The 51389-nt window shown below is 33.5% G+C and overlaps 1 protein-coding gene and 1 long non-coding RNA gene across 4 annotated transcripts; one reads left to right on the top strand and one right to left on the bottom strand.

Annotated features, from left to right (window-relative positions):
• Positions 1–2564: 2564 nt before the first annotated feature.
• LOC143236762 (proton channel OtopLc-like) lies at positions 2565–30092 on the bottom strand. Of its 3 annotated transcripts, none has more exons than XM_076475274.1 (8): positions 29805–30092; positions 26224–26276; positions 21440–21671; positions 20602–20731; positions 19570–19777; positions 18471–18625; positions 16229–16445; positions 2565–3576 (listed from the first exon to the last, which is right to left on the bottom strand). In XM_076475274.1, the coding sequence occupies exons 1-8, from the start codon at positions 29816–29818 to the stop codon at positions 2627–2629; spliced, it is 1959 nt and encodes a 652-aa protein (XP_076331389.1). In that variant the 5' UTR covers positions 29819–30092; the 3' UTR covers positions 2565–2626. The 3 variants fall into 3 exon arrangements, with proteins under 3 accessions (XP_076331389.1, XP_076331391.1, XP_076331390.1); XM_076475276.1 differs by having other exon boundaries at positions 20623–20731; XM_076475275.1 differs by lacking the exon at positions 29805–30092 and adding an exon at positions 27131–27303.
• Positions 30093–30221: 129 nt separating this feature from the next.
• LOC143236764 (uncharacterized) lies at positions 30222–44482 on the top strand. Its single transcript, XR_013019740.1, has 3 exons — positions 30222–30352; positions 35682–35786; positions 44442–44482. It is a non-coding gene; the product is annotated as an uncharacterized LOC143236764 (long non-coding RNA).
• Positions 44483–51389: the final 6907 nt, after the last annotated feature.

The following is a 51389-nucleotide window of genomic DNA, read 5'->3' as shown; positions in this document are numbered from 1 at the left end:
ACCTGGTACAGTCCAGATGGACAATATCACCACCAGATCGACTATATTATGGGAAAAAAAACACTTTCAAATGGGAGTCACAGTTATCAAAACCTGAAATACACATTGGAGGTTATTGCAATTTGTTAATGATGACTTTATCAGTGAACCATATCACACAGAATGGAGATGACCGGTGGGAAATTAGCACCCCTTACCAGTTTGGATAACGAAAACACGCCTCGATTCGACGATAACCACCTTCAACACAACATTTACTGCATGACGTAGTGAAGAAGATCCTTGGGAAATACCGTCGAATTAAGAAATACTGGGTCATAATCTGGACCTGTGTGACGAAAGAAACGAAGATAATCTTGAAGAAGTGCGAAAAAGAGAGAAGTCAACAACAAAATTACAAAAGGCATGAAGAAGGAACGGGACAACTGGACATAAGAACAGTGAATCAAATCGAAGAGAATCTAAACAATAACAGAGTTAAAACAGTTAAAATCCGTTAAATAAGGACGAGCCACAACCATCCAAGACAAATCATGTAAGAACATGAGATCCTCCAATGGTGTACAGAATACTTATAGAACTAAACACTCAAAAGACCCTGGTAATCAGAATTATATCCATGTTAATCATGTTAAACTGGTAGAAGAAATATTTTTACCTAAAAAGGTGTAAAGTACAGGCTCAGGTCTGCCTATTATTGTCAATAATTCTTTCTAATATTTGGTACCAATCTACAAAATCTACATAAGAAAAAGAGATAAATATAGAGTTCACGTTTTGCTAATTGGTCAGTAAACAAAATATTTTAATTAATTAGAAATTCAGGTCGTATCCGTTTAAAGGGTTTTTTTTCTAATAGCTTTTATTAAATATTAGCACATAATTATACAAAACAAATATACTTAATGCATGAAAAATAGACTACAGCAACTTTAGAGAAATTAATTTTATGGCGACTAAGTATTTGTCCAATAATCTTGTACCTTGCATATTTAATATCAATTAAATGAAACGACATGCAACGACAGCAATTATTAATAGGAAATTAAACACAATTATCAAAACTACAGATAACAACTTTCTGAAAACTCTGAAACTACTAAATATGAAACACAAAAACAAACTCTCCATTGAAACAACAACAACACATATATATGTTCATAAGTCAGTGTCAGCACGTTATCAAGCAAAAACGATGGCTAATATAAAAGTTTATAACTATCAAGTAAAAAAGATATTTTCTTCAAATGATAAAACTTAAACGTTAAATATTTGGAAACAAAAAACAGTTATTTTTGTTTTGAGGAGATTTGAGTCATTTCAAGAACTCTCACAAGTGTTACTTTTGTTTAACTCAGGTGAATTACAACACTCTGTTTAACAACAGCGATAGTTTAAATATTGGTTAAACATTGTAAGCACTGAAGTGTAAATATCTGATACAAAGTTCTTCAACGATGTGGTCTGGACATCAATGATACTTTAAATATCTGATATTGTGATCTTCAACGATGTGGTTTGGATATCATAGATACTTAAATATCTGATATTGTGATCGTCAACGATGTGGTTTGGATATCATAGATACTTAAATATCTGATATTGTGATCGTCAACGATGTGGTTTGGATATCATAGATACTTAAATATCTGATATTGTGATTGTCAACGATGTGGTTTTGGATAACATAGATACTTAAATATCTGATATTGTGATCGTCAACGATGTGGTTTGGATATCATAGATACTTAAATATCTGATATTGTGATTGTCAACGATGTGGTTTTGGATAACATAGATACTTAAATATCTGATATTGTGATCGTCAACGATGTGGTTTGGATATCATAGATACTTAAATATCTGATATTGTGATTGTCAACGATGTGGTTTTGGATAACATAGATACTTAAATATCTGATATTGTGATCTTCAACGATGTGGTTTGGATATCACAGATACTTAAATATCTGATATTATGATCTTCCACTTTCTTTTATCGACAACAATGATATTTAGAAAATGTGATGTAAGTATATTCAACTTCATTGTGTGAATATCATAGATAATTTAAATACACTAATACTTAATTTTGAAATCCCACATATTATTTGTTTCATGATATTTCAATACGGTGTACAGTTTTTCGGTTATTTCATCACACATCAGTAACCTAAATAAGAACAAGTAACCAGGGTTATTCAGTATTTTGAATATTCAGATTTTAAAGATGAAATTAATATAAATTTGAGATAATATTATACTTTAAGGTATCATTGTTGGTTTCAACATTGTTAAATTGGCAGTGATTTAGAGATATCACCACTTCTGTTTACATTGTTGAATGTGTGAATCATCTTTGTTGCATAAGTTTTCTTTACTTGCATGTGGTAAGAAAACTTGTCGAAGATTTAAGACTAATGTCAGTGATACAGCGGAACTTTTTTTTCCAGTTAATAAAAATGACAGAGTGAAATGTCTCTCTTTTTCAAACAAATCCATTACATGTTATTTAAAAACATTGTTTTAGTCGTTTTGAATAACTCTAGTATAAAGTCTTAGAATAAATTTAAAACTCTTGTCCGTTTTAATGATTAAGAGAAATATAGAGTTCACTTTTAGACAGTCAAATATTTTTAGGTTTATACGCATTTCTCCACGCATCCATCAAGGCAGCCGAAGAATGGAATCTATAAAACACCATTAGTGGCATCAGAACACGACAAATAATTCCCCAGACTCTCTCACCGAAGAAGTTCAGTTGTAGACGACTGGTGACATAATCCTGGGCAGTGAAAGTCTCCATTAACCAAAGAGCCATATTACTAAACACCAAGAACGTGACGACCTGTCGTCCAGGACGAGCCTTCAGTAACTCTTCTTTATAGCCACAGGACCTCCGGAGGACCTGGTGAATGAACAGTGATTGAAGAAAAGAGTTGATTACGATTAATCCGCCGTCAATAAACAGCACCATGTGTTTAACACTGTGAACTTCCAGTCCTCCCACTACCATTCCAAAAAGTCCATATCCATAAGCAGCGAGAACACCAATGTGTTGCAGAAATCCATTCAGTTTGCGAGCTCGTCGATTCCGTGGACTAAGATGTGGAATACGTGCCAATCCAATAAACACAGCAATCGTCGAGAAAAACAGGATAGCCGAATGAAGAACAACATTTGCAAAGAGTGCATCAAAATACATAGTGTCATCTTCTCTTCTGACGTAAAAGAGGACAATAACCATGATACCAGCAACAAGAACGAGGAGCCCCAGAAACAAACCCTTATTGGCTCCTCTGCAATCAGTTGTGAAATAAGTGGTCTGGCAAGCATCATCTTCATATTCAGATATAACAGATTTTCTCTGACGTCTGCCAAAAGCATTGATGTTTTTCCAAAGGTAGTAAGTCATCACAGAGCCAATTAAGCTATACTGAATTACAAAAGAATATAAAAATGGGGTGGATTTATCCCAGATCCAACCGGACTTTGAATTTTGAAGACAGTTGATAAGAGCCGTCATAGATTCCATTTTACCGCCATCTTGTATTCTCCATCGGCACTGGCGTGTAACTGAGAGGAAGAAAAGATGAAAATAAACATGGTAAACTACCTACTGTACTTGTATTAATATTCAATGGTTCAAACTAAACCAAAGACTTGACAGGTAATCTATGCTGAAGAGCAAAATCATTGAACAGTTTTTCTATTCGATTTGAAGTGAGCTTTAAATATCCACCTCTCTATTTTTAAGTCTATATTAATATGTGTTTAGGTACTATCAAACAATACAAAAGTAAGGATAAAATAGCAATAGTTATGAGTGACGATAAAAACACTATGGTATAAGACATTGAAATTTAAAGATTCAATATTAAATTGTTACTCATAAATGTCTTTAAATGGGGAAAATAACTATATATCTCAGCCCATCTCAAGTGGCCTTCTCGACTTAAGGATTATTTCACCAAGGGAAAATAAATGCTGTATTAACAATATACACTAACACGTTAACCTAAGGATGGTTTAATAATATAATAACATTACATACTGACACGTTGATATGAGGAATGGTTTAATAATATAATAATATTGTATACTGACACGTTGATATGAGGAGCGGTTTTATAATATAATAATATTATATACTGACAAGTTTAACTGAGAACAGATGTTTTAATATAATAATATTATATACTGACATTTTAATTTGAGTAAAGGTTTTATCATATAATAACGTTATATACTGACGCATTGATGTGAGAACCAATGTTTTAATATAATAATATTATGTACTGGCATTTTGATCTAAAGATAGGATTTATAATAAAATTACATTATATACTGACATCTTGACCTTAGGTTAGGTTTTATAATATAATAACTTTATATACTGACGCGTTGATCTGAGAACAGGTTCTATAATATAATAACATTATGTACTGACACGTTGACCTAAGAATAGGAACCATACAAATATTGACCTTATACTGGCGTTTTTTTCTGTAGTTAAGAGCTACAGAAATATGTACAATATAATGACATAACTCTGACGGTAAATGCTATAGAATTATAAATCATATACTGACACATAACTGAGAATATCAGCTATAGAAATATGAATAATATAATGACATATAACTCATGGTAAGAGCTTCAGAAATATGAATATTATAGTGACATAACTGTGAGTATAAGAGTTACAGAAATAAAAACACGATAGCAATATATAACTGAGGAAGAGATAATAAAAATATTTACACTATAATGAAATGTTTCTCCAGATAAGATCTAGAAAAGCATAAACATTTTAGTGATATTTAGCCCTGTGTACAAAAGCTACAGAAACAATGACCTTGTAATAACACATATAGCTCTGAAAATATGAGTTATAAAAACATAAACACTATATTGACACGTAACTGAGTATAAGAGCCATATAAATTTCAGACACTATGATGACATTTAACTCACAATAATAGCTACAGAATATGAATACAATAGTAACATATAAATGATGATAAAAGGTTCAGAAAAGTGAACAATATAATGACATATAACTCAGAATAAGTTATAGAAATATGAAAACTATGGTGGCACATAAGTTTAGGTAAGAGCTACAAAAATATTGACACGGTAATGACATATATCTTTGTATATAAGAGCTCTAAAAATATGAACAGTATTCTGACATGTAACTATGAGTATAATAAATATAAAAATATGAACAGTATTGTGACATGTAACTATGAGTATAATAAATATAAAAATATGAACAGTATTGTGACATGTAACTATGAGTATAATAAATATAAAAATATGAACAGTATTGTGACATGTAACTATGAGTATAATAAATATAAAAATATGAACAGTATTGTGACGTGTAACTATGAGTATAATAAATATAAAAATATAAACGTTATAATGACATATAACTATTAACAATGTTTTGTACATATCAACATTTAGAGTGCTATTTTAACATTATTAACCCTCATTAACATCTCGATAGTAGAATATATAAATCATTCGAGAGGGAGATCGGGTTTCATGTTTCTATTTTAAACAATATTTAGGGTGAGTGTTCTGTTTCAAACGAGTAAAATCTCGTGAGTTTCCAGGTGAAGTCAGTTCCCAATATGCAGTTCTGTTCCACACCATTTATCCACACATCTATGTTACCATATGAAATGAGTTCCCAATATGTACTTCTTCTGTATATCAATTACCCACACATCTGTGTTACCATATAAAGTCAATTCCAATTATGTACTTTTCTCTATACCAATTATTTACACATCTGTGTTACCATATGAAGTGAGTTCAAATTATGTAATTATTCTATACACCAATTATATCTGTGTTACCATATAAATTCAGTTTCAATTATGTAGTTCTTCTATATACCAATTATCCACACATCTATGTTACCATATAAAGTCAGTTGCCAACAACCACCATTAGATGACCATCCTCGTTTCTGTCTTACCCCATTTTATGACCACTTTCTCTTTACATCCATAGTTCTTCTTGTTTCATCTCTGCAGCGTATTTCATTACCAAGTCATATACATGTAGGGTTTGTATAAAACAAATGTATTGATTTATGGTCTGATTTATTTAAATTATTAATCCCTTATGTTAACCAAGGTACATAAGGTTATTGTCAACTGAACTTCAGATGGTTTATGTTTCCCAATAAACGGTTAGTTCTCTCTCTATCTTTTCAATCTGGTTCAATTCGCATCTTATTATCGCCAGAATATCGGCACCTAGGTTTATTTGAATGGTTGTTAGTCCACACACACAGCTTTAAAATCCATGTTTTATGGATGGATTGGTCTAAAAATCTATCTGATCTAAAAATCCCATAATTTTTTCTAAATATCTTTAACTGTTTACCTCCATTTTTAATTCATTTTAGTCCCATCTTCAATTAATATAGTTTGCTTTAATCTAAATTTTATATACTCTTTCACTGTTATATTGGCTGCACGCCAACAAATCCCTTATTTCACGTTAATGATCTATTTCAGCAAGTTTGTCTAAACATCATTCATCCTCTTACTTCACTCCTAAACTCTGTTTTAGAAACGCCCTTCTGATGTGACCCAACTCCAGATCTGTGTGATGATATCGGTATTGACACTTAGTAGTTGTTACAGCTCTCAGTTGTTGAAGCTGGTCATTTCAAACGTGCAGCAAGATGAATGCCATATTATTCACAACGTCATCTATTCTCTTTGGACATTATTTCAAACACTACTTGGTACGCATCAGTGGTGCCTTTCAATGTTGAATTCACCAACTATATTTTTCAGCTTGTTAAAGTGGTGTAGTGGAAACAGTCTACGAAGATCCTGCATTATTAGATGGCTAATTAATGATGATGACAGGTGTAGTCCAAATGTACTCTCCTATTCAATAATGCACAGTTAACAGGTCAAATTCCTGGGTAGATATAATAATGATTTAGGTGTTTGATTATTGTATTTGTCAAGTAAGTTTCAGAAATATTTTATCCTTGACGTGATATACATTACTACATTTACGTGTACCATTTCGGTTATTTCTTTAATAATGATTTTCTCTTTCGTTGCTGTAATTTTTCGATAATTTCTTTATCTTTTCTTTGATCAAGCTTATCTGTGCTCATGACTGTTCTATACTACTAGTCTCGTTCTTATAATTTTTCCATTAAATTCTTGTATTTTTCTACTAATTTTTGGTCTTTTGGATTATTCGGTAAAAATAATAGTGCAATCCATTTAATGATCACAGTAATGTTTCATTTCTTCATCTCCAAGTTCTACGTGTAGCAGTATTCACCTTATATAGACATGCTGTGTCTAACGTATTATTTCACTTACTCCTAAAATCATTATCGTTAGTTTTTGACAAAACAGAAATCCAGTTTTCATAGCACTAAACTAACCAATTAAATCATGCCTATAATAATTACGTAATTTTATAACTCACTCTAACTTGTTCATCAATTCTCTCAAGCTCTTTTACATATCACTCAAATTGTTCCCAGACATTAAGGCCACGCTCAACACGTTATGTTAAACTTCCTTCCGGCTGAATAACAACAAAAACGTCTAGATGGTAAACATGGCCTAAAACACTATTTTTAAATTTAATGTTTAAATAGCAAGACACAAAACTTTAGGTTTGATGTTGTAAACAGAACCATATTACACAATATATTGTTACTGACACAAAACTTTAGGTTTGGTGTTGTAAACAGAACCATGTTACACAATATATTGTTACTGACACAAAACTTTAGGTTTGGTGTTGTAAACAGAACCATGTTACACAATATATTGTTACTGACACAAAACTTTAGGTTTGATGTTGTAAACAGAACCATGCTACACAATATATTGTTACTGACACAAAACTTTAGGCTTGGTGTTGTAAACAGAACCATGTTACACAATATATTGTTACTGACACAAAATTTTAGGTTTGATGTTGTAAACAGAGCCATGTTACACAATATATTGTTACTGTTTTAATCCTGATACTTACTAGAGGGTGCATGATTTTAAATGAAGTAACATCACAAGATTAGTCCTAGAACACCTAGAAATGTTACGATGATGTCATTTCGATCAGTATATAAAGATAAGAGTGTATTGTTTATAAGTGCTGGTGATCAGTGAATGAGAAGCCAGTGAGATATTGAGTACTTGTTCAGAACACTGATCCAGTTAAGTTATTCAGTAAGAACTAATGTTTCCATAAGCTAATAAGTAAGTAAGACAGACTTGTTATCAACTGAGGAAACCTTTGTTAAGCATTACTAGTATAGTAAGCCTAAAGTTGTTTGTAAATTTATATTGAAAAGTTTGTTTTAGGCTTACAACTTGTGTCAAAGTGAATGTATCCTGTAGCCAACATTATTGTTACATCACGTGGCCATCACTTGGCATTATTTTAACCAAACAAACTAAAGGATTCACCCAGTGACAGAATATGTTACAACAATGTGTTGCTTCCACATTTTTCTTCATTGATACCATAGAAGTTTAAAATCCATTCAGCTGATGACTTCTGGTATTAAACGAAAACCTTGCTTAGCATTGAGTTTCAGTAAATATATTAAAACTAGAGGGGCACTCAGTAGAGCTTATAGTCTGTCACTTCGTATTAATGAAGAAATACAAAAATGTGTCTGTATAACCGTCGTTATCAATGAACATTAATTGTTTTATGGCAGAAAAAATAAGGAATAATATTCTGAATATTTCCATCACGTTTAATCAAAATCCGTTTATTTTTGAGTGAACTATAGAACAAAAATAGTGTAAAAAACTGGTCCCGGTGTTAACAGATAGGGGTTTATCATTCTCGTGGCTTTTCTATAACTTTGACATTTCAAAAACTAATTGTTCTGAGCTGGGTCATAGTCCTAGTATGTACAAACCTTTACTAAAATCCACTCAAACGTTTACGAGAAATATTATTGAGAAACACACAAACAACTACATACACAGTGGTTAAAACAACCACCGTCACCTTCCGTATCGGAGACTATATTATAGAAATATAAACAACCCATTATAACATTGAACTATAAAACAAACTGGACAAAATTCAAACATTGTGGTAAAATGTGTGAGGATTTGGTTTATTTAATAGAACATAATGCCTAGTCCATTCCATGTAACGATACTGAATTAGCTGATTTAATTTTTACCGTATGTCACAGGTTACATTCACTGATAAACTTAATTTCATAAACAACGTTTCAACAGAAACTCCGAAACTAATGCACACCAAACTGACTTGTAAACTTACTTTCATAATTTCTTCACTAATTAACCAATGATAAACACAACCACTAACTCACAAACTATTGAACAACAGAAAAATAAATAAAATAACTCTCACTGTATAATTCACTAAATGACATTCAACAAAGTAACTCATTAATTCACTCATTGATACACAGAATACTAGTTAATATTTAAACTGTACTCTTATTTCTACATACTGTATAAAGTTTATAAACCATTACATAATTAATTATGATTAGCTCCCTCTAGCAAAGAAATATCGAAATTATAACTGTTGTACCTTATTCTGTCATTAGGTGAGACTTGGGTTCCGTTGGATTATTTGATAAAAATATTGCGAAGTATAGTCCACATAACAATAATACAATGCATTAATTTATTTCTCGGATAACGTTTGATAAAGGCTACATTCACTTTAACTCAAGCTTACAAACTGTCCACTTAGTGTAGTTGTAAATTTACTAATTAAAGTTAGTCAATAAATTATCACAATTGCTAATCTCATGGTAGCAAGATAGATTCAAAACTCTTACTTGTAACACTGAATAACTTTGGTGAATATTTCACTTATTGATTAAGTTACTTAATAATATTAAATACATGTCTGCTAGAGAGGGCTCGTCGTTACGATGATGCCAAGATGTAGAAAGTTCATGAAAGTTAAAAAGTGAGAAGCTTCTTGGACTTGGTAGACATAAAACATTGAAATTAAAGATTGCAACAAAATATTAAAAATATAGTTCACAACACTATCCCATTCTTAGTTGGGAATACTCTTGAACAATCTGAATGCCTAGATACAACAGTACTCAAAAAAGGTTTTGGATGTTTCACTTTTCGAAGGTTATGGTAACACGGATGGGATGAGTACTTGTCTCTTATCCTTACACGCTGTTTTATCATCAGGAAAGTTTCCTCTAGATAGATGGTTAAAACTCACTGGTGACTCTCGACAGGATCCATTAAGTTGACTCATCATTAATAGAGTATTTTATTTTTACTCAGCTGGGCATTCTCTCATTTGCTTATTTCCAAAGACAATTACTGTGGATGACCTTCGGCTTGAATTCATATTCTGGATTCTGTAAGCCACCTTGCTGTTTAACTACAACTTATGGTTCTTCCCAACTCCTGCTTAACCTTACAGTTTGTTTCCCTCTACATCAGATATTGTATAATCAAGCCAAAAACGAAAAATTCCAGTTTTATCAGAATTACAATAATAGTAATTATTCATTTTATCATTATCCAAGTAGAGTCAAGATGATGCCAGTGGTATTTCTTAGTTATTCTGCAGGATTTTCTAAAGGTTTTGAATAACTACATATAGAAGATCCAATGACACTTCGAACTCTTTCCGAAACATTATTCGACAACTCATAGATGGAAGTGAACGGTTTTGATCTCAAATTTTCAGGTGTTCATCCAAATAAATTACCAATTTATTTAAATGTGTATGGTTGTATCATTCCATTATTCCGTCAAAATAATAACGAAGGGTTGATTTTCTATGATAGTTCAAATCTGATGTGTACTTTGTAACAATCTAATTAAACACTTACTGTAACAAAAACTAGAGAACCATTTAAAACAATTCCACAATGCTGATTCACAGTTCTGTCCCTGATTTAAGTCAAGTCCGATAGTCACACCAAAACTTCAAACAAAGTGATTAATAGAGTTTCTGCTTTGTGCCCATTTGATGAAATACTCCCTCACAAGCATGATATATTTATGCACACTGTTACTCACTGGCAGAGAACAAAATCCATCAAGAGCGACTCACACCATAGTTCATCTGAGAAACACCAATTCTCTACAGATCTTCTGCACCCAATCATATAGAAATGTTTTCCTAGTCTTTCCAGTGTCTCCTTAACACCTATATTTATGGCTGTTGGAAAGTTGTGGATATGACATGTGCTTCTGAGTGTAAAGACTTTGGAAGCGTATAGTAAAGTCATTATTTATGCTAATAGTGTCTTTCAACTGCTGATACAATAAGCCCTCTTATACACTGAGCCCGGTACATCTTTGTCTTTCAGATACATGGAGTGACTGTTTAACCCAAAAGGTTTTCTCTGCTCTTCTTGAGCAATGGAATAATTTGTTACAAAGTATTGCCTTCTGAATAAAGTTTAATGTTAATTCTGATGTCAGGTTGGTTGTGCTTCTCACAGTTGTTGTAATGTATTTGGTAGTGCATCAGACCCATCCAGAGTGTTGCAAAATGTTATTTGTTTTCCTGGAGTTTCTGAAGTCATCTTGCTATCCAGCCTACTGGATTACAAAAAATCACTGATCATTTTGCTGAAACATGGTTTGTCTGGAATGTCAACTTTTATTCGTAAAGGTAATGGTGAAAATTACTTAGGCCTCAAACAACATTTAATAGTTTTTTGGGGCTATAAAATACCTCATTTCTGCAGCATTTATTGCCTTGCTATAGTTTGTTTGTTTGTTTTGAATTTCGCGCAAAGCTACTCAAGGGCTATCTGCGCAACCTTGCTATAGTAAGAGAACATGCTCTTTCTGCATTATATTTATGAATATACTGCATAATCACTAGCATATGTGTCTAACATGAATGGATTTTCAAGAGTTGGATATGCATACAGAAACAGTGGTTAATTCCTTCTTCAGTTTGTTAAATGCTTGTTTAAAAACGTACTTGGTTTTCGAATAATTTGTATAGATGACAAGCTGTGTCATTAAATAACGATTGTAAGAACACAGTCGAAGAAGTTATCTTACCTGACAGATGTTATTAGATGTTATCCAATTCTGAACAGATTCATCTTTAGTGGATCTGTAAACACTCCCTCTCTGCTGACTGCGTGTCCCAGGGAACACCTGTTGACAGCTTAAGGTTCTCTTTTATCAACCAGTCTATGAACTTCATTATCTTTTCATAATCCATTATCAAAACTCTTCTCATGTGCAGTTATATTGCTTAAGTAAATGAGTACAATGTTCTACGGCAATTGAGAAAGAGCAAACAATAATAATTGAAATATAGCAGATACTTCTCATAATACAACGATAACACGACACACTGTCACAATCCCCTTCCTACAATAAAGGTTGGTTGGTTGGAATCAAGCATAAAGCCTCACAGTGGGCTACCTGTGCTCTGATCACCACGGGTATCGAAACGTGGTTTCTAGCATTGTAAGTCTACAGCCATTGGAGGAGGCTAGAATTAAAGTAAAGGTTGTCTTCTCTCTATCCGCTTTTTTTAAATACATTTGCCAATATATAATTTTAAAATACAATACTGAAAATCGTTTTGAGTAAATCCTTAGCAGTGGATAGACATCCATTTTTTGTGGCTACATTCATGTACTAGAAATATTCAAAAATCTTGTGGACTCATATATTTCTTCAGAAATATAACAGATGATGTCACTCAGCTCTACTACTCCTTGTGTCTTCATTACTTCTATCTTTTTGAAAGCCTCAGCCTATTTTACAAGTGGGAACCATTTGGCTATTTGGTGTATTGGGACTGCCATTCCAGAATCAATCATATGATATTTTATTTATTTTGCCCAAATCATAAGGGCCACTGGAGCATATATATTTTATACTGTAAAAACAAGGATCCAATGTATAGCATTCCTTTACTTATAAGACACCAACCGTTTCTGTTATACAACTCTTGTAATTAAGATGTTAAGCTGTCAGGACTTGAGACCAAATTTCCTACATTTTTCTTTGAAGATGATTAAAACTGACATGGAAGAAATACCTATAAAGCTCCATACCTTGATACGTCAGAACAAAATTTGACTCGAATTCTATGGTTTGTTCTGTACATAGCCTTATTGAAGACATCTTTGTTCTGTAGAACCACGAGAGCTCATTGAACTAATAATATCTCAAAACATGTTGTAGTATTCGATTATATTACACCATGCTACTGGATGAAAACGTACTCATATTACGTACGTACTAGTGTTATAATTCAATTCTTGGTAACACAGTACTATTCTGTTATTACCAATGAAAGTTTAACATCTGTTGTCGTATATTGTACTGTGATTTCCTGAAGCTATCATAAACTCACATCAGATATCTCCACATGAAGTTGTTTTCTAATATACACTCTTTTTCAATGTCAATCACACATCATGAGATTTATAGAAGTTCTCCACAGTTAGAGTACTTTTAGCTTCCGTCTTCCTCAATCAACATACTGCAATGTTTCCCATCAATAATCTCACTGACTTGTGCATTGATTTACAAGTTTAGTTTTGCCCCATGAGTGCTACTAGTTTATATTTTTTCAAGAACTTTTTAGCTCATTTTGTTCCTTTGATACGATTCTGACTGAAGATTCATCTTCACAGTATTTCCTCAATAATTTATTACCATAGTCTGAGATGTAATGACAATGTTTCTCACATTCCTAACAATTTATTTTTCTGACTTGTTTATCCCTACTGGTTGCAATTCCTGGCAGAATGTTCTTACAAGTTACACCCATTGTTTTCCAATTTATTTCCTTCATTCTGTGCAACTGGTTGTCGCAGGAAGTTTACGTTCCAATAATACCCTATTTGATGATCCTGTTTCTTCTATATCATCATTTTGATTAGCTGTAAATATATAAAAAATTCAACTTGCATGTCCATTACAGAGCTTCATTAACCTCGTCTGTTACGACACATACGAATTAATCATGTGTCAATGAATCCACCATTTCACATGACGGACCTGGGTAAAATAACTGAACAAGACTTTTCTAATTTTCTGCAAGTACAGCTAAGGTCTCTATTTCCTTTATACTGTGCTCTTAAACCTTGCTTTGTGTCGCTACAAATCTGTTAGATAGCAGCTACTAGTATTTCTTGTAATGGCTCTCAAGTGGAAGGTTGCTTAAAGATGTTAAAGCCAGTCATTGTAAATAGGCAGAAATATGAATAACTTCTTTTTAACCACTCGACCTGCCAACTCTAGAAATTACTTCAAACTAAGCTGTGGTTGAACTGGTTTAGTAGTGACATGGCTACAATAGTCCAGGAATGTTCTTCATTCACAGATGGCATAGCCATAGTAATAACAGATGTATACCAAATTCATGTCCTTTTAAAAATTATATAATAAATGGCGTATTATGTACGACCTCTTGAGCTGGTATAGAAAGATGTGTGTCTGGTTTAATCGTTGGATTTATCAGTTCATGTTTTCTTCTTCTCCAGTTTTGTAATTACATCACCTCTGTACTTCTTCAGTTTTCTAATTACAGCCACTCTGTACTTCTTCAGTTTTGCAGTTACAGCCACTCTGTACTTCCTTAGTTTTGCAATTACAGCCACTCTGTACTTCTTCAGTTTTCTAATTACAGCTACTGTTATTTTAGGTTATATTCACTGGTAGGTGTAATTGCACAAACGACACTTCGACATAAGCTTGTAATTTACTCGATCGGTTAGCAAACAAACACTGTGAGTAAGTTTATAAGTTAGTTTTGTATTATATTCAGAGTTTCTATTAACATGTTGCTAGTGAAGTTAAGCCAGCACTTGCGAGTTTTAATGATAACATTCAGATCAAACGATTGAATAAGACAGCTCTCGGACATCTTAAAAACTCTAAGTGTGATATGTAATTTTAAGCATATTCAAAAGTATAATGTGTATATATATATATATACACACACACATAATATAGTTAAAAAAGGTTACAGTCTTCAAGATAGTAGAATAAGTTAGTTCTACCGCAGTTACTTCGTGCATATAAACTGATTTGATTTTACTTTAGTTCCAGTATACTTACAGAGGTTTTAATGTCATTTGTAAAGGAGGCTTACAACAACTTGCAACAGTGTACAAAGTTCAAACTTACAAAAATGTTTAAAAAGTAATAAACTCATTTACAGTTGTTTTTTTTATTGAAAGTTAAATTATTTTAACCAGATAACTTAAAAGAAGTTGCAACTAAAATATTAATCTAAAAAAAAAACTTAAGATAAAATGCTTTCACTCATAAGGACAGTCATCTTCTGAAAGTGTGTAAATCATTACTTGGAAATTAGGTAAGCATTTGATAAACATCAGAAAAATCTGAGTCGTGAAACCTGTTATATAAGTTGGACTTATAGAAAGTAGACATTTGTCTTATAATTAAATAAACTGTTATAATTACTTAAAAAGTTGAGATCAAAGTATCATAATTTAGAATCACTGAGAACTATGGGAAATTTAACCCACTCTACTCCTTCAACGCCAAAAGTCTGTTTGTTTTGAATTTTACGCAAAACTACACGAGCGCGATCCATCCCTTATTTAGCAGTGTCAGATTAGAGGGAAGGAGCTTGTCATCATTATCCACTGCCAACTCGTAGGCTACTCTTTTGTGAACGAATCATGGTATTGACCATAACATTGTAGTGCCTCCACGGCTGGAGGGGCGAGCATATTTAGCGTTACGGGGATTCGAACCCGCGACCCTCAGATTGTGAGTCGAGCGCCCTAACCACCTGGCAATTGTTGAATATTTAAAATAAGTAGTAATAAATAAAATGTAATAAATTGTATGCCTTTGTATAATTTATATCGGACAGTAAATTAATTGTTTTTACATACGGGCTTGGCATGATCTAGTGGTTTAGGCGCTTGACTCACAATCTGAAAGTTGCGGGTTTGAATCCCCTTCACCGAACATGCTCGCATTATAATGTGACAGTCAGTCAGATGGTGATGGGTAGTGTTTCCTCTAGCCCGTCACTAGTAAATTAGGGACAGCTTACGCAGATATCCCTCGTGTAGCTTTACGCGAAATTCAGAACAAACTAAACTTTGACATACAGATGTTTTGGGTATTTACATAAAGCTCAATTTTAATTTACCTTTCTACAATCTCGTAAAATAGCTTCAGAAAAAAGGATAAAACTTGTAACTTGTCCTTACAGAAAATACTGTGGTCTCCTTTCTCGTTGAATGTGTGAAGAGTGAAATTATAACTATCCAATGGCCAACGATCCTTCGAATTAATTTTCAAATGATTTAGGTTTTCCCATTCTCGTGCCACTTCCCACGTGACTTGCCTTATCCAGACTGCTACGTTTGTTGCTACGACGTGCATGAGAGCAATATGACGAAACCATCCCAGTGAGCAAATGATCTCCTACAACCATAAATAAAGTTTCACATATTCCTGAAACAATATTTGGGTATACAAAAAACAAAACCATTCATTATAACAAAATACTGTTACCTTTTCGTATTTTCGTTAAATATGTTTTCCTCATCTTATTCTTATCAGTAAATTTGAAGGTTAAGAACGCTAAAACTTGAGATTCGATCCTTGTGATGGGCAGAGCCTGTAACACTTTGTGCTTGACAAACAAACTTTGAGCATGTGAGAAAACCTAACAACTAAAGGAAGTTCAAATGGTAAATTCTCATGTATTGTAATGACTTTATATACACCATTTTACTACAAAGTTTCAAATGTTCAACAAAACTTCTATCTCAACAATAATGATAAACCACTTTACTACAGGGCTTTAAAATGGTGATGGAAATTAATATTAAACAGGTGACTTGGACCTGAAGTCTACGTTTGTATAGGATAGATAGGACTACAATATATTACAATTAAACAGGTAAGTTATGCCTACAATAAACGTCTGTAAACACTTAATTTAGACCTATAATATACGGCTGTTAAACAAGTGAGTTAGGTTACAATATTCTAACACTTTAAGGCTAAGAAATATTTTGTTCTAAGCTATATTTTACAACTTAAAGATTAAAAAATATTTTATTGTGAACTATATTTTACCTCTCTAAGGTTACGAAGTGTCTTGTTGTAAACTGTATTTAATCTTTAAGAAATACGAGGCTAAGAGTGTGCTGGAAAGCTACCATCTGAAATATTTCAGACACAGAGACAGCAAGTAGAAGAGTAAACAACCTTGCAACTTACTGCCCGTTTAAAGGTACCAGCTTTAATTATCTGTGTGGGAGTCATAATAACAAGCAGTCATTGGTAATTGTATCATCCAACAAGTTTGGTGTGTCACACCGGAAAGAATTATTCAGAACAAAGTTCTGAAGGAAAGAAGAAATCTTAGCCAGAGTTATGAAAGGTTTCTGAAGACATACCAAATTAATTTTACCATGATATTCCACGTGACAATGGATTTGTTGACACATGACTCCTTCAACGGTGCCATAACAGATAAAGATATACAAATTAGGATGAACTAAAGTTGATGTACATTTCTAGAGGAAACACTCCATTAAAGTTTGAAATAAACAATGAAAGACAACAGTTAAAACTTAAGGGGTCGTCAGATCAAATAGTATTCATACGTCCACTCCCTGAAATCGATTTAGAGGAATTGAATGATTAGTTTCACAACTGATTACAAAGAATGAGAAAAAAATCACAAGAACAATAATAGGTGGCTTTTGTGTCAGTTAGAATAGAACATATAACTGATATTTGAAACCATTGGTATTTGGTGAAACTACATAATTACAGTATCCAACAGCTGTTACAAATGTGAGAAGTATACTCAATAGAGACAGAACTGTTAGGAATAATCACCTGTTAACATCGTTGGGAAACATCTTCCTTATAAGTTATTGTTAACATTATTGAAAACTGCCTTGTTTACAAATGGTAAGCTCTTAAAAACACAGAAATCTTTATACCATCAAGATTTATTTTTTTACCAAAAATACATTCTTAGAAAGATAATGATAATATTATTGGTATCTGTCTTGTTTACAGACAATAGACTCTTTGAAAGGTAATGATAATATTATTGGTATCTGTCTTGTTTACAGACAATAGACTCTTAGAAAGGTAATGATAACATTATTGGTATCTGTCTTGTTTACAGACAATAGACTCTTAGAAAGATAATGATAATATAATTGGTATTGTCTTTTTTACATACTGTAGATTCTTAGAAAGCTAATGCTAATATTATTTGGATCTCTCTTGTTTTATGATGGTAGATTCGTACAAAAGAAATGTTCATATTATAGAAATCGGTATTATTTTCAAATAGCTGGCTATTATTTATCGATAGAAATTAAATGTTGACATAACTGGGGTATAATTTGGTCGTCAAACACCAGTTGAATATACAAATAACTTGATATACGTCTTAAACTAACTGCTAACAAGTCTTACTTGAGCATTGAGAAAGAGGAACACCATCTGGAGAAGCGTGAAAAGAGCCTGTAGAGATGGTTGAGCCATACTGAGTTTATTTACACAAGACACATCCTGAGTAGAATGAGCGGTGATTTCCAAACCAAGCAAGATGAGAGTACCAAAACCAAACACTGTGTATTACAAAGAAAAACACAAAATAAAACCTATCAGATTTTCTAGAATGTGAATGTAAAACTGTAAACAGGATTTAACTTCTAGTCAATGTTAACAACCCGAACGGTCTTCGTATCTTTAGCTAATGTGCTGTTGACCTTCGTACTTCTAAAGTTCATTTATAATATCTGGACGTAATGGGATTGAATTGACAGAACTTGTCATACTATGTATTTGGACGTTTGTGTTCTTTGTTAGTAAAGAAAGACTTTTATGTTACGTAATTTAATGGCTGGATCATAACTTTAACAAATAACTTATAAGTTAACAAAAACAACTGTGTATAAAAAACAAACTACTTGAATTGTCAGCTCATAAATTATTGTAGATAATCATGCATAACAAATTACTAGAAGTTCCATCTTATAACTTAAGGAAAACAATCGTGTAATGCAAAAATGGTAGAAGTGTCAACATGTAAGTTGTTGAAGATAATTGTGTATATAACATAATCTCAGTGAAATTTAGGCTTAGTATTGGTCCATCACAAATTTGTGATCACTTACATCTTTACACTAATCATAATAGTTGTTTTGATGAAGTGATTGTAATATAACTAAGTAAGGTATTAAAAACTAAATGTTAGTATTTCCTTCAAAATATTTTAAATAATTAATGACAGTATAGTGTGTGCTGTCATCTTGCGAAATATAATAATACTACAAAGACAACTTAAATTTCAACAATATTATATCAAATATGTAATGAACTATTATATCAGTATTTTATTTCAACATGGTTTTACATGAACAAACTATAGAAAATTATATACATAATTACCAAGAACAATAATTTAAAATTAGTAGGAAGAAATGGACTAGTTAAGTAAATTTATACATTAATGAATGCGGAAATTATTTAATTCTTAAACTGACAGAAAAATATTTTGAACTCGTCTTACCCAAAGACCCTACTCGTATATAAATACTAATATCTGATGAGTAATAAGAAATTCTTCGCCTCATTACAATCGCCTCAGGGTCAACAGTGCCCTCTAAAGGTGATGAGGCACTACCAGTCAATTCAGGACGTTTGTTTATCATCATGGCGATGTATATATACAATAAGCAGATCACAGCACCACCTAACAAGTAGGTGAAAATATAGCCCTAGAGAATAATAGATGCAGATATGTGAGAAAGAAAAACTAAGTTACTTCATTATACAATAGAAATGAAACAATTGACTGTATTCAGTTACGTATTTATCACCCAAATTTTCAACAGATGTAATGTGTATACCTAGTAAATAATAAGATTATGGTGTAATATGAAGGCCTAGCCATTATAGAGTTGAGATATTATGTGTAGGCCTAACAATTATAAAGTTATAAAATATATACGAATCTATCACGTACAAAAAAAAACAATAAGGCGACAATAACAAAGACTAGAATAAATACTTCAGAAACAAATTTTTACTAAAGAATACTTACTTCCAACGATTACTGTTACCTGATAAAAAAATTGAATAAGCTATCTTGAATCAAAAAGTAGGCCCCTGACTGATGTCAACGTTTTCTGTTTATAATAATGTTTGTTTGATTTTGAATTTCGCGAAAAGCTACTCGAGGGTTATCTGCGCTAACCATCCCTAATTTAGCAGTGTAAGACTAGAAGGAAGACAGCAAATCATCATCACCCACCGCCAACTCTTGGGCTACTCTTTTACCAACGAATAGTGGGATTGATCGTACATAATAACGCCCCCACGGCTGAAAGGACGAGCAAGTTTGGTGTAAAGGGGATTCTAACTCGCGACCCTCATATTACGAGTCGAGTGCCTTACCCACTTGGTCATGCTTGGCCGCTTATAATAATAGAGAAACATATTCATTATTAATATTTCAGATACATTTTTTAAACCTTGACACATTTCAGTTTATATTTGGAAAGTTATTCAAAAAGTCTTATCAACTCAAGATAAAACTTACGTGAAAAAAATGTATGTTTACATCGTTATCCATAACTTCTGTAAGCACCAATACTAAAGTAACCATCACCAAGAGCTTGGCGTACAAACAGCTTAGTACGTGTACTGTATCATCAGGGTGTCTCCGCCTTCTGCAAAGTAAAAAAAACAATAACAGATTGATTTTAATTAATATCAATATGAACAAGACAATTACAATTTTCAAATACCTTCCATTTCTCTATGCTTCTTTTTGTTGTTGTTGTTGTTGTTGTTTTTTATTTCGCGCAAAGCTACACGAGGGCTATCTGAACTAACCGTACCTAATTTACTAGTGTAAGACTAGAGGGAAAGCAGCTAGTCATCACCACCCACCGCCAGCTCTTGGACTACTCTTTTACCAACGAATAGTGGGATTGATCGTAACATTATAACGCCCCCACGGCTGAAAGGGCGAGCATGTTTGGTGCGAAGGGGATTCGAACCCGCGACCCTCAGATTACGAGTCGAACACCTTAACCCACGTAGCCATGCATGACCCTGTAAGCTATTCATTATTCTGTTGTCTCGGGTTTTAACAACTTCTTCCAACATAAAAATAACTAATCATATAGAAACGTTTTCTAATTTAACATAAATGTCTAATACATAGGACAAACTGGTGTGCGTTCCAAGCTAGTACAGATACACTAATTACTGTACTATTAACAACTTTATATAGTCATGCATCATATATGTCGGATGTTTCAAAAATTACTTCCACTGTTAAAACAAATGTAAATTTACTTCTAAAATAAAACTGAATATTAAATATATTTCGCGAAATAAAATGTCAATGAACAAACTTGCTTGAAAATTACCTGAGGGGTAAAAGAGTTTCTGCGCAAGTCTGGCTGTTTCTAATAATTCTGCCCTCTGGTGGTGGATAGGCAAGAATGTTCCTGAGAGACTCATCAGACACATTTGTACCTGCAGTCATATTCGGTGGATTAGGAGGTGGTGAATGAAGATTGTGCATTGTACCATCTGTGTTGAGGTTGTTGTTTACTATTTCTTTGTCTAGCTTTGGAAGATCTGAGATCACTTCAGCTCCTATAGAAAAACATGGCGATTACTTTCTAGATAAAAACAGTAAGTTTTTCTAAAAAAAAGGTTTACTAACAAATAAAGTTTTACGGGAAACTAACTACCAAACACATACTATACTAGTTACTTGTGTAGGCTTTGCTTGACGTTTAGAAGATTGTACCGTTTTTGTCCTGGTAAGAGAAAGATAGTTTAGAGGAAAAGAATCTGATTACCATAAAACGTGAGTTACTCTACTGTAAGTCATGGCTGATTATTGAGAGCGTCTGTAACCATTACGAGTAACAATAATAAAAACGATTTTTTTGTTTGCATAATAATTAAAATTATTTAATATAACTTAGAATCAACTAGTTTCGGTAAACATGTTAATATCAGAACAAAATTCTGCGTGTATTGAAACATTGACTTAAAATGGTACGTGGTAAAAGGGAGTATCAACACGTGAAATACGTGATCCTTGTGACATACTTCATGTATCGTTGTTACAGCAATATATAAAGTTGAAGCGTGTTGTTTTTATAGTTGGCGATATCGACATTGTTGCAAATAATTATCGGGAGGAGTAAAAAACAAAAGTTACATTCACACACAACATCGTGAACCTGACGATGACCGAGGTGGGTCGAAACGTTGTTCGCTCCTCTACATAAAAATTTTCTCAACCCAAACCAGCCGTTTTTACATATATATATTTTCGCTACAAGTGGGTTTTCTCGTCAGCACTGAATGTTGTAATTTGTTTAATTTAGATGTTAGATTAAAAGAAATAAAACCTTATGGGTTCAAGAAAATCCTTAAACTATTTAGGAGGGTGTGGAAAATAAATCTGGCATTCCATGAAGCATGGGGAGGTTAGATAGGAAATTGGTGAAAAGATGTGTGATGAAATAGCTGAGGCATTGTGTAGATATATCATCCGAAACGATTTATGTGTCTACATGAAATTTGGCAAGTTTTCCAGTAAACATGAAGTGTCTTGCTAAAAACTAATGTTTCAATGAAAAAATAAAGGTATTGAGTACTATATATTGTCTTAACTTATTTTATCAAAAACTTTAGATGACAAGTAACATAAATTAACAATAACAAAATAGATAAATATTAGCATTTTTGTTATTTCACTTCTCTTTCCATCTAACATTTAATTTATCAAACCTGAGAATTCGAACGAGCACCGTCAAGTGTGAAATACTTAAATCAGATAATATGATAACAATACTACTGTAATAACGAGTTCGAGAATTAATATAACAATACTGTGATACCCAATGAGTGAATTAGCATAACATTACTAATGTCATAAACAGTTTGTGAATTAACATAACACTGCTACTGTAAAAACCAGTTAGTTAATAAACATGAAGATACTAATCTGATAACCAATGAGTGAATTGGCATAACAATACTAATGTGATAACCAATTATTGAATTAACACAACAATACTAATGTAATAACCAGTGAGTGAATTAACATAGCAATACTAATGTGATAATCAATTATTGAATTAACACACCAATACTAAAGTGATAACCAGTATGTGAATTAACATAACAATGCATATATGATAACCAGATAGTGAATTAGCATAAGATTACTAATATATAACAAGTAACTGAATTAACATAACAAAACAATACTAATGTTTTATCTATTGCGTGAATTAACACAACAATACTAATGTAATAACTAGTTAGTGAATTAACATAACAATACTAATGTACTAATTACTGGTGAATTAACATAACAATACTAATGTAATAATTACTGAGTGAATTAACCTAACAATACTAATGTGATAACCAGTTAATAAATTAAGATAACAATACTAATGTGATAACAAATTAGTGAATTCACATAATATTGAAGTTATAAACAGTGAGTGAATTAAAACAATAATACTAATGTGATAACCAGTTAATGAATTAACCTAACAATACTAATGTGATAACCAGTTAATTAATTAAGATAACAATACTAATGTGATAACCAGTTAATGAATTAAGATAACAATACTAATGTGACAACCAGTCCGTCAATTAACACAACAATGCTTGTGAAATAACCAGTAAGTGAATTAACATAACATAATATTAATGTGATAACCAGTGTGTGAATTAAGATAACAATACTAATGTGATAACAGGTTAGTGAATTCACCTAAGATTAATGTTATAACCAATAAGTGAATTAACATAACATAACAATCCTAATGTGATATCCAGTTTATCAATTAAAATAACAATACTAATGTGATAATCAGTTAGTGAATTCACATAATATTGATGTTATAAACAGTGAGGGAATTAACATAAGAATACTAATGTGATAACCAATTGGTGAATTAACACAACAATACTAATGTGATAACGAGTAAGAGAATTAATATAACAGTACTAATGTGATGAGCATTTAGTGAACTGACATAATAATACTAATGTAGTAACCAGTAAGTGAATTAATATAACATAATATTAATGTGATAACCGGTTTGTGAATCAAGATAACAATACTAATGTGATAACCAGTTTTTGAATTCACATAATATTAATGTTAGAACCAGTGAGTGAATTAACACAATAGTACTTGTTTAATCTAGGATACTAAGTGTATTCGTAAAAAAACTAAACTGGATGAAAAATGAAATTATAGAGGTAATGAAGGTAAGAAATAAATCTTAAGTTTAATATAAGAGTGCTAGAATGTATCTATTTGAAATGTACATGGGAAATTAAAAATAACATCTATGATGTAAGTATTTGATAATAAACATTTATCATGTAAATATTTTATTATCAACAATTGAAATGTAAATATTTGATAATAAACATTTATAAAGTAAATCGAACTTGGAATATGACCGAATATGTTCTAAATGACACCAGAATTTTCTTAATGAAGTACTGCGCAAACACGATCTAAATTATAAAATGGTGATAAAATTTAGAGCAATTTGAATAATATTTGTACAAAAATAAATCATGAAAAAAATGATAATACATAAAGACATATATCAAAAATACGCTTTGACAAATTCCTCAACATTGTATGGCCTTCCTATATATTATAACTCACTTTTACTTGCTGTGGATATTACAAAGCTTCAACCTTACATAATTTATATAATGGCCAGGTGGGTTAAGGCGTTCGACTCGTGGGGCGTTATAATGTGACGGTCAGTCCCACTATTCGTTGGTAAAAAGTAGCCCAAGACCTGGCGGTGGGTAGTGATGACTAGTTGCTTTCCCTCTAGTCTTACACTGATAAATTAGGAACAGCTAGCGCAGATAGCCCTCGAGTAGCTTTGCGCGAAATTCAAAACAAACGATTATGATCTTTCTGTGTTTGTCCACCGCGGGTATCAAAATATAATTTTTTAACGTCGTAAGCCCAGAGGAAGTTATTTAAGTAAAAAGTAATGTTTTAAAACTATTTTAAATATATTTTTAATAAAATTAAATGAACATTATTGTTTAATTGGACAAGAAACGGCTCTTTTCACTTTCATATTGCTGCTTGTTTTAGTTCCACCAAAACTGGCTCACTTTTATATTATTTCTTTAGACTTGCACAACTTGTCTATTTTTCATGCATAATATTTGTCCCGTTTATTTGAAATCAGCTGTAAGTGTAGAAGTGTTTTCAAGATATTTCAACCTTTTGTTTGGATTACAGTTTTTATTAACACAAAACATAAATTGAATTAAACGTATTATTATTATTCGAACTATATACATACACACATTAAATTTTGTCTATTTTCTTCTCTTACTGTTTGTCTCGTGTCACGTAATTTATAAATGTCTGAAAAAGACACATCAATGCTAAAGGATGGTTTGCGTCCACACTTGCAGATGACGCTAAAACATGGCCTCCAGACCGACCTTTGACCTCAGTTTTTTTAATAACTCCCGAACGCTGAAGTCATTCTCTGTTTCACTTCAGATCATGTTTAGGTCCCTGTTAGCTACGGAGTGCCTTAAACATTAAAATTTTGTTTTTCTTTAATTACTACACATGCTGTGGAAGTTAACCGACTGCATTTCCTAATTCAAACCGATACCCGTCTCGATGACAGTTTTTTTACCGTTTTTTTACTTCCCCAAACCATTATTGGATATAAAATTACTGTCTCAAACGTGACATAATGGTGTCTAGATATGTGAGTAATATGAGAACAATGACACTACAGCGTTAGAAAGATCTGTGAAAATATACCATCAACAGATATTTTGTAGAATGAAACTATTAGTTCTATTAAGCAAACTGAAATAACCTTTTTCTGTGCTTAAAAATGTTAGACACTTTTCATACAAGAATGGTGAATTTTTTTCTATCACTTATTTTTAGCAATAGATTTACTAAATGAACAATATAAGTGTTTTACCATGATTAAATCTGATTTAATACATTTTATAGCTAAACAATATAAGTGTTTTACCATGATTAAATCTGATTTTAGTAATAGATTTACTAAATGAAAAATATAAGTGTTTTACCTTGATTAAATCTTATTTTAGCAATAGATTTACTAAATGAACAATATAAGTGATTTACCTTGATTAAATCTGAACACAGCATTAGTCCATTTAAGCATTCCGACTTTGATACTGGAAAACATCAAAGAGACAAACGATAAATTAAACAATTCTGTGAAAGTTTATCATGTTAATCTGTGAAAAATGTAACAAAAGTTAAACTTCTTTAAAATTAACATTCCAACATTATATGACTCGAACAACAAGTGTCAAAATATAGCTTCCATGTTTCCTAGGCCTTCAGTTTCAACAAATAATACAATGTTGTGAAGTCTAGATTATACACAAGATAACATGGTTGAGGAGTCATACAGGGTTGTGAAGTCTATATTATATACAAGATAACATGGTAGAAGAGTCATACAGGATTGCAAGGTTTAGGTTCTGTGTAAAACAGTGCAAGGTGTTATAGAGAATTGTAGAATGTGAAAAAAACATTCGTAGAAGAGTAAAATGTGTCATGTGAATATGTAATAAACCATAGAATGCAGTATCCAAGGTGTATAATAAACTGTCATGTAAGATTGCAATTAACTATTTTTATCTTAATTGTCGTTTTAAGATTAAGGAACACTCGTGTAGTTGAGTGCAAGAATTGAATATGAAAATTGTTGATCTTGCTCGAGGACCGATATGTCGGGAACTGATGTTTATCTTTTGTATTCTGTTTTAATAAGGCTTGACTGATGAGTGCCTAATATGGCAGTCTGGAATATTCTGATGGACTCATATAATCCTAACAGAATTAGTTTTCTCTCGTTCTCAGAGATGTTATTAAATTTTTTCCTAGTTAAGATTCAAGTGTCTTATATAACCAAAGCTATGTTTTCTTGGGAAGTAACAGTGTCAGACTTTGTCACTTCTGATTAGGAGAACGTTATTGTTAATCTCACTGAACCTACTGTTATTTCGGTTTAGAGTCTTACCTGTTCATTTCGAGTGTACTTTATAACACCACATGGAGGATGGACGTAAGCTATATTGTGATTTCAATTCACCACATGTTGTAGATTCCAACGTTTAACTTGTTTGGATAACCTTGAATAATCGAATTATGGAGCCTGCTTGTCAAGGGAAATAAGGATGTGTACCGTTCTCCACAACTGATTACATCAAGTACTTAAATAGAAACCATGATGTTTGTGATTGGTTGGCTAGTTCAGAATGTGATGTAGAGGGTTTTACATTCCGGGTTTGTGATTGGTTGGCTAATTCTTGTTGTAATGAAGAGGATTGTGGACTCGGTGTTTATGATTGGTTTACTTGTTGTTGTTGTAATGTGGAGGGTGTTCTTTTTTATTTGTGAACAATACATGCACGTGAAAATATCGTATTGTGAGACAGAAAGCGTATTTATTTATTTCGCTGGTATACTATGACAAACATATTAAGTAACTCAAGTATCCTCCTAGAAATAATTTTTGTGTCTGCAACTTCTTCTAAATTTTTACAAAATGCTATCTGTGATCTTACAATCCCCGAAAGGGAGACATATCCCTGCAATTTTCTGAAATAGTTTAGGTTTATATAAATTCACAAACAGGACTATATTTATTTATTTCAATGAAAGGATTAGTAAAAATTAATCACCCCCAACTTCTGTGCAAGTGTTCTGTAATTTGTGTAAAAGTTTGTTATATACCTCTTGTTTCTAATTTGTAAAATAAAATAACGACCCGAGAAGAACGAATAGGAATAACGTGACCTCTAGACCACCAACGTTATAATTATTTCTTCCTTTTACTTGTATAAAAAAATAAGTGTGACTTCGAGTTACCAACAGATCACGTGATGTGGACCTGGAGACAACGACCCGTTTACTGGCTACATATTTCCTAGAAACTCTGACAGTTACCCCCTCGGTTTCAAATTTCCTTATACTCTTTCAAGCCTCGAGTTTAGCTGCATTGCCTATTTCGTTGGGAGAGTAATTCCCAAGTGTTCTGAATCGTACGCTCTCGCAAAACTCATACCAACATTATCATGCCACAAAAAAACCCATGTTAACATTACTCTGACATACAAAACTCATACCAACATTATCATGCCACAAAAAAACCCATGTTAACATTACTCTGACATACAAAACTCATACCAACATTATCCTGACACACAAAACTCATACCAACATTATCATATCACACAAAACTCAGTTTATATATATATATACACAATATCGAAACAAATCATATTTATATGTATATACGTTTATGTATATACAAATTCAGAAGAAACCATATATATGTTGATATATATATATATATATATATGTACAAAATCAGAACAAACCATATATATGTTTATATATACACACAAAAAAACCATTGTTCATATAACTAGGTAGATTACACATAGAACATGTAACATCTTCTGAGCTGACCTGATGTCTGTTCGTCATTATTTAAGATTTGGGAATTATAGTGTGATGTTTATACTGTATTTCATTGCATATTTAATTTATCAACTATTTCTAGCCGTTATGTCATTTAGTTTTATCTATTATATCAAATCTTAGATTTAGCATATTTCTAATCATTTGTATGTTATTAAAACTTCTCACGGATGAGTTCGATATTAGATGTTCCATTAACACCAGTTTAATGTTTAAATCTCCTGGTTTAGAACGTAACTATAAAAACAAGATTCTTGGTGTGTTAGCGTGATAACAGATAAATATTTATGATAAAGAGGAGGTCAGTCTTAACTAAAACATTAAGACACTTTTTACTACATCAATACATCAAGACAGTGTATTCTACTATTCAATGTAATACGTAAAATTAGTTTCGAAATTAACAGAACCCATCGAGTTTATTAACCATGCTGCCACAACTAAACCATATTTCAGTTTCAAACCCAGCCATAAAAATATCAAACATCAAGGGTACAATTGAGAAACCATATCTGTAACTTCAGATAATGTATACATATTGATCGTAAGAAAACTATAGAAACAATGAAGCGTGTCAAACTAATGATCATATTTTAAACAAGTCACATCTCCATTAGGTTCAATATTTAAACTAATATATCACGTGAATAATGGTGTATAGGTGTGGGGGGGGGGTGTTTTACATTGATTTTCATTTGACATTCCTGAGGATGACATGATTCGACTTCAAAATATATATAGTGACCGTTCACTGTCTCAGAGTAAAATTTTCAGGTACTGTACTTCAAAAACGTAATTATGATATTTACTCAAGTACTTGACTTTTAACCTTTTGATATGTATTAAAGGTTCTCAACTTAATAATATCAACTTAACGATGTATATTTTTCGTAATTAATGTTCTGTCAACACAATAATGTGTATTTCTCTTCTTTGCTGTTTTGTCAGCGCAACTTTGTGTATTTCTCTTCATTAATCATCTATGAACACGACAATGTGTACTTCTCCTGATTTGTGTTCTGTATATAAAATACATCTTTCAAACCAGAACAAACAATAACTTACTTACTCCTTTCAAACTAGAATAAACAATAAAATACTTACTATATTCAAACTAGAACAAAAATAACATACTTCCTCTGTTCAAACTAGAACAAACAATAGCGTACTTACTCTGTTCAAAGTAAAACAAACAATAACATACTTACTCTGTTCTGAACATTGAGACCCGCTTGATAGTTAAATATTTGTTGTGACGTTTCACTTGGTTTCTTCATGAACCACTACAGTTTATATTGCAAAACTCATAAATCTTCCAAAAAATAACATTCACAAAAACCATTTTACTGTTCTGATACCATGAAAAATATTCTTTCTGATTTCAAGAAAAAAAAAGTTTTTTTTTTTATCTGTGACTTGCAGAAAGCGTTGTCAGAAGTAAAAATTTCTTGGTTTAGGCTTAGCAGTACATGAGATACTGGGTCTACTGTTAGGCATCTGCAGTGATTTCAAGCTCTCTTTACATGTATATTGCGCATACTCTCGAAACTGCTCTACTATTGGTGGAAATGTTTTTCTACTTTATGTTTTTTAGAAGACATTTTTCTTTACTTATAAGACAAACTGTGTAGCCAATCACGCTTCTTTCTGTGTTCCTCAATAAATGAGTGTCATTATAAGTTGTGAAGTACAGGAAGTCAAAGGTTTTCTCTTGTGCAAAGAAATCAGAAATCTCAGATAATAGAAGTAGAAAAAGGTACATAATATTAGCTTGCATACTTTATATGGAACTTTACTTTTCATCCACTATTTTTTTCCGTTTAAAGTTAGCTCAATAACTTCTTTTCGTATAGCACTAAACTTGTAAAGCAAAACTGATATTAGTCGTGTTGATTTAGGATTGTCACTCGAAGCTACAAAATGACTGTCTGCCCTTAACTGATAGACGTAAAGAAAGGCAACTAAAGAACAATATCCGCCATCAGTTCTTGAGCGACTACTACAGTGGGATTTAACTGTTACTCTTATAACGAACCGATGACTCTAATTGGTGCCAATCGAACCATGAACCAATTGGTTCACAATTAGAGTGCGCTAACCACAAGGCCGTGCACTGCTCTAAAAGTATGAAATAAAACTCACATGTCTAGTTGTACAAAATGTAATACTCTTCAAACTCTCTTGTTCAGGTGTTTCCGTTTTCTCTGTTAACTTTGTATTACTTTATTTTCTTTTTTTCCAACTTTGTCTTACTATTTCATATACTTTACATACTTCTTGTAACTTTGTTTTATTAGTTTTATCTTTTTTTAACTTTTCCTGAGTCATAAGAAAATTACAAGTGTTAAAGCTTTGTAGAAATAAATCGTTGTTAGCTACTTAAAACATTTTCGTGAATAATCTTAAATTAATAACTGACGTCCGTGGTTTATGAAACAACAGATCTGTGGGATGTTTTCTTTCTTATATGTTTATTATCTAAACTGAAAAATATAATATGTATAAACCTTATATGTTTAAGAGTAAGTAATTTACGAAGATTTAAATTCATACAACGATTTTAAACATCAAACAATACGGTCTATATCACCGTTCCTTCAGTGATTTTAAACATCAAATATACTCCTCTAACACTGGATAAATTCAAGGTAATTTGTTTCCAAGATGTTTTTCAACACTGAGTTTATCCCTCTCCCCACTTTCCGTTTAGCTGTAACCACGGATACCCACCCATCAATCATAGCAAAAATAGGACTGAGTCCTTCTCCCGTCCGTCACACAACCACAGCTTATAGTAGACGCCATCATAAATAAAATGTGTTACAGATGGTACTTGTCCTAAGCCACATAGGAATGAACAGCACAAGTCGTTAGTATCAGAGCTGTTCAGTGAAGCAGGTCAGAGAAAGGACATGTTGGGTATGTGACAAAAATATAAGCTAAGTAAAAAGTCCCATTAGACCACGACTTCTTATTTCTTCAGAATTATTTATTCAGAATGTAACAGTTTATGGGTAATTCATATTCAAAAACAAGGTGCGAAAATAAGGAGTGGCATAACGGAATTATGTTACGTAAGTACTCCAATAGAACACACTGATTGGTCCGTCGTCTGTACTTATAGACACGAATGCGTTTTCAATTTTATAAATACTGTCCTAAGTCACGTTCTATATATATATATCTTTTAATTTCCCTGCCATAATTACAATAAATGTTCACATACCGTAGAAAACACGGTTACGCGCACAAAGTGACTTAGCTTAGCTATCTGAGTCGAGAACATAGTGCTGACACGTTTCAGGTCACTATATTCATTTATTCTTGTTAATAATTCTTTTTGTCCTGTGTACGTTTTTCTTCAACTGATTTCACAAATGTCATTCAGTCCTTCTTGATGTTTCAAACTCGTTGACAGTTTCGTTTTGTGGAACGAACGCTACTTCGAAACATGTTCGTCGGAAACGTTAGCAATTTTTTCCTAAACCCTAGGAAAGCATGGTAAACTACCGAATATGTTTTGACACGCTTTTAATCCAAAATATTTCAGTTATAGATGTTTAACGATCATTATTTGGACAGCTTCCTCAATAATTATTGGGCCATAATCTCTGTCTACTGTTACTGGTGTTAAATATATTTTTATTGTTTATAGGTAAGTCCAGTTCAATCTACAATTTGATCAACGTGTGTTATTGCGTTATACTTAGTAAAGGTTAGGTTTAGCTCAATCTACCCTTTGATCAAAGTGTATTATACTTAGTTCAAAATAGGTCTACTTCAATTTACACTTTCATCAACATATGTTATTGTGTTATACACATGCTCAAGGTAGGTTTATTTCTATTTACACTTTGACCAACATGTGTTGTTGTGTTATACTTTGTTCAAGGTAGGTCCAGTTCAATCTACACTTTGATCAACGAGTGTTATTATGTTATACTAAGTTCAAGGTAGGCCCAGCTCAACCTACATTTTGATAAAAGTGTGTTATACTTAGTTCAAAATACATCTAGTTTAATCTACACTTTCATCAACATGTGTTATTGTGTTATACTTAGTTCAAAATAGGTCCAACTCATTCTACACTTTGGACAACTTGTGTTATTGTTTTATACTTAGTTCAAGACAAGTTCAGTTCAACCTACTTTCTTCAACGTGTGTTATTGTGTTATACTTACTTCAAGGTAGGTCCAGTTCAACCTACTTTCTTCAACGTGTGTTATTGTGTTATACTTACTTCAAGGTAGGTCCAGTTTAATCTACTGTTTGATCAACGTGTGTTATTGTGTTATACCTAATTTAACGAAGTTCCAGTTCAATCTACATTTTAATGAACGAGTGTTATAGTATTATACTTAGTTCAAGGTAGCTCCAGTTCAATATACACTTTGATCAACGTATGTTATTCTGTTATACCTAGGTTAGAAGAGGTCAATTCAATCTATATTTTGGTCAGCATCTGTTATTGTGCTATACTTAGTTTAAGAGAGTTCAATCTACACTTTGTTTAACGTGTGTTATTGTGTTAATCTTTATTCAAAGTTGGTCCACTTCAATCTACACTTTGATCAACGAGTGTTATTGTGTTATACTTAAATCAAGGTAGGTCTAGTTCAATCTACAGTTTGATCAAAGTGTGTTACTATATTGTAATTAGTTCAAGGTAGGCCCACATCAATTTAAACTTTGGTCAGCGAGTGTTATTGCATTATACTTAGTTCAATGTAGGTCCATTTCAATTTACACTTTGATCAACGTATATTATTGATTTATACTTAGTTCAAGGTAAGTCCACTTTGATCAACATATGTTGTTGTGTTATACTTAGTTCAAGAGAGGTCCAATTCAATCTACACGTTGGTCAGTGAGGGATAATGCATTATAATTTATTCAAGGTAGGTCCAGTTCAATCTACACTTTGATCAAAGTGTGTTATTGTGTTATACTTAGATCGAGGTAGGTCCATTTTAATGTACAGTTTCATGAACGTGTGTTATTTTTATATTTTAGTTCGAGACAGGACCAGTTCAATCTACACTTTAATAAACGTGTGTTATTGTGTTATACCTAGTTTGAAACCCCTCGATGTGGATTCACTCTTTAAAACCGTTTGTGTACATTTCTGCCGCAAACGGGGAATCTACCCAGGTCCAGAACTCCGTCTTGATAATGTTGTACTTCCTGTCGTCCCTGAGGTAAAGTTCTTAGGTCTTATATTTGATTGTAAATTAAATTTTATATCGCACATCAAGCAACTTCGTATCAAATGTCTAAAAGCATTGAACATTCTCCGTGTCCTCTCTTCTACTTCTTGGAGAGCAGACTGATACTACATGCTCAAAATTTATCGATTCAAACTTGACTATCTGTCTGCGGTCTATGGTTCTTCCAGAACCTCAGCACTGAAAATGTTGGATCCTATCCATCACCAAAGGCTTCGGCTTTGCATTGGAGCTTTTCATACTTCTCCCGTGCAAAGTCTGTATGTGGATTCTCATGAACCCCCTCTATATATTCACCATTTGCAACTCTCTCTAACTGTCTCCAAACTTCGATCCTTACCACAGCATCCTACCTGGACTTGTGTTTTCCGACCACAATGAACTACACTTTTTAATAACAGAACATCTGCCATTGTTTCTTTTAGTCTCTCTATCCAGGCACAATTAGAAGATTTGGATTTATCCTTGAATAACATTGCAGTTTCTTCAAATCAGCCTAGTCCACCATGGCAAATTACTGTCCCAAATTGTGACCTGTCTTTGAGTCATCTGAGGAAAGCAGATACACCTGATTGGAAATATCGCTCTTTCTTTGCTGAACATCTTCCATATGATCCATCCATTCTTATATATACAGATGGTTCCAAATTGAGTGACTCAGTGGGCTTTGTCATGGTTTGTGACAGTTCAATTGTGGCACACAGACTCCTCCCTACAGTTTCTGTTTTCACTGCCGAACTGTATGCCATCTCTCTTGCCCTAAATCATATTGAAATAATGCAATATACAAATTGTACAATATATACGGACTCACTCAGCTGTCTCTTGGCCCTGGAATTATTCCATGATAGTCACCACCCTCTTCTCATCAATATCGAAAACAAACTGGCCCATCTTTCTCTCTCATCTATCTCCGTCCAATTCTTTTGGATACCAGGTCATGTTGGTATTTATGGGAATGAGCTGGCCGACAGAGCAGCAAAATCTGTCTGTTCTGGATCTATCATTCCAGTACCCATTCCATACATGGACTATGGTCCAGTTATCAAATCCAGACTGCACACCAAGTGGCAAGCAACCTGGAATGAGCAACACAATAACAAACTTTTTCAAATCAAACCTTCTCTAGGTTTTTGGCCCTCTTGCTTCTGTAAGGATCAAAGAGAGAAGGTTGTTTTGGCAAGGCTACGCATTGGTCACAGTTTTTTAACCCACCACTTCATTTTATCTGGTACTGCTGCACCAATGTGTGGTCTATGTAGCACTCAGATCACCATCATCCATCATGGCGTTGTTGTTATATTCATTATTTCTAATGCATTTGGAACAAAACCTACAAAGTAGGTAGTTATCACTGATTGTTTATAATAAAGCTGGAACAAGATATACTAACGTTGTTGTTAATATTTATATCAGTTGTATTTAGAATATTACCTAAGACCGATTTGGTCTTATTCATTATTTCTAAAAAGCCTATAATAAAATCTACAATCTGTGTTGATTATTGTGTGTGTTTCGAGAGTTAATTTCAAGGTTACCTTGACTTTGCAGTGTAGTAACAGTGATTACACAATCTCTGTCAGATTGGTCTCTCTTCGATACCCACAGTTACTTAAGTGGAGACTGTTTCAAAACAGGAAGCTGAGAATTAACTTTCATTAAAAGAAAAGAAATAATAATAAAAAGAAATAAAGTGATTTAAAGTTTTTCTTTTATCCTTGTGTATAGTAGAGCTTGGTTATAGTTGTATACTGTGTTACAGAAAAACGAGTAACATTATGTTTTTTGTGCTGGTTATTAGAAGTTAAAGTACGAGGAGTTTCCGAGCTTACATTTAATCGCTAACCTCTTACAATTAAGGTCACTGACTTTAAGTGAAATGATCGCCCTGGTTTGTTCCCGTATCTTGAGATGTAGCACGTGTTAAGTCATAAATAACTATGTGCAGGAAAACGAGTACAGTTGGTAAGTTTAAGTGTTTTTTGGGTTTTTTTTGTACATTTGAATTTTTAACATTTTCGTCTGTCCAGATTGTTTGTTTATTTTAAGAATGTTTGTATATTATTGAGAATACTGAATAAATTATTCATTTTTCTGTATATCCTAGTTGCTTTGCGCCATAAAACACCAAACCAACCAATCCGTATATCGCTTCTGAATCGAATAATGCGGTGAAATTGTTTTATTATAACCGTGATGAACGGAACTATTTAATTTTAACTTAAATAAAATGTTGGAAAGTGAATGTTATGGTTCTGACTGTTTTGTATTGTTCATAACATTTCAAATTTACTTTCTCATTTTCTAAGAAGAAAAATTGTTCATGTTATTTATTACTCATACAAGTGAATTAAACGATGAGGTAAAAGATGACCTATTCGAAAGCTCCATCTGTTGACTATAAATTGAAGTGCAATATAATCCTTCAGACGTTGTTCCTTCACTGGGATGTTTAAATTCAACAAAAGAAGCAGGTGAAAATGTGAGTAGATGTATAGAATATTCCAGGGTAGTTAAGACACAGCATACTCCATTAGTCATTGAAGTGTAGCAAGTGTATTACGTAATATAAATCGTAACACAAAACTTTATTACAATGTATTAGCTTCTTTCTTTTTCGACTTGCCCTCTCCATGTCCACTCTTCAGATTACTGATCCAGGTAAAGTATCCAAAGAATATTTAATCCCTCACAGAAGGGAGACATCAGTCTTTGTGATTTCATTTACCTTGTTGGCCCATCCTCCTCATTGTTACTTCTTGGCTTCTATCTCCTTAGAAGTCCCAGCATCTGTTCTACAAGTAGGAATCAGCTGGCTAACTGACCTACTTGGAAGCTATCATATGAAATATTCACTTTTTTCAGTTTAAGTGATAAAAGTAAGAATTTTAATCTATGAGATTAATTAACTGCTAAATCTCCACAACTCTGGTCACACAGCTCCTGTAAGTGAAATTATAAAATGTTTTATATGACGATTTAACATCAGACTTTCTTCATCTTTCCTCAAAAGCAACTGCCCCTGATGATTTTCATTTATTACCTATAAGCTTCACATTTTCCAAACTTCAAACCTCAACAACTCTTCCAACCATTAATATCTCACAAAATTTTGATGCATGTGGTTTCATTAAGCCTCAGTAAATGGAAGTAAACTTATTCCTAATAGGTCCTGATATACATACTTGAAATATTAGTGGAACAATAATTTCTCACCTAGTTGTCACTAAAAGTTCCACCTCTTGTATAAAAATTATTATATAGTGTACATCCATTCCTGTTTATAGACGGTGAAACTAGCCTAACCTTACATCCATTCCTGCTTATAGACAGTGAAACTCGTCTAGCCTTACAACCACTCCTGCTTATAGACAGTGAAACTAGTCTAGCCTTACAACCATTCCTGCTTATAGACGGTGAAACTAGTCTAACCTTACACCCATTCCTGCTTATTGACTGTAAAACTAGTCTAACCTTACATCCATTTCTGTTTATAGATGGTCAAACTAGTCTAACCTTACACATCATAAGATATAGAATAGCTCAGAAAGTGATGGTTACTCCAACTCTTATTTTGTTGAAACTTAATGTCCCTCTGTTGTTAACATCAGCTCATTTTCTTTATTCGTCTCCAGAGCCAATTTCCTCCATTTTTTACTGCGCTAATACAAATAATATTAGCTGAGGAACCAATGTCGATGAACACACTGCAAGATCTCCTATCAATAAATCCTTAAACTTGGACTGATTTTAAATAATATATTTTATCTCATGTGCTGCCAGTGGGACAGTAGCAGCTGCACTTTGCTCCATACGTCCACCGAATTCCTTTGTTTAACATTTAGTTAGTTCCTTGTTTCCCTCTGATTGGTGGATAAAACAGTTATCAGTGTTTTAGAATTGTTATGGCTCTGAACTAAAACATTCTTAGTGACATTAACGCCAGTCCTCTCAAATGGACAACTGGATAAACAGTTTGTTGTTAATTATTCCAACAGCTCACTTTGGAAACTATTTTTGAGTTGAACCTATTATGTCTCCCATAGTGCCTGGGCATCACAGTCTATTGGTTTCTCGATTGGTCAATGTTGTTGAACCGGCCAGCTAAATACTGGAAATAAATTTGGTAGTGTCATTAGTAGAGTAGTCAAAGAAAGTTCTACAATTACAGATAGCACAGAAGTAATGATAACATGGGGAGCCAAATAAATTATCCCATTCCACAATTTATAATAAATGATATTTTATATTGGAGAAAGAGGTGTTAATAGTGTAATCTTTACACTTATCAATTCACTATCCATATGCTTTATCACTTTTCTACCTCACTAACAGTTACTATTAGTACTATTAGTTAACTAATAGTTAAGACATACAAGTCTTGAAATTTGCTAATAAAGTTTTTCTACACTTTATAGACGCCCTTTTGTATCGTTGGTGTCCTTTTGTACTTATACACTCTTAGTGTTTGATCCCTTTGCATATATTCAGTATCTTCATCGATCTTTTCTTCAATCAGATTTACTTTTCTTCATAATTCCTCTTTAAAATCTTTTGTTAAGTTCTCATTTCTTGATCTTTTATTATTCTATGTTATTTTTGTTATTCTTTTTTCTACTGTTTCATAATATCTAGCAAATGTTCGATTTCACTTATTATGTTGTCATCCTGAAATTTATTCTGAGTTGTTTTCTATTTCCTCACTCCTACTTTTGTTTGTTTGTTTTTTGAATTTTCGCGCAAAGCTACTCGAGGGTTATCTGTGCTAGCCGTCCTTAATTTAGCAGTGTAAGACTAGAGGGAAGACAGCTAGTCATCACCACCCACCGCCAACTCTTGGGCTACTCTTTTACCAACGAATAGTGGGATTGACTGAACATTATAGCGCCCCCACGGCTGAAAGGGCGAGCATGTTTGGTGCGACCGGGATTCGAACCCGCAATCCTCGGATTACGAGTCGAACGCCTTAACACACTTGTCCATGTCGGGCCACCCCTCCTCATTCCTACGTAAGTAGCGTAGCATTTCCTACTATTAGACGGATTCTTTAAATTACTGGGTAAAATTTATCTGAAACCCAGTCAAATTAAATATAACGATTTCTTTTACATTTCTTTAACAATATTTGTTACAGACTACGTTTACTAGTAAGCGTAATGTACTTACAAACGTGCTTGAAGAATTTACACATCGATTTATTGATAACACATACACTGACTAATTTACTGACTTGATCTCGGAGAAATAGATGTACTGACTTTCACTCTCACCTCAACAACTAACAAAAATTGTTAACTCACTAATATAATTAATTCGCCCAATCTTAAATTTTCAACGTGTACTCATTTTTTACTTACTACAGATATTAAACCATCATTACATCAGGGTGGACTTTATTTAATAAATAAACATATAAATTAAAATGTCAAAATATAGATTTCAACAACGGCAGCACACATTTCAGTAGTGGTTATATAAGTTTCATAAATTACGTGAATTCATTATCCTGACCATTAATGCTTTACTTTATGCATGACAAAAGCCCCCATTGGCACAATGGTAAGTCTGCAGACTTATAACGCTATAAATTGAATTCTAATACCCGTTGTAGGCAGAGAACAGATAGTTCGTTGTGTAGCTTTATGCTTAACTACAAACAAACAGAACGCGGCAAGGAGAGCCCATGTTAGAATTTCTCTTGCTGCAGCTTTCAAATTAATCATGGCATTCCTTCCTAGTGTAAAGCTTATTTTTTTTTACAGAACTAATACCAACTCCGAAATAACGTGGAGGATACAGAAATTCATTGAATGGATAGTCTTCCTATTTGGTACGATACTCCATCCATATTTCCTTGCTGTAAACGTGAACAGTAATATACTATTTTGTCATACTCCTGCAATTCCATTATTTATTATATTATTAACCCTTTGCAATTTTTAAGTTTATTAACTACTTTAGTGACACTCAAACAGTGAACTTTCAACCATACAAATATTACTGAAAGTGTTTTAAGAAGACAACAACTGTACATAATTCTTTCTTCAATATACAATATTTGCATTCGAGAGCTAAGAGTGTATGATTACCATACGTGATTACATTTATACTCTGTTTCCAACTGTGATAACACTGCTTTAATTCAACTATCAGTTCATCATTTTTCTAGCAGAAAGCCACAGTCCAGTCGTTGATATGCCCACAGTGTATTTTCTAATAAATCACAATCCAAAGACTAAAATGCTGACTCATATTCCTTGCTCCACCTTCTCTACCTTAGTAAGGAAAAATAATGGTGAAGCAGTGTGATGTAAAACCAACGAAACTGTGATTTTTTTCACTTGGTCACAGGTTGAGTCCAATTTTACAATTATATTATTATAGAAGGAGCCACGAAAGTTCCATCTCTACCAAAAATATGACTCAGAAATTTCACTTTAGTGCTAATGAATGCGCATGTTCTGTGTTTAAGTTTAAACCTGGCATTTTTATCTTCTGGAATACCACTTTCCGGTTTTAGTCACATAATGAAATGTGTGACCATACTTCAGGATGTATTTGACATAGATCACAACTTCTCTCAATGCAACTACCTTTTTTATGTAAGTGAGGTTTCCTATACATAATCAAAACATGGCCTTTCCATTCACATTTAATTTACTTTCACTTTACAGAAAAATGTTCATGTTAAATGAAACGATTAGTAGCTTTCCTTGGAATACCTGATATACTATGACTTTTACCAGTGTTCTGGCCATTTCTGTGTCAATCAACTTTGACAGGCACATACCAACACATGCCCAGCCTATAAAGAATTGGGGTTAAAGCCACACAATGTGATGCAAAGTGATTTTAACACTCCTGGTCTATCTTATGCCCTTCTTATTTCCTAGAAATAGAGTAGCAGTTGATGTTCTCCACTTGATGTTGACTCTACTGCACCTGTTGTACAATCAGTTAAAATCAATAATTTTATTTGCATAGCTGTTCAATAAAATAATAGTTTAATAAAAATTACCCAATATCCCACATGCAAAGCAAGGTGATGTCTTGATAGATAAGCATAGGGTGTGAAATACAAATAATGTAGTGATAAAGTTATATCTGCATAGTTGCTTATCACTTTAAAAAAAATTCACTTAAAGTGACCTAATGTTCCAAATGCAAACTAGATGCTTTTTTTTTTACCTATCAGAACAATGTACCGATACATGCACCAATAGCATATTATGAAATGTTCACTGAACACCAATGCAATTGTACTGCAATGCCTAGAGTTGTGAGCAGTTGAGTAACCCTTATCTTTTATACGTTTCTTCTTCTCTTACAATCGCTCAGCAGATTGCCCGATGTGGCTTTGCTATAAGAAAACACACACATACTCTTACAACTAACTTATATGTTTACTTCATACTACATCATGACAGAAACTGTCTCAGTAAGAGTAAGGACATTTCTCGCACTCAAGTATTGCTATTTTCTCCTTTCTACGAACTTGTTAATTAACAAGAAAATAATCACAATATGTATCTCAGAACGGCTGTTGCGGGTATTAACACTATTATTAATAAGGAGAGAACAACGTTTCGACCTTCCTACGTCATCTTCTTTAAAAAAAGAGAATTTGAATGTAACCGTTGACGGACACATGTCTTATGTTCGAGAGTATAAACAGGTACGGGATTGTAGGGGGTGTTGCAGGTGGATGTTAGGTTATTAATTAGTATAGGTATAATGGTGTTTCTTTATCTTGATTTAATTTTGATTTTAGTTGTTGTATAAGTATGGCTTCTTTGATTTTGCATTTGTTTATATTTGTTTTCCTACAGGAACTAAAACTATACCAATTAATAATCTAACATACACCTGCAATGCCCCTACAATCCCGTACCCGTTTATACTCTCGTCCCTAAGACGTGTCCGTCAACGGTCACATTCCAATTCTCTCTTTCTTAACCTGAAGATGACCTAGGAAGGTCAAAACGTTGTTCTCTCCTTATCAATAACAGTGTTAATATTCATAACAGCCGTTATGAGATACATTTTTATTACAAGTGGGTTTCTCGTCATCAATAATTCTCACAATCTGCTGACACCATTACAGGATAATTCCTGTAATTGAAATAGGAAAAATTACTCGTGTGAAATGTCAAGCTTTCCAAAACAGCCCACTTTTGTGTCTTGAATAACTGTGACAGGTTTCTTTGTTTTTCATCAAGATAAAATCTGCAACTCAATTTAGGAATGAATGTCTTCCAACCCCAGGGTTGCTTTTCATATAAGTGCACAATGGAGTCTAGATCCAAACTGTTTAGATTCAGAACCAGGTATTGTACAGCTTATTCCATAGTCCAGTAGTCATTCCAGGTGAAATCCTTCAAAAACGATCCAATTTCTCCCTCACTGTACCTTTAAGTCTCAGCAGGAACAAAAATCTGTTAAGCATGCTTACGAAAAACCATGGTTTTTGGTCAGACAATTTCCTTCTTAACTTCCCCACCTTCTTCTGACCAATATATTTTCAATATTGTGGGCACAGTATGGCAGGGAACTCTGATACTCTGGCAAGTGCTAAGCCACTTCTCTAAGGAAACAGAACAAGAAGGTGCTCTTAGTGGGTCATTCAGTGGCTCTGCTCAAACCCCAAGATCCTGCATAGTTCATGATTACATAACGCATAAAAAACAGTACATCTCCAGCTCGTGGAGTTCACAACTGTCCGTGATCCACTTATTTTGTCATTTAGCACTTAATGTCCAACCTACTTTTAAGGTAGCTCTGTTTGACAAATATTGTTCACCAACAATGCCTCCAGTCTCTGTAATGTTCCTGTTTCTGTCATAAATAGGGGTTGAATGGCTCTGATTGGTATAAATCTTGCAATCCTTTACAGACCGTCTCATCTGGTCGTATACTCACCAAATGACATATCACCACAAAAAGTTTTAGATGTTTATGCTTTCCTTCAACCAAGTTCAGTCCCCCTACGAAGAACACGGTTAGCCATTCTTGGTGCACCAGAAGTCATCAGCGCTTTTCCCTTTATCGATAGTTCTAACTAGATAGAACTCGTGTACTTTTACAGCATTTACTAAATTTCTGTATCTAGGAGGGGACTTCTTTTAGAGTCAAAAAGGTACTCATGAAGGTTGGTGTTCAACTGTCCCTCTTCACGATGGTGTATTTGTTTCAGATCGTGACAGATTGACACTTTTACTGAAAACTCTCACTGACTTACTCTTCAAGGTTTTATTTAAGGATGTATAACTGCAACAGGAAACCTTGCATTTATCAAGTGGCTAGTCAATTTCATTAGAACTTAACCGAGGCCATAACCTTTAGACATCACCTGTACTAAAATGAACAAAGTTGCTGCCGACCTACTCACACAACGTGCAGTATTGAGCAATATTGCCTCACACCCAGTCTGAGAAAAGCAGTTATTAATCCTGGAATATGGAATGAAATCAATGTTTGTTTCGTGGTGACGAAAAAGTCACCTGAAGCAAAAATGTATCTCAAGACAGCTTGTATGGGCATTAAAACTTTTACTAAAATAAAGTAGAGTACAACGTTTTGGACCTTCCTAGGTCATCTTCAGATTGACAAAAAAAAATACTTGAAGATGACCTAGGAAGGTCGAAATGTTGTACTATATTTAATAAAAGTTTTAATATCCATACCGGCCATATTGAAATACATTAATGTTTGTTTGCTGGAAGAAGCATGTTATGATAATCTAAGATCTAGAAATTTCATGAATGTTAAGGGCTATTTAATTATCCATAAATTTCTAGTTAAATATAAAAATGACTTCGTGAGTTAAATAAGTTAAATGAATATTTAGTGAATGATTTGAGTCAGTGACAGTTAGTAAGGTAAACAGCGATTCAATTAAACAATGAGTTATATAGTGTGATTGTTATTGGTTAATTAGTGGGAAATTCATACACCTAAGCGTATTTGTAAGTTATTTTCGAAATTTATGTTGAAAAAACGAGAATTATACTAGGCCTACTGGAAAACTTAAGATGTAGAAGAGTTACTGAAGTAATTAATCAATTCGTTATCACTATGTGGTCTCTACTTGATATTATTTTCACCAAATATTCCAAAAGAATTTGACCAACTATATAAAACTCTTCAAGAAAATTTATCGGGAAGAAGTATGTGTATTAATTGCAAGAAAGCAAGAAGATTAGACCATTCGTTAGCATTTAGCTCGTCACATACAAAGAGAAACGAAACCAAGTATTTTTAGCAGAATATAATATTTGAAAAAATTCCTGAACAAGCTATTTTTGGCGTCCTTTAAATATAAAAATAATAAAATAAAAGTTAAATTCATTAAAGCTAAGGAGTGTCCACTACTAGATGGCAGTGTCATTGCATGATTCACCCAAAAAGAGTGAATTCGTAGTTTATGGTACTAAAATTTTAAAATTTCTGGGACTGACGTGATAGGTATTAAATATTTTGCAGATATCCGATGACAACCACGTTTATTACTTTAGTTTCAGTATACATTTAGCCGAGAAAGTTTAATCAGTGATTTCACGTTTTGTGATTATAAGTCCCTTTATTAAGGCTTTAACTTAAGAGTTGTTTGTTTTTTTCAAGACTTCGGCTCCAATACCAAAAAGTAAGCTAAGTACTATGGCTGCCATTAGGAAGAAATTAGTTATCGTAGGGGATGGTGCTTGTGGTAAAACGTGCTTGCTAATTGTCTTCAGTAAAGATCAGTTTCCAGAAGTCTATGTACCAACTGTTTTCGAAAACTACGTAGCTGACATCGAAGTCGATGGGAAACAGGTCGGTCTTCTCTAAAATAACGTAAAAATACAAGTTTAATTATTATGCATCAGACTTTCATTTACATCAATAATAATTGTTAGTGTGTTATCGTAAGCTTAAGATTACAAATAATATAGCTTCTTAAGGACAAGAAGGAACCATTTGGTCTTTTGAAGTTTATGGCTAACCCATTATTGAAAAAAGTAAAAATGAAAGTGGTAAATTTTCAAGAAACTGTAGTATAACTATTATATGTTTAGTAGTTTGTCTTCTGCTATGAGTAATCTGTTGTCAGAATATCATTTGGCAAATTGATGTTTAATTAATGATTCTCAGCATGGCTTTTGGAAGCAGTTAAAACTTTGAATTTATATCAGAATTTCTATTTCTACCACTTTGAACAAGGTCACCTTAATTAATGTTTCTTAACATTACAAATAATAAGAGACCATTTGATCTCTGTACACCTACAACTGAGAAAAACTCAAAATTTAAGTAGAGCCTTATTTGTCTATTTCAATGTAAAACTATTGTAAGTTCTGCATTTCAGTTCACAGCCAAGAGCAGCTTCCCTAGTTAATAAAGTTGCATCAGCTGGAGCCTACATTATATTTTTAATCCTAAAGTTGTGTCTTAGTATCTGTAGAATACAACACAAGGAAATCAAAGGCCTTTCCTCAGATAAACTTGTGAATTCAATGAGATCATCACTTATCCTTCTATTCTCAAGAGAAACAAGTTAAGGCTTCCTAATCTGATTTCATAAGACAGCCTTTCCATCTCTAGTATAATTCTGATATCCTTACTCCAAACACATTGAACAAAGCAATGCAACTTCTCAGCAAAGGTAACCAAAAATTGCAAATATTTCTAGTTAGGCCTAAGTAGTGATTCATATAAAGGAAATATTGTTTCTGTTGAATTATAATCAATATGTATTTAAATAAACCATTACATTCTCTTAGCTCTACTCCGACAAACAGAGCACAAACTGTAAAGATTGTCTAGGTGACATATTCATGATGAAACTTAGTTGCACAGGCAGCAACTATCTGTTGTAGAGGATGATGTTTTGAAAATCTTTGGTCTGAAATCTGAATACTGTACTGAGGTTTTTTTCTTTATGGCATGAGGTTGGTATTACTCTGCCAAGTGAAGATTGTCTATTAAACTTGAATAAAACAGTAAGACAGTAATATTGCAAGTTAATGTTTAAAGACAAGTACTCATCATTTTCTATAAACTATTTGTATGCACATGATGAATGTATCAAAACTATAGCAAGAGTTTTGTAAGTTTTACATAGTAAAAGTGAAATTTCATTGTGTTTATCAATATATGTGTCAAATTAAAGTTTCTGTTCACATTTCTCCTTATTTTCTAATAGTATGTTTCTGATGTCAATTCCTTAACATTCTTGTAGTCATGCCTTCTCGCTCCCTTTCAACATATTACTTCCTGTTTTAACTACAAACATTCATGTGCTATATTCACTGTTGTGATATATACTGTTTTATGTTGGTTAATTTAATAATTTTGTTTATACAGATGTTTTCAGAGTTTTCGTGTTAGGCTTTCATAGGTTCTTTGAAAGAAATGTTATAGAAAGCTACTTAATTGTATCTTACTTTTTTTGTTTTGCACAATCCTTATTTATAGTTCACATGTAGTCAACTGGTTCTACTTCATCTTTAACCCTTTCCATACAGGTCAAAGACCATATCAGATTTGTTCACTTGCTTCAAAGTTTCATTGAACTGCTATTTTATAAATTTATGTCAATAAGTTTGTATCAAACTATGTAATATAATTCAAATCTTTGTATTATAAATTATTTAATTTGTTTTAATGAGTCGTGTGGTATGTTTATACTAGATGTTTGTGATATCAGTCTATTGTTTTATAAAAATTAGGAACTTCAGCTAGATATCAACGAGCTAGAATCTGAAACAAGAAAATCCTATTTTTTCTATCGGCTCATATATTGATAATGTACTCAGTAAAACATGGTGACCCCACTCACTTGTTTTTTTCCAAACAGTTCCTTATATATACACTTGTATATATATGACATGAATAACCAATCACAAGCTCAGAATGTCCTTAATGGTTTTATCAACCACTTTCAAATATAACAGCATCATTTTTTCTTTCAAGACAAATGCTTATGTAATTCTATAGTATTAGTACAATAATTTATGATTTTTGGTTATACAGATGTGTGTGTGTGTATATTTATGTATATAAAACCTAAAAAAAAAAATTAACACCCTCCATTTGTGAAATGTCTTAAGGCTTACTATCCTCCAACAAGCTGCAATTGAATACAGGTCATAACTAGAAGAGATAATTGTTTAATTCTGTTTTTCATTTACTGTTCTATGTTTTTAGAAAACAAGTTTCAAACTTCTTTGTAAATAGTAATAATGTATACCATATATTATGTATCATAACTAAGTCATAACTGTCTTTTACAAAACACTAGTCTACTAAAACACGACTAAAGGCGGATTCCACTGGACCTGTAATGAAGGGGTTAAGTAATCATGGTTTGGTGGATTCCATTGGGCTCATAATGAAGGGGTTAAGTAATCATGGTTTGGTGGATTCCACTCAACTTGTAATGAATAGGCTAAGTAACCATGGTTTGGTGGATTCCACCCAACTTGTAATGAAGGGGTTAAGTAACCATGGTTTGGTGGATTCCACTCAACTTGTAATGAAGGGGTTAAGTAAGTAATGCATGGTTTGGTGGATTCCACTTGACCTGTAATGAAGGGGCTAACTCATCATGGTTTATTGGATTTTACTCAACCCATAATGAAGGAGCTAAGTAATCATGGTTTATAAATTCATGGCCCTTTATATCATATAAAAATATCAAAATAGTTCCTAAACATACTTGCCATTTGCTGACACTTATAGCTATTCCTCTACCATCAGGTTTTCAACTTTACTACTCTGAGCATTGGGTTTACTTGTTCCAGTCTTTTATACTCCACCTAACTGCCCCTTTGCAATATTTGTCAATGTACCCTCTATCATACTATATATAAGCACTTCACTCACATAATATAATACCTTTTTTCAAAAAATCATTTAGTCTTGTTTTTATTCTGATTATGTATTGTTCCTGGTTATATTATTGTTTGGGTATAATGCTCATGAAACTTGGGTGTTGCTGCAGTGTCCTTGTTTGGCATTGTAGTGCATCCCCTCTTAGGGCTCCCTGGTGGGTGGGGTCAGTGGGCCCTGAAATATTACTTCTTTATTATGGATACCCCAAATGAAAGTAAAATAATAAAAAAAAAAAGGCCATAGGTAAATCATGTCTTGAAGCTTCTGAACAGCAATCTTCAACACCTGTACCTCATTTTCTGACATTTCATTCTTTTTCAAACAAATCTTTAGAGCAGGTGTCTCCCTTTCTTATTCAGAAGAGACTAGAGGGGCTTGCTGGCTCTCCAAAGTCAGTCCAAAAGCTTTGTACTTGTGATATATTGGTGGAAACATCCACTCCAAAACATAGTGAACTGCTCTTGTGTTTGAATGCTATTGGAGATATGTCCATTGAGGTTACTTCCCATGTTACTTTGAATGTCAGAAGGAGTTACTGCTGAGAGGGATTTAAAGAACATCTCCAAGTCAAAAATCATTCATTTTCCACCCAAAGAGTTTCTGTAGTGAGGCATATCTCCACTCACAAAGATGGAATTATGATGCTGACCAATGTCCCAATTTTGAGTTTCACATCACCTCATCCACCTGCCACCATCAAGGTAGGTTATTTAAATTGCAAAGTATGATCATATATTTCAAACTCTCTCAGATTTTTCCAACGTCAGCAGTTTTTTGCTCAAAGACATCATGCCATGGTTCCTTGATGTGTGCTAGTTTTGGTAGCAGGCACTGTGATGCCTACAAGTGTGTAGTGTACATTGTAGTGGCTCTCACCCATCTTATTTACTGTCCACCCCTCTATCTCAGATGTATGCTGCTGCACTCCATTCCACTGCCACATTGGGAGTACAAACACATCTCTCCTTGCTGCAGACAGAGTCCTTTTCAAACCATGTGAGAAGTCTTCTGCCCTCAGTGGTCAAGAAAGTTGATGAATCAATGTCAAAACCCATCTCTATGCCCACCATTTTCTAGCAGCTCCCTAGATCAATTCCTTTGATTTTGGGTTTAAGCATTTCCTTGGGTCCATCTTTATCTCTGGTCCCAAGATGCAGAGAGGTGTGGCTCTGCTGGTTGTCCAGCATGTGCCACTCAATACACCTTTGGAGGCCAGAGCCATCCATGTTTCCTTGGGTCATACCATCACTGCTTGCTCTCTTTACCTGTCTCCTATGATCAATCAGACCTTGATGTTCTGATTGAACAGTTACTGTCTCCCTTTTTAATCTTGGGATATGTTAATGAACATAATGCCCTCGGGGGAGGTGCTGATATTAATTGATTGAAGGGGCTGCTCCATAGAGAGTATGCTCTCATATCACAACCTTTTTCTCTTCAATACTGGTTCTCATTCTCACTTTTCATAGAGGGTTTACAGAAACTCGCAAGAGGGTGATCATTTTCAGAGGCACTTGCTATGGTTGATGTCACCTGACTCATGCCCCAGTGGAAGTTGGGCCAAGCTGACTGGCCCTTTTTCACTGCTCTTTCAAGATTTGGTGCTGTCATCAGTAGATGACTGTGTGGCAGCAGTAACTGACTGTATTATCTAAGCAACTGCTCAATCTATTCCTAAAATCTTGACACAGTTTCTATGGCATCCTCATCCATGGTGAAATCCTGCCTGCTACATGGCAAAGGCTCAAAAATGGGCCTGGGATACCTTTCATAGGTATCCACACTTTCCTGCCATGTTACATGTCAGCAGGCCTGTGCACATGCTTGGTAGGTAAGACATCATAGCTAGAAGGAATCTTAGATTAAATTCACAAACAGCACCTCTTCTACCACCAATTCCAAAGTCATATGGGACAAGATTCAGAAGGTCAGTAGGCAGTATACTTCTGTCCCTCTTGATCTTACTTTTCTGTGGTTGGTAAGTTGATACCCAGAGCATCTGGACAAAAGCTTTTGCAAGTATCAAGCATCCCCACCTTTTAGCCATCAAGACTCAGGCAAAGTGATTGCCTCTTTCCTTTCAGGCTGATCATTTCTACGACTGTAATCACCCTTTACACTGAGTGAGCTCGCTTGCTCTTCATTGGTCTGACCTGATGATGTACACTACAAGATGCTGTCCCATTTCTCTTCTGTTTCTTTTGATATTCTTCTGGTTGATTTTAACCAGATCTAGCAGGAGAATACTTTTTATGATGCTTGGCACCATGTTATTGTTCTACCTTTCTAAGTCTGGGAAGGATCCCAAAATTCCTTCAAACTACCATCCAATTTTTTTGACAAACTTTTTCTGTAAGATCTTAAAAAAGAATGGTTAATGGTCATCTTGTTTGGTTCTTCAATTAAAACAACCTCCTCTCACCCACCCAGTATGGGTTCCAACAATAGCTCTCCACCATGGACCACCTGATTCGATTTGAAACTCAAGCAACAATATCTTGTATTCGTGTTCTTGAACCTTGAGAAGGCTTACAATACTGTGTGTATGGCATTTTGTGAGACCTCCACTCATATGGGTTGCATGGCCATTTACTCAGTCATTCACTGAAGTGGACCACAGCAAATGTCTTTACCTTTCTCTCTAAAACTGTTTGCATGCACTTTGCTGCTAAAGGGTATTCCCTCCAGAAACTCCATGTCGATGAAGTTGTGCTTCCTATGGTCCCTGAGACAAAGTTCTTGGGGATTACCTTTGACCGTAAGCTGACCTTTATACCACACATTAAGCAGCTATGAGTCAAGTTTACAAGGGCACTGAACATTCTCCATGTCCTCTCTTCCATCTCTTGGGGAGCAGATCAATGTTCTATGCTGAAGATCTGTCTTGCCATCATGAACCTCTGCCATTTGCAGCTGTCTTTACTGTAAGCTTTGAAACTTTGATCCATACTACATCATCCCACTTGGGGTTGTGTTTTCCTTCCTCAGTGGGTCATGCTTTTTCAAAACAGATGGTCTGCCATTGCTCCTTTTGGTCTTTGTATCCAGGTGCAGTTGGATGAATTGGGTCTGTCTTTTGGTGACATTGCTATATCCACAGGTCAGCCCATCTCAACATTGCTTATTACCATCCTCAAGTGTGACCTTTCTTTGAGTCATCTGAGAAGGTTGGATATTCCCGATTGGAAGTACTGTCTTCTGTTTACCGATCATCTTTCAAACCATCCTACCATTCCCATTTACACTGATGGTTCGAAATCAAGTGACTCTGGGCTCTGCCATGGTTTGTTGTGGTTAGGGAGTTGCACAAAAGATCCTCTCTACAATTTCTTTGTTCACTGCAAAATTGTATGCCATTTCTCTTGCTGTGGATCATATAGAAGCTAAGTAGTACTTTCAATTGCACTATTTATACTAATTGCATAGCTCTCTAATGGCCCCTCATTGTGTATTCCTGTACATGGTGAGGTGACCTCCCAGGGAAGGTTCTGTTCTTTCAGTTTGCCTCCTTTGAGATCTAAACATCCACCCAAGTGTTTGCTGCACATGGTGATCCATGAAAGGGAGGAGGGGTCCAACCCTAACACACCACTTTTGTCTTGAATTCCTGTAGATGGGTGGCCCCCCTTGGATCAGTCGGCTGGTCCACTTGGGCTAGGGTCAACCAAGTACCAATGTTGGAAGTTCTCAACAGGA

Source organism: Tachypleus tridentatus, chromosome 13 (assembly GCF_004210375.1).
Source record: "Tachypleus tridentatus isolate NWPU-2018 chromosome 13, ASM421037v1, whole genome shotgun sequence".
Classification (NCBI taxonomy): domain Eukaryota; kingdom Metazoa; phylum Arthropoda; class Merostomata; order Xiphosura; family Limulidae; genus Tachypleus; species Tachypleus tridentatus.
The sequence above is the reverse complement of the archived record's forward strand: the minus strand, read 5'-3'. Positions and strand labels throughout refer to the sequence as shown.

Bases quoted from the DNA above. Each gene is read 5' to 3' on its own strand.
- LOC143236762 (XM_076475274.1), bottom strand. The intron at 21,672-26,223 runs GTAAATCACTTA...GTTTTTCTATAG, and splicing joins TGTGTTCAGATTTAATCAAG to GAGCTGAAGTGATCTCAGAT. The intron at 18,626-19,569 runs GTAAGACGAGTT...TGTAATACACAG, and splicing joins TATACGAGTAGGGTCTTTGG to TGTTTGGTTTTGGTACTCTC.